Below are 58884 nucleotides of genomic sequence, written 5' to 3'. Positions count from 1 at the left end.
GCAGTCACAGGGCCATGTGCTCTGTACGCTTTGTTCTCTGTGACTCGGGGCATCTGGAGGGAAACGAGGGAACGGTGCCACGAACTTGGCCCAGCTTATGCCTTCACTGGCCTTCATTCCTCATTTATGTAAAAAGGGAGGTTGGAGGAGATCCCTGGTTTACACAGAGTTTGGAGACACCCTCTGGTCCCCTCCTCCAAGCAAATGCTTTAATACGTTAGCCTCTGCTTTAATACATTCTCTCTGGGAGGAAGAGAAGTTCTGGAGCTATCGTCCACCTTGAGAACCAGGGACAGCGGAGCATGAGGCGAACAGGTAAATCCAGAATATGGGACAACTGACACTGTTTCTGCACCGTCATTGGCAAAGGAAAAAGAGGAAGGAGTGCTTTTGTAGATTAAAAGAGGCTTAAGAGACATAACAGTTAAAGTGTGAAACTCGTTTGGATCAGATTCAAGCAAACCAACTAATTAGGACACTTTTGCAACATTGGGGGCGAGGCAACGGACAGGCATCCCCAGCTGGGCTCCCCAGAAGGCAGCCTCTGCAGTGGTCTTGGTCTGCAAGGTGCATATTAAGGAATGCCCATAGGACCAACACCTGCGGAAGGGGAGGGAGTAGGAATGGGCAGAGGGAGAAGCTGAGCTGTGGTGGAGCTCCGGTGGCAGCCTTGGTGATCCCAGCAGGAATCCTGGAGCTAGAAGGGCCCTTTGGAGTTGTCCCGTGAGGGGCCAAGGTGGCCGCGCCTTAACAGGCATGGGTCCATCGTTGTGTGTAGGCCATCCTGGGAAAGGGCGTGACCTTGGACAAAGTGTCTCCTTGGAGCTGAGGTCATGTTTGTGGGACAGCACTGAGAGCAGCAGGGACCGCAGGTCCTTTACTCTTCAGGAAAGTGTCTGTGCAGCTCATCATGGCCTCTACCACAACTGGATGTGAGGTGTTCATTTGCTGCACGTGATAATGATGTGGTTATATTAGAAAACACCCAGATGTTTTTGAAGACATGTAATGGAGGAGTGAAATGGTATGTCTGAAACGTGCTTGTAAATACTTCAGCTAAAGAGAGCCCGGGTGGTTCCTTTGGGGAAGAGCATGCAACTCTTGATCTCGGGGTTGTGAGTTCGAGCCCCGTGTTGGGTGTAGAGATTACTTCAATCAATAAATACACTTAAAAAAAAAAGAAGACAGACCATCAATTTAATAAAGAAAAAACTTCAGCTAAGAGAAAAAAGTGCAAAAGAAATGTAAAAGGATGGATGAGCAAATGTGGCAAAATCTTGATATTGGAATCTGGGTGATGAGGAAGGAGGGAGGGATTTGTTATACAGTTCTCTACTTTTGAGGATGCTTGACAATTGTTACAAGAAAACAAAGTATAAGGACAAAAATGATTCTAAGCAAGCAGGTGAAGCTGCCCTTAATGAAATGTTTAATTGCTATCTATGAAAGCTAGAATATTGGTTTTAGCTCAGTAAAATACTCAAAACAAAAAATGTTTGAACACCACTAGATAGGATGTAAGCTAAATTCTCTTTCAGCTTTCAAATCCTATTACTCTTTTACTTTGCAAGCAGGCTTTTGGTTTTCTGCTGGCTTGGGTAGTGTCTTTCCGCGAAGGGTGGTGCCATTCCGTTCAGCCGATGCTGGTCAGCATTACTGGATACAGCAGGACTTGGATGCAGGTGTGCCCCCTGCTTGGCTGGGGCTTTCCCCCGGCTGATTTCCTGCCGCTGCTGCAATCAGACAGAAAGAGGACCCCCTAGGTGAGAGGAGGCTACCGTGCGCTTCCCCTTTGCCCTGGTTTAGACCAAGAGTTGCAAATTCAGGGGCTTTCCGCGGCTGACAGATAATCACACATGTAGAAGGCAAGCCAAGAGAAACCAAGAATGGCAAATAAGAATAAGGAAAAGAGCGGCACAATCGTGATGATAAACAGCAACCAGCACTTGTCACCACCGTCTGAGAGACAACAGGGAGTGGTGGAGACTGAGGCAAACTGGAGAGATCCCCGGTCCTGTCTAAAGGGGGCAGTTAAAAGGCAAAAGCCACTCAGCTCCAGCTCATTGTTGTCCTATAGAAATGCAGACTGATGTGGCTGAATACTGATCTTTTATTTTATTTATTTATTTAAATTTTATTTGTTTGTCAGAGAGAGAGAGAGAGAGAGCACAAGCAAGGGAAGCAGCAGGCAGAGGGAGAAGCAGACTCCCTGCTAAGTGGGGAGCCCGATGTGGGGCTCAATCCCAGGACTCTGGGATCATGATCTGAGCTAAAAGCAGACGCTTAACTGAATGAGCCACCCAGGCATCCCAAATATTGACCTTTTAAAAAAAATGCTGGAAATCTGGATTTTTTACAATCTGAAATATCCCAATTTTAAAACATATCTGCAGGCTACACGTTTGCACAGACCTGCCACTAGCCCCAAAGATAATTTGCAAATTAGAAAAAGATTCATCTTCCTCAGGACACTTTACTGCCATTTCTGGAAAATTGTAATAACCATACAAAGCTATGATGACTAGGGGCGCCTGGGTGGCGCAGTTGGTTAAGCCTCCGACTCTTGGTATCGGCTCAGGTCGTGATCTCAGGATCATGAGATCGAGCCCCGTGTTGGGCTCCATGCTCAGCGAGGAGTCTGCTTGGGATTCTCCCACCCCGTTTCCCTCTGCCCCTCCCCCTGCTTGCATGCTCTCTCTCTCTCTCTCTCTTTAAAATAAAATAAATAAATCTTAAAAAAAAAAACCCAAATCTATGGTGAGTGTCATGTACGGGCCACCTCCTGGAGCTTTGCAAAAAGCAGCCCTTGCAAAATACAAAGAGTACCCCCACGTTTGCAGCCACCAGTTTAGAATCTCCCCGTGATGCCAGAGCAGAGCTGGAGCCATGACAGGGTCCATGAATAAGAACACGGGTAGAGGGGCAGGTGTGCAGAGGCGGGCAGTCCGAGTGGGGCCTGGACTACAAGTCATGTCCTGTGAGGGAACTGGGCTCACACAACCCACAAAAGAAATGACCCGAGGGAGGGAGAGTGTGCTGTCAATCGGGAAGAGCTGGAGCAAACAAATCCCATCTGATTCCTGAAGGTGGGACTATGGCCGCTAGGTGGAGGTTTCAACAAGGAGAAGAACTGCAGCTCAGGGAAGAGCCTTCTAATAGTGGTACTGAAAGAGGATGTCATGTACGGTAGTGAGCCCCCCATCACTGGTAGTGTGTAAGCAAAGGCTCACAATGGTATAGCGAGCATTCAAACACCAGACAGAAAGCCAGAAACACGGCCCCTCAAATTCCTTCAACCTGTAATTCTAGGTTTTCTCCTTGGCCCCTGGGTAGGGCCCTATGTGCACAGCCTTGGAATTGGAATCTGTCCTGCATTGGCTGGGGGACAGTTGGGAATCCTAACTGGGAGGCTCAGTCTTGGGAATGAGACTCTTCCCCTGACTGTGCCTTGGCCACGGTATTTCATCCCAGCGAGCCTCAGCACGCCGTTGTGTGCAGAATGAGGGCACTAACAGGAGCTGGGGAGGCCTGCGCGGGACCACACGGCTGGGGCTCTGAGACCAGGCCAGGCACGCTGTGAGTGCTCCGTGTGTCCACACACCTTGCTTGGCTGCCTCTCGCTTTTGCTTCTCCTCCTCCAGGGTCTTCATCTTGGCATCGTATTCGTCGGCGAGCGTCTTCCACTCCTTGCGGTTGTTGGTGATCCCATCCAGCATGGGAGTGATCTCCTCGTGGAAGCGGGAGAATTCCTGGAAGAGAGAGAGCCTCTGGTGCAGGGGCCATGCCCCAGGGTCCAGTGCAGGGGAGAGGCTGGGCTGAGCACGCCCACCACAGGAACGAGCTGCCTGGGGCGGCGGGCTTCCCGTCACCCAGTGGTCTGCGTGCTGACGCTGTGGGGCCTGCAGTCAGCAAGAGCCCATCCATCCCTCTCCTGCTTAAAACCCTCCTGTGGCAGCCCCTGTCCTTCAGGACGAAGTGCAAACTTCTTCACACGGCTTCCGAACCCCTCCAGGGCCACTGCCCTCGCCCCTTGACCATTTTGAACCCTCTGGGTGAGTAGAGTTCTCTAGTAGAAGCTCACAAAGCCTCTCTTCCACCTCTCACTTCATCGTAATGACTCCCTTTGCCTGTGTCCCCCAGGGGCTGTGGCCTTGGAGAGGGCAGGGACAGTGGTGCCTTGTTCACGGAGGTGGCTTTGGCCCAGCACAGGGTCTGGGGCATAAAGACACCAGGAAACACTTGCTGAGAGAAACTGGGATTTGTGAAGGGGAGTCTTACGGCCCCTTAACTCCAAGAATAAAAATAATGCCTTTGAGCATAGCACGTTATAGTTTACGCAGCGTTCTCTCCTTTGATCCCCAGAAACTCCTGGGAGGTGGGAAAACAGGATGCCTCCCTCCTAGATTTTCAGGGGAGGAAATCAAGATGCAGGTGGATGGAGTCGATTGGCTCAACGTGAGAACGGCAAATCCAGGGCCCACTGCGGAGTTCCAGCCAGAGCCGGCTGTGCTCAGAGCTCCTGGGTTTGGATCCAGCTCTGCTGCAAGCTGTGTGACCATGGGGAGGTGACCTACAGAGCTCAGCGTCAGCCATAAAGTCAGGACGGTACAGTACCTACCTCACAGGGCTGTGATAGTGCATGCAGGGCATTCAGCCTCGCCTACCTGGTTTAGTAATCTTGCTGATGATAGTGGGGAGCACGGTTACACTGCCCTGTTGCTCTGAGGACCCCAGTTAGACAAGGTATAACAGAGAAGCACCGTCCTCCCCAGCACAGCAGAAAGAGCCTGGGACTAGGGATCAGGTACCCTGGCTCTAGTCCTGGCTCAGGGCTGACTCCAGCAATGCTGGCCGGGTCATTTCTTATGTCTGGCCTCTGCCTCCTCAGGTTACACAGGACCAAAATAAAAATGACAAACGGGAGGCAGATGGTAGCACAAATCACACGGAGTTGGGAGCAGTGGGTTTTCAGTGGGTTTTTTTCTCTGAGCAAGAGCTCAAAGAAATTCCAGACGATCTTTTGACAACTGGCTTACCTTGACCTATCACATTTCCACCAGCAAGGGAAGTTAGGAGGGTGTGTGTTTGATATGCCTCCCCTTTTCCTGTCTGAAACCACATTTAGTCATCTGTCCCTATGGTGTTGAGCAACTAGAGTGGGTGAAGCTCCAGGCTGTGGCCTGAGTAGACAGTCACTCAGGACCCCATCGGGCTGGACTGAGGACCAAATGCCAATGCAGATGAGAAGCTCTTTGTAAACACCCACCAGTCACTTGCCAGGGTTTAGGATTCCTGATGGTGTTTGGGAATTCCTGGGTTTATCAAAGACACCTCTCTGGGCCTGAGAAAGCCAAGGACCTACCTTGTAGACAAAGGTGCAAACAAAGTCAATGAAGCCGACCTGAAGCTTGGGGAGTTCATCCGCCTTGTTTCTGTCCATCATGGGCTGTCGTGGAGGAGAAAAAGTTAACTGTACCGGGCTCCTCTTGGCATGATGCATTAAAAGGGACCCCCCCCTACCTAGGAAGATTTCTTGTTCAAAACAAAACAAAACAAAAACCTAACTAAACCTGAACTCATCAAGTTTCCAGATCTGACTAGCGGTTTGCAGGAAATATGGGGATAAAGGAACATATTAAATAACACCATGAGAGTGCAATCAACCGAGTCCAGACTGTGGGAAACTACACAACGGAAGACCGACGGTCTTCAACAAGCAAGTACACGGCAGACAAAAACAAAAAACAAAAACCAGGAGAAAATCTGCCGTGTATTGAAAGAGACTCAAGAGACAGGACAACCAGAGGGAGTGTGGTCTGTGACTGGATCCTGATTCGAAAAAATCAAACCTAACTATTTTTCTCACTCGATCAGGGAAAATGAACAGAGGTTAGATGATAATAAAGCATGATTTCTAATTTTGTGAGCGTCACAATGGTATTGGGGTGTGTGCGTGCCTGCATGCCCCACGTGTTTTTCTTATCTCTTAGAGAGCCACACTAAAGTCTGTATGGAAAAAATGATAACATCTGGAATTTACTTTAAAATACTTCAACCAAAAGATAAGAAAATGCCTGAGGGTGGAGGGATAGATAAAACCAGAATGCCTGTCACTAGTAGTGGTGGTTGAACCTGGCTGCTGGGTCTCTGGAGTTCATTCCCTAGACCCTCTACATGTTAAAGTGCAGAAAAGAAAGAAGAGAGATCCAAATCCGTGGCCCTGTGCTACTCAGGTTGGGACGCTCCCTGCTCAGTTGCACTCGGGCTCTCACAACCCTCACTGCCTGTGCCCTCCCTCCGGCCCTGCCCAAGCCTCACGTGGGTGCCCCCCCCCCATCCTCAGCACTGCCCCAGGCTTCACCCATCCCCATCTCCATCAATGGCTCTGTCCTCAGAATGTCGCTCCCTCCTACCTCACCTCTGCTTCCCAGCCCTGCCCTTGCTCAAGGCCTTAGTGAACCTCTCCCTGGGCTCCTGGGCTCGGTGACTGTCCTAGCCAAGCCTACTTTCAGTGTTGATGGGTGCTCAGCTTGCCAAGGTCTTCCCCTTGCACGCTCCGTACTGTTAACACAGGGCCTGGGGAGGTGGCCTCCTAGACTGTTGGAACCGGGAGGAAATCTGTTTCGGGGTCCCCTTGTCCACCTCTACTTAGCTGAGGGAGCCAAGGATACCTACCCAAACTTGAGGAGGGCTTATGATTTAGGACGGCACACATTTGCCGAGCCCACTTCCAGAGTTGCTGCTTAGGCGGGTCTAGGATGGGGCCTGTGAATTCTCATCTCTAATATGTTCCCAAGTAATAAGGTTGATGGTGGTATGGGGACCATACTTTGAGAACTAGTGCATTAGGAAAAGGTCATCTCTACGGTAAGATCACACATGCCTATGTCAGGGGGCACGTCTGTCTATCAGGATAAGATCATACACACTCAACATCAGGCTGACGTCCCCCCACCCCCTACTCACAATGGGGTTCTGTTGCAGCACTGTGCGCTCAAGGTCACCTTGTTCCCAGAATTCCGCGGCAACCAGCAGAGCTACCTGCAATAGGCAGACCACACCCCCCCCCACCCCCGACAAAGTCAAGCCCCAGCCCAGATCTTCCTACCTCTGCTCCCACCTTTCCTGGGTGTCCAGCTCAGTGAAAGTTAACCCCCACCCCTGCCTCGCCACCCCCTTTGTCATCATCACTGGAGAGGCACTAAAGTGGTTTCCGTGTCTTGGCAGATGAGGCGAAAGTGGGCTGCTTCTGGAACTGGGAGTCCAAGCCACATCAGCTGCTGTCGTGATGCCGGGACTCCCCTCCTCTCAGGTCAGGAGGGGTCCATACCTTACTCTGCACCTCCCAGGGCTTGGTGATGGCCGAGAGATCACAGGCGGTCATCATCATGGCCCTGCACACAAGGACACCATCCATCAATCCAGAGCTAATTAAGGCTGCAGGTGCTGGTTAATTCTAACTATCTCTCCTTTCTCTGCACCACATTGCAAGGAGGGGGTCACTGCTGCATTGCATCTGGAGGTCGGGCTTTGAAGTCAGACAGAGGTTAAAATCCTGCCTCTGTCAATTACCAGCAGTTTGGCATGGGGCAATTAAACCAACCTCTGTAAGCCTCAGTTTCCTTATCTGTAATAATAACGGTACTTTCCTCATGAAATGGGTGCAAGATTAAATGAGATAAGATGTGTAAAAAAATCTTAGCAGAGGGCCTGGACATAGTATGTGCACAATAAATAGTGGCGATAATCATGAACATCTATTGGGTTTTTCTTATGTGACACGCACTGTTCTAGGTACTTTGGAAACATCGATTTCATTTCAATCTCAGCACCTCTTCAGAGTTCTTTCTGTCCTGTCTAGTGGAGACCAGTGTTTCTCAAGCTTTATCTCATCATCCTCCACCTTCCACATCAGCCTCTATACACATTTTTTCTGTAATCACTCCACCATGAAATCTTAATACCATAGACACGCTGTGTATCTGTTTGGAGGGCCACAGGTCACCTTAATACCTAAGGCTTTTTTTTTTTTTTAAGATTTTTATTTATTTGACAGAGACACAGCGAGAGAGGGAACACAAGCAGGGGGAGTGGGAGAGGGAGAAGCAGGCCTCCCACTGAGCAGGGAGCCTGATGCGGGGCTCGATCCCAGGACCCTGGGACCATGACCTGAGCTGAAGGCAGACGCTTAACGACTGAGCCACCCAGGCGCCCCTACCTAAGGCTTTTTGCTCCACCTCCAGGAACTGCTTTTTGCCTGGGCTGGGGAGTGATGGCACCCCCATTAAAAATGCATGGTATAAGAAGTACCACGTGAGTCATTTCAGGAAGCCTCCCATGAAGTAGTAGAGAGAGGGATTGGGGACAGAAAGAATGGAAAGATAAACTCTTAAAGCAGTTTCACAATAACAGGAGGAAGGTAAGACAGGTATTATTACCTAGGTAGGTAGAGTAGAAGGCAGAGAAGGAGGGGACAGAGACAAAGAACTGGAGGAAGGGGGGAGTTGGGGAGGGTGTTTCAGAGCTGGGGGACAGCAGCATGCACGTCCGGGCTAGGAATCCAGGCTCGTGTGGTGTGGACATTGCTGGAAATGGAAACTGCATCCGAGAAGAAGTGGAGAGCTATTGAAGGTTGAGGACCCGGTCATGACCTCTTTCGAGCTGTGCGGCAGGAAAGCAGGCTGGCAGCACCCGGAGGGTGGCGCAGAATGGAGCGCGTGGGGAGGAAGGAGAGGATTTGCTGCGGTGATTCCGGGGAGGGCAGCAGGGCCTGACCTGCCGCTGTGTCTGCTGGTCAAGCTGCCTTGGTGGGCTCCCCCTGATTTGGTGAGACTTGGTGAGGCAGGTGGCCAGGGGCTGGGGAGAGGAGATAGTTGGAGAAGGCTGGGGGTCTTGCTGTTTGGATGATTTTACAGTTAACCAGCTGTATCTGGCATAATTTATATAAGCTGGTCTGGGAAGCCTTCAGAATTACTCATGGAACAAACTGGTGGTCACCAGAGGAAAGGGGGCTGGGGGAATGCGCAAAAGGGGGGAAGGAGAATGCGGAGACAAGCTTCTAGTGAGGGATGAATACACAGCATAGGGAAGACCGTCGGTGGTATTGTCACGGTGTCGGATGGTGACAGACGGGAGCTACACTTCTGGGGAGCACAGCATAACCTACAGGATGGTCCGATCACTATGCTGGACACCGGAAACCAGTGTAACATTGTGTGTCAATTATACTTCAGTAAAGAGTTATTCATGAAATACTATCAGGTTTAGTTATCTCTCGTTAAGTAAACCCTCCAAAATTTGTAGGATTCTTTAAGTATATAAGCTTTCAGAACTGCATACATTTCTTTTGAAACACCTTCATGCTTTGTAATAGCTTCAAAATATATGCCTCTGCTTCCTATCAAGTGTCAGAGACCTGTTACCCTCAAATAAACTAAGCAAATGAATGTCTGGCCGTGCACACCAGAGTCCCCGGCTCCCTGTTACCCACCAGTAGCCACACTTTCAGTCCATGGGTAGGTGTGGCTTCAGGAGAACACTGGATGTTTACTTTCCTTGGCAGGAGAGTTGGTGTGAAAATCACTCCCACAGCTGGGGAAACACACCCGGTGTTTTACAGACAGAGTCTGTGGGCCTGGGAATGGGGGAGCAGGGGAGTGAGGACTTCTGGGCACCAGAAAGGCAAATCCAAAGCCTCATGCCCTAAAGACAAGGCCTTGCATTCACTTCAGCACCATCTCCTTAGGTGCCGTGGGGCCAAGGTGCTACGCTAGGTCTTGGGCATCCAGAGAGTCTGGCAGAGAGCTCACAGGCACTCAGAGAACTGACAGCAAAAAGCTGTCATCACAATATGCTAAGGGAGATGGCAGAAAGAAGTACAAGTTTTAAGAGGGGAAAAAAAAAATCTGAAGGTGAGAGCAACTAGCTCAGGTCAGGGGGCATGCAAGAGATGACAGTGGAGGAGGGTCCTGAGGGGTGCATAGGAGTTCTCCAAGAAAGGGTACAGTCAGGAGAGATGCAGTGGAGAGTACGCAGGATTGCCCAGGGCTGAGGGTTGTCCAGGAGGGGGCTGGTTCACAGGCTCCCTGCTCTCTGAAAGCTTACCCACGCATTGGGGAGTCACGCATTTACCACACTAATGGATGTGAATGTGTAAACATTCTCTGGGGGAAAGGAATTCGATTCTTGAAGAACAGGTCTGAACCATCAGGGAGGGCTCCCCTCACCGAAGTGACCAGGACCTGAGGTCTGGAGACAGTGTAGCTGTCCATTTGGTAAAGGACTAGGTGGGCGAACACATTCCCAGCAGAGAGAACATCCAGTGCAAAGGCCCTGGTGGAAGGAAGCCTGGCACATTCAAAGAGCTAGAAGGTGGGAGGAGCTCAGGAAGCAGCAGGAAATGGCGGGGAGACGAGGCCCAGGGTATAGCCAGGGCAGGCCCGCAGAGCCTGGGCCGTGCCGGGGGACCGTCTTCATGCCAAGAACAACAGGAAAAGCTTCCGAAGGAGAGTTTGAACAGAAGCCTGAAGCAACCAGATTTGCATTTTATGGGGTCACCGTGGCTTTAGTGTGGAGGGGACAGGAACACCAGCAGGGAGGTCCAGCCAGGAAGCCATTGCAGGACCCGGACAAGTGTCCGGATAAGCAAGGCTTTTAAGAAATAGACTCAACAAGGCGTGGGGCTAGATGAGACGTGCCTAGTCAGGACGAGGGAGGTGGCAGCATGGGGGACGGCAAAAGACAACGGGCTTCCCAGGCAGAAAAAAGCAAAAGTCACAAAGATTTTGTATGTGGAGACATGTGAACCTTAGCCTCTGGGTAAGCAAGAGGCATCAAGAGGAGGAGGGCATGGAATGAATGGAGAACTGTCTATAAAATGCCATGCAGGGGGGCGCCTGGGTGGCTCAATGGGTTAAGCATCTGCCTTCGGCTCAGGTCATGATCCCAAGGCTCTGCACTCAGCGGGGAGCCTGCTTCTCCCTCTCCTTCCTGCTTCTGCTCTCTCGCTATCTCTGTCTCTCTGTCTCTCCAATAAATAAATAAAATCTTAAAAAAAAAAAAGTGCCAGGCAGGGCTTTGGAATCAGAGCAACTAGATCTCTGCTCTTCTCCTTACTTGCTGTGTCAGGGCAAGTGACTTCATGTCTTTGAGTCTCTGTCTGTTTTGTAAAAGGAGATAATCATATTAGATTGCATCGTGAAATTCTGACTTTGTGGGTCAAAAACAATCAAAAGTCAACAATTTCATACGGTTTGATGTAATACATGCGTCCTACGGGCTACTGTGACCATCTCATAAGATGATCCTGTGAGTGCGCACATTGTTCGCATTTTCTTTATCATCGCCTTCATCACGTTAACCACGGTCACCCAGGTGCGCAGGGCTTGCTGATGGAAGCAAGCTGAGCTCCTGCTCACCTGGCCCGTCGTCAAGGCAGATCTCTCTTCCGCAAGGCTGTGCGGCTCAGTGGCGCTTCTCCCCGACCCCTGGCTGACCTCTGAAAGCACCCCAGCCAACCCGGCAGGGCATTTAGACACTCCTGGAAATGCACCGGGCCTGGAGGGTGTAGCCTGCCAGGGAGGGCCTAGGAAGCCTGAGAAAGCTGTGGGTGTGCAAGAGAGGGAGAGGGTGAAGGTTTCCGGTCCCCGATGCCTCCAGTAATGTGCATGTGACACTGCGTAAGTCCTCACTCTCTCATTTGCAAAACACTAGACCAGGGACTGGCAAACTTTCTCTGTAAAGCGACAGACAGTAAATAATTTTTGCAGACCATGTGGGTTCTGTTTCAGCTACTCAACTCTGGCATCGTGACGTGAAAGCAGCTGGAGGTAAGTAAAGGCAGAGGGCCCAGGGCGCAGGATACTTTTAGAGGCCTGTGAAAATGTTTGAATTTTATTTTCAAGTCAGAAGAAAAAAATAATATAATAATGATGGAGATGTAAGAGTGAATTCAGCCTGCATTATATTGGTCTTTATACCAGCACAGTCATAAAATACCATTTTTTAAAAAATTTATTTTAATGGAGGAAGAAGCCACAGAGGCAAAAGTGCCTAGGACCCACCAAAGTCATAATGTGGCCATCTGCAGAAAAATAAAATGTTATTTATGGGTATTGAAATGTGAACTTCTTGGGTGCCTGGGTGGCTCAGTCGTTAAGCGTCTGCCTTCGGCTCAGGTCATGATCCCAGGGTCCTGGGATCGAGTCCCGCATCGGGCTCCCTGCTCCTTGGGAGCCTGCTTCTCCCTCTGCTTCTCTCCCTCTCTCTCTCCCTCTGTCCCTCATGAATAAATAAATAAAATATTAAAAAAAAAAAAGAAATGTGAACTTCTTATACCTTTTGTCAGGAAAGCTTTTTTTTTTTTTTAAGAGTTTATTTATTTATGTCACAGAGAGAGACTCAGCGAGAGAGGGAACACAAGCAGGGGGAGCGGGAGAGGGAGAAGCAGGCTTCCCACCGAGCAGGGAGCCCGATGCGGGGCTCGATCCCGGGACCTGGGACCATGACCTGAGCCGAAGGCAGACGCCTAACGACTGAGCCACCCAGGCACCCCAGGAAATCTTTTTTTTTATTATTTCCCACCCAATCATTTAAAAATGGAATAGGCATTTTCGCTCATGAGTGGTACAAACACAGGTGGCAGGCCTCACACCCCAGCGCTGGAGGATCCCGAAGCCCCTCCAACTCATGGTCTGGTCAGACTGTGAGGAGCGAAACTGGAAATTAAGTGGAGACGTGAGGGGTTTCATGAAGAATGGGCAGTCACACCCTCCTTCGAGAGTTACTTTCACACCTCAGCCCAAAGTCACTATATTGAAGTAGGGTCACCTAAGAACTAGCTATGCAGCTAGGAAAGGCCGGTTGGTTTAGGTTGTGTCAAGGGGTTAGGTGTGGACCTCAGACTAGATGGCACTCACTGACAGGAGCCCTCCAAGGTCATCAAAGCACGGGGCGGGGGAGGGGAATGTTGAGTGTTTTCCTAACAACCAATTCTGACACCAACTTCGTGTCCTACGATTCAATTCTGACACAAACTGTCAGACTCCACAGGCTTAAGGGCTCAGTCCCCACAAGACTGCCCTCGCTTCAGAGGTCAGTCACAAATACCAGGTCCTCCGGTTACCCACACTCTTGTCCAACTTGGCTACAAAGTCGGGCGTTCCCACAAACATTGCCTTCGGATTCAAAAATTTGCTGGGACAGCTCACAACATTCAGGGAAACTCTTTACTTACAGGATACACTTCAGGAATAGCCAATGGACAAGAGGCACAGGAGAAGAGATGGGGCGGGAGTGGGGCATATGCAGAGTTTCCGCACCCTTGTCACATTCCCAGCACCTCGATGTGTTCACCAACCCAGCAGCTCTTCGCACTCTGTTGTTTAGAGATTTCTATCATGTAAGCATGATTGACTAAATCACTAGCCACTGGTGACTAACTCAGTTTCTAGCCCCTCTGTTCTGCACAGAGATTGAGGGTGGGAGCTGAAAGTTCCAAGCTTCTAATCATGCCTTGGTCTTCCCTGGTGATCAGCCCCCATCCCGAAGCCCTCCAGGAACCCACCCAGCGTCGCCTCATTAGAACAAAAGACACTCCTATCACTCCTACAGCTCAGAGCATTCCCAGGGTTTTAGAGCTCTGTGTCCGGGAACTGGGCACAAAGACCAAACACATACATCTTCTTAAAGCCCAGTAAGCTCCCCACACCACTATGTGCTGTGAGCAATACTGCACAGCACTCCATGCCCAGCTCAAACCCCATGATAATCCATCAGGTAGAATTAGGAGGTAGGATCTCTCATGCTCTTTGAGCAGATGAGGAACTGAGGCATGGAGAGGTGAAGTAACCTGCTCAAGGTCACACCAAGCAGTAAGTGAGAGAGCAGGGACTTGAACCCAGGTTGTGGGTGCCAAAGCCCTTCACTGTGTAATAGCCACACTCTACCCACGTGGGAAGGTCTAATTGTATGTCATTGATGGACCCCTAAGACTGCTTTACAGCAGTGGATTTTCAGTCAGGGACTGTATTTTGTCCCTAGGGGATATTTGGCAATGTCTGGAGATATTTTTGATTGTCACAACTAAAGAGGAGGCTGCTACTGGCATCTTGTAGGGAGAGACCAGGGATGCTATGAAACAACCTACAATGCACAGGACAGCTCTCCACAGTGAGTTGTCCCCAGATTTCAGCAGGGTAAACACTAACCTTAAGGTAGAGAAACCGGATTTACAGGCATTCAAACGGTCATTGAGTGCCTACCTAAAGAATTTTGAGAAATGTTTACTCTCTTATGTGTTTTTAAGTTGACATCTTGACAATTTCATCATATGCTTAAATATTTGCAAAGGATCTAATTTATAGCACATTAAAAACATTGGCATTTAAAAATGAAATTGTTACATCATTCTTTATATACAGAGAATCTAAATGGCATAGCAGTTTCATGGCAACCTTTGGCCCATCATCCATTTAAAAATACATGAACAAGCTTTTCTATAAGCGTTTAAAATTTTACACCTTCCTTTTATCCCTAAGCTTGTATCTCCACTTGCCTTCACCCACGGATTTTATCCTGATGTTTTTTTTAAAGATTTATTTATTTATATGCGAGAGAGAGCGAGAGAGAGGGAGGTGTTGGGGGGAAGCAGAGGGAGAGAGAGAATCCAAGCAGGCTCCCCACTGAGCGTGGAGTCCAACATGGGCTTGATCTCACGACCATGAGGTCATGACATGAACTGAAACAAGAGTCAGACACTTAATCAACTGAGCCACCCAGGCGCCCATCTAATGTTTTATATTTTGGGTGTGTGTGTGTGTGTGTGTGTGTGTGTGTACATGAGTACATATGCAAGTATATATATGTATATCAATGATCACCTGATCACCATTTCACACTAATCTGCAACCAAATACGCCCCTTAACTGAATGATATAACTAAAGATTTTCTTTCTTTGACCATAGGCCTCCAAGTACTGAAAACTTTTTGGGAGGCACTTATTATTATTACACAGTTAACCAATACAACAAAGATATATTGCCTGTTTTTAGAAATAATTATTAAATGCTCAGGGTAAATTTTTTTTGGCAGTTCATCTCTTAATGAGACAGGATGAGGCTTATTTAAAAAAATCAGTTAATGGGCACCTTGGTGGCTCAGTCAGTTAAGCATCTGCCTGTGGCTCAGGTCATGATCCCAGGGTCCTGGGATCGAGCCCCGCATGGGGATCCCTGCTTAGTGGGGAGTCTGCTTCTCCCTCTCCCTCTGCCCCTCCCCCTGCTTGTGTGCTCGCTCTCTCTGTCAGATAAATAAGTAAAATCTTTTTAAAAAATCAGTTAATGAATGAATATTTCTTATTGCTAGATTAAGATAGGATTTAGCATGTGTTTTATGCCAGTTTTTTTCTTTTTATAGATGCAAGTAATTAGAAGCCTTGGGAATGGAAATTTTGTTACAGCGATGTCACTCAATTCTTCCAAATTAACTGTTGAAAAGTATACTGTGATCATTCTTCTGAATGATTTATCAGCTGACAATTCCATTAGGTTCTCCTTCAATTTTGTTTAAAGCAAAACTTTGAATCACTCACTTCCTCAATTTCTCGGAAGCATGCCATAAAGATTTCACCAAGGCTTCTAATTTAACTATTAATTACACCCCGGACACTTTCTCTGCAGCATTCTGGTTTAAGCCAAGATCCTCAGAATGGGTGAGGTCAGTTAAGATATTACTAATTTAAAATATATCTTCCAGTGTTATATTTTTTATTAAAGTGCTTTCATCCTCTAACAAGTTTTAACTTTTCATCAAAACTTTGCAGCTGCAGATTTGACTCGTTTTAATTTACAGAAATGTTTGCCATATAACATCATGGAAATGCCTGTCTGTTACTGTCCAGGAAAGCAAGCAGATCAGATAGATGTGTTTTTGTCAGAAAGAATGCATTTTTATTTTCCAATTCAAATAAGCATGTTAGAATGCATCCCAGCGTCATCCATCTTATTTTTTTATTCTCAGTTCTAAGAAAGGTAGACGCAGGTAGATAGATTGGTATGTAGGTGGAACAGATACATGGTAGCCAGACAGACAGATAGATAGACAGATGATAGAAAATGGCACAGATTAAATGTATGTTGCTACTCTCAGTACTTACTTTGATGCCCCTTTGCCCTGATATCAGGGGGGCATCCCTGGACAATGGTACATTCTCTGAAGTAAGACTGTTAAATAAAAAAATGCCTTAGCTCCTGTTGCCCCACTGTACAATCCAGGACAGAATTCTCTTTCTCTAATGCCTTGTTATGCCTTATATATGTGTGGGGGGGCGGGGAGAGAGAGAGAAAGAGACAGGGAAGGCCTGAGTAAGACTTTATTTTGTAAGGAGGGAGAAGAGTAAGGGGACCGACAATGCTCCACCTCCTGGGCTGGGAGTAGGGGTGGGAGGGGTGTGTGTACCTCAGTTTGAAGACTTCCAGTTAAAACTCCCTTGGCTTTGCAGGGATTGAAGTCCTGCCGCTGGCCTTTTTTTTTTTTTTTTTTTTTATTCTTTCTTTCTTTTTTTTAAATTAAACATTGTATCTGGGAAATCCTCCCTATCATTCTCTGGAAAGCCTGCCTCACATCCTGTTGTATGAACGTCCTGTGACGTAGCTGACCTCCTCCCCCATCAGTGGATATTGGTTTTCAGTCTGTTTGGCGATTACAAATAAGGCTGCGTCAACTAGCGGTGGACACAGTTGTACCTCGTTGGTACACGTTGGGGACAGTAGCTGGAGGGCAAATCCTGCCCGTGGGATTGCTGGGTCAGAGGATGGGCATTTACAGTTGGACCCAAACTGCCGCCCACAGAGGCCGTGTCTATTGACCCTCCTGCCACAGTGAACGCGATAAGATTGCTGTTGCCCCTCACTCTGCCCAGCACCGTGTGCTTGCAAACGTTTTCATCTTGACTGATTGGAGGGGTGAAAAAATTCTATCTCGCTGTGGTTTTATTTTGCATTTCTCTGACTGTGAGTCAGGTCATCTTTTCATATGTTTGCTTCCCTCTGTAATTCCTCTTCTGGGAAATGTCTGGGAAAAATGAGCCATTTGCCCATTTTTCTGTTGGATTAGTCTTTTTCTTGAATTGCATTAACACTTTATTTACTAAAGAAATGGGCTCTTTTTCTGTCAAAAGTTCTGTTGGATACATTTCCCAGCTTATCACCTGCTTTCTGACTTTAGCTATGCATTCTTACATGTGTTGTGCAGAAATCCCTAGTTTTTATGTAGTTAAATTTATCAATCTATTTATGACTTTTCAATTTTATGTCACACTTAGAAAAGCTCCCTTTGAAATTATTCTTTTTAATTCTACCATGCCTTTTCCCCTCTCTTCCTTTTTTTGGTTTGTTTTCTCATTATTTTAAGACCCTTGATTCATCTGGAACTTATTTTGCTATAGGAATGAGATAGCGATCCAGCTTTGTGATCACCTATGGTATCATACAAAATATCATTGGTCTTTGTTTCTGGTTCCTGGAACAAAGCTTCTCAAACCCTTGGAATTTCCTGAGTGACAGCAGTGTCCTTCCTAGAAAGCCCACTATGGGTTTAGGCTAATGACCATGATTTAGTGTGGGGTCCCTAGAAAGGCTCAGGGTGGGATTGGACACCAGAAAATCCAAGCAAATTGAGGGCTGGAACCTTCAGCCCCACCAATCAACCTCTGTGAAACGGTGGGCGTTGGGGGAACTGTAGATTAAGCTCTGTAATGTTCAAACAATGGCGATTTGATGAGCTTCCAGGTTAGTGGAGCACCCACTTGCAGGGAAGGTAGAGCACCCCGTTCCACAGGGACAGATGCTTCCGTGCTAGTGACCCTTCTGAACCTCACTCTATATATCTCTTCATTGGGCTCTTCTTCTGCATCCTTTATAATATCCTTTATAATAAACTGGTAGATATTAGGAAATGTTTCTCTGAGTTCTGTGAGCCGCTCTAGCATAGTAATAGAACCCAAGGATGGGGTCATGGGAACCTCCAATTTATAGCCAGGTGGTCAGAAGCAGAAGTAGCAACCTTGACTTGCATTTGGTGTCTGCAGTGTGGCAGTCTTGTGGGACTAGCCCTTAACCTGTGGATTCTAATGCTATTTCCATATAGGCAGTGTCAGAATGGGGTTAAATTTGTAGGACGCCCAGTCTGGGTCCACCAAGAAATGGAGGAAAAAAAACCCATCAGACTACCTCCCGGTCCCAACATCATTTATGCACTTATCCCTTTCTTCACTGGTATAAAATCCACTTTTTAAAAAAAAGTTTTATTTATTTCTCTACACCCCCCAGGGGCCAAACACACAACGCTGAGATCAAAAGTCTCATGCTCTTCCGACTGAGCTAGCCAGGCACCTATAAAATCCACTTTTAACACAGGCATAGTCTTTCCAGCTGCCCCCATTGACCCGTCCTACTCAAGTCTAGGACTGAACTGCCTTCAGTTCTGCTTCTTCCTACCATTACTCTTGTATTTCAGAATTTTCTGGCTATTCTTGCTTACGTATTCCTCATAAGAATTTTGGCATTGCTTTCTAATGATCCCTGAAATAAAGTTAATGTTTTCCTTGGACTCACCTTACATGAATCATTAATTAGGGAGAATAGACAACATTTAATACTAAGTGCCCTTATCCAAGAACAGGGTGTGCTTCTCACTTGCTTGATTTTTCTGCTGCTCCATTTTGAAATGTCCAGTCAGGCAGCACCTGGTGCTCCTGGGAACAGCCATAGCCTGCGTGTGCCCCCCTTGCTCAGTGGGGGCGGGTCGCACAGCTCCTCAAGATCAGGGGCTCCGCCTGGTTGGACAACCGCAAGGCTGAGGGAAGGGCAGCTTGCCATTTGCCCCTCTTCCCGGAGCCTGTCCCGGCAGCCATCTCTTCTCCGTTGCAGAGACTTGCAACATTTGTGGTTTAATCACGCCTCATCTCCACAGAAGCATCTGGAGATAAAACCTGATAACTTCCTTGGGAATGGGGTCAAACCTTCTCTTCCCTGACCGTCGATACCTGGGACTCATCACATGGGAGCCAGGAGACCATTTGGCTTGGGCCACCTAGTCACAAAAGGCCTCAAATTTATACTTCTCACCCCATCATCATTTGAGGTGAATCACAGAGGTACACACTGAGGCAACTGAAAGAAGATATTCATTAAAAACTTAAATGTGAGTCCCATTACCAGACCTCATGCCAGCAAGGCACTAGAAATTTAATATAAATCACGTACCTGATTTGTGAATAGCAGAGCTATATCGTAGGACATTGCCACATATAAAGGAATGCTAAAAAAAATTAAGCCTACAAATTGTGAGTGACACATAGGTATCACTCAAATCATACCGGGTGTAATGCTTTGTGTTTTATCAAAACCTTTAAAGTCATATCACTTTACCACCCAAATTCTGAATCTTAAGATAGAAATACTTCAAGTACAGTGCTTTTTGTATCCAGAGAAATAAAACAATATTATCTTGTATTTTAGTGTTAAAATAAAAATTAAACATAGACCATAGTTTCTGCAATTCCATTTGGGCATAACCTCATTGTTTTCCGATGTTGGCAGCCTCCAAAATGGCAAATGTCCCAGGGCTCTCCTTAGGACAGCAAGGCCTGTCAGTGCAGCATCTCACCTCAGGGACCCCCGGCTTAGAAAAATCAGGGGTTAAGCCCTGTCTTACTCACATAACAATTTCCTTCCGTGTCTGCTCCAGCATCATGTACTGCGTCCACTCCTGTTGGGTTTCATACGTCTTAGACTGATCCACAATCTTTTGGAACATTGTTCTCTTCCTGCAAAACACACCAGTTCGTTAAAGGAGCTTGTCTTAGAACAAGGCAAACCCCGGGGCTTCTAACATTGGCTGTTTCAGACAGGGGCTTCTGAAAACAATATAATTAACAAAACAAGGCAGAAAGAACCAAGGCCCAGGAGTGAAGACCTAGGTCCTAACCCAGACTCTGTCACCAATGTATTACCGGATCTTACTTAGCCAATCTTTCCCCCTGGATTTCAGGGTCTCATGGATACAGTGGGAGTGAGAATATCTAACTCCCAGGACTGTAGTGAGAGTTACTGTTTCATAGCACAAGAGCTGTGCCTGGCACATAGAACATATTAAATCAATTGGATCTATGGTGTTTATTATTATAGTCATTGTTATTGTTATTCTTGTTCTTAAAATGAAAAGAAATACCAACTTGAAATACAGGGCGAGGTCTGTGGCAATGATTGCTATATCCATCATGTGGATTGCATGCTCATGCTGTCTGCGATTGAGATTTTGGAAGATATTCAGGCTCTAAAGAGAAAACCATAGAAGAGATGTGAGAAGTGATGCTGGCAGGATAGTCACCCAACTACTGATGGTGACCCCCTATGGTGGGAGAGGCAGCCCAGGCCAATGGGAAGAGTGCTGCCCGGCCACACTCAGGCTTCTTGTGAGATGGGGTCTCCCAGCCAGCAATGCGGAGGGCCCTCCACCCACCCTACCTCATCTCTCAGCAATGTTTTGCCGAACTCCAAGTGGTGTCTTTCCAAGATGGAGGACCCATGGAGCTTGGCCAGTGGGTTCTGGGATCTGAATGGGAGAAACACACACACACACACACACACATACACACAATCAGGATGGAGTTGCCAAGAGGGAGCTTAAAGATGTCATCCAGTCCTGCCGCCTCCTAATTCTGCAGGCAGAGAGGCTGACGGCCAGCACTGAGAAGGAGCTTGTCACACAGTGAGATAGTGGGAAAGAAGACTAGACATCAGGTCTCCTGACTCTCAGGCTTTAGCTTTCTCCACAGTTGATTCTGAGCCTCTCTGGGCTCATTGGACTCCTCAGAGAGGCCGCTGAATAGCGTGTGCCCCAAAGGCACACCCACATACAACGTGATAGGCAATTTTAGAGATTTCTGGGTTCCCTGTACTCATTCATGGACATTGGCCCTGGGCCATACTTTAAGGATCACAAGCCCTTGATGCAATACTTGAGTCTCAGGAGAAGCTACTGAATTCCCACAAGTGGTGTGTCTATTCATGTCTTTATTCAATAAATATTTGTTGAGCACTTACTGTGTGCCAAGCACTGAGCTCAATACTTAGCTTCCCATAAGGTAAAGTGTAAACATGACCTCTAGCCTCAGAGCAGCATGTTCTAGGGCTTGTTTATGACTTATTGGCTGTGGGCCCTGGGCAGAGCCTCAGTTTCCTCCTCCATAACATGAGTACAACACTAGTCCCTGCTCTACCCAGCCTACAAGGTGGTTATGAAGGTCCACCAAGACCATGGTGCAAGGACCATGTTTCAGAGGCTGTCTGGAATGTAAGCTGTGTGAGGACAGGGACTGTGTCTGCTACCACGGTACCTCCTTTGTCTAGCACAGGACCTACCACACTTATATTAGCAGCATTACAAATACAAGGTGTATGAGTGAGCCAGTGTCGGTTACTAACATTTGGCTTAAATTCATTCAGCAGGTAGGAAGGAAGAGAGGGAGGGAGTCTCATATATTGCTGCCATAGCAAATTACCACAAACTTAATAGCTTAAAACAGTTAAGATTTATTATCTTATAGCTCTGGAGTTCAGAGTCTAAAATGGGTCCACAGAGCTGCTTTCCTTCTGGAGGCTCTAGGGGACAATCGGTTCCCTTGCTTTCCTAGCTTCTAGAGGCCGCCTACCATCCTTGGCTCGTAGCCCAGCCTTCATCTTCAAACCCAACGGTGCAGTATCCTCTCTCCTCTCTAACCTCTTGCCTCCTTCTTAGAAGGACACTTCTAACTACATGGGGCCCACGTGGATAACCCAGGATAATCCCTATATTGCAAGATCTTTAATCACATCTTTGAAGTCCCTTTTGAATATAAGGCAACATATTCCCAGGGTCTAGGCATGGCGGCATGGACATATTTGGGGGTCATTATTCTGTCTGTCACTGGAGTTTACCCAGACCCACAGGGCAGGAGGAAGTAGGAAGCTGTGGACTGTGGGACTTTCCCTTGGCCAGTAAATCTGCCTGAGAGCCTTTCAGATCTGGGTAATGAATCCCTGGGAGCGGGAGGCAGATGGGGGGACAGTGAGGGCCGACTCACTTCATCTGGTAGAGGTTGTTGGTGCCTCTGTGGTCAATGTCATGGCAGAAGGCAGCGGTGACCATGGCCAAGGCCTCTAGGTCCGTGAAGTATCGCTTCAGCTTTCCGGTCTGGAAGAGCAATCAGAGGTGCTACTCACTCCTTCCTTACAGGGGTCGGAAGCAGAGCAGATGTGAGGGGGAGGCCTGGAGCTTGGGAACACAGGTCTGACCTTGGCTCTGTCCCTGGCACAATAGTTTGACCAGATGTTTGTCTGGGACTGGGGGTTTTTTCAAGGACATGGGACTTTCCATACTAGAAGTGGAACAGTCCCGGGCAAACGGGGATGATTGGTCACCCTAGTCCTGAGCGATCTTAACTGGTCCGGTCTCCCTCTGGGCCTCAGTATCCCAATCTGCTCACTGGAGGTAGAGGGCACTGGACTAGACGATGGTTGAGAAATTGCAGCTGTCAGGTTTTAGGATCTGGAGGGCTTTTGAACATGCCCAGACTGGCAAAACAGACCCTCCACTGGTTTAAGCACAGCCCAGAACAATCTTTCCCTGAACCTCCTTCAAATACTTCTAGTTTATGCTGGGTGTTGGAGAATGGGTTGGGGAAGAGCTCTGGAGAGGTGATGCTGACTCCGTGACTCTAAGAAATAAATCAAGTCTCAGCGGTGTCACTGTCTCTTCTGTGGTGGCCTGGCCAGAATTCCTGCCTTGAGGCCCTAGTGCCCATCCCGCCCCACCATTCCAGCCATGAGGGAAGACCTGAGGAGGAGGGGGGCTGGACAAGGCCAGAGACTTGCATCATAATCTGGATGGGAAACACTTTTACATGAAATATGAATCTCTGAACCCTCTGAGCCGAAAAGAGTGACATAAATACACATGGGTATATCCATCCAAGGACACCGTGGCAGTGTTTGTAACAACGAAAGATCGACAACGAGCCCTGTGTCTAACAGTAGGGGGCTTGGCAAAGATATCATGGTGTATTCGAACAATCCAGAATACTATGCGGCCATAACATGATAATCATGGATAAGCCTCGAAAGCATCATGCTGAGTGAAAGAAGTCAGACACGAAAGGGCTGATACTGTCCGAGATACTTAGGGTACATGAGGTACTTAGGGTAGTCAAATTCATAGAGACAGAAAGGAGAAAGTGGTCACCAGGGCTGGACAGAGGGGAAAGGGGAGTTGTTTGATGGGGACAGAGTTTCTATTGGGGAAGATGAAAAAGTTCTAGGGGCGGATAGCAGTGATGGTGGCACAACATGGTGAACGTACTTAATACCCCTGACTGAACCATACACCTAAAAATGGTTAAAACGGGGAGTCTTCTGTGATGTATATTTAACCACAATCAAAAATTAAATATATGGAGAATGTAAGTGGTATAGTTTTTCAAATGAAGAAACATGTTATAGGATATAACTATTCAGCTGGATATAAACAGACAGACACTCTGTGTGTCTGCGTGTGTAAAAATAGGTCTCGATGCTTCTAGAAGAGGATTTGGAAGTTGTGCCATGGTTATCTCTAAATAACCGCACTGGGATTGCGGGCAGCCTGCAGCTTTCCTTCACTTTTTATTTTATACAACTCCCTCTGCTCGGAATTCACGTTGGCTAAGCGTGTACTCCTCTCGCGCCATTTTTTTTTTTTTTTTTTTAAAGCACCAAAGACAGAGCAAAGCGGCTGCTTCCGGGCGTTGGTGCGGAGGTCATCTGGTGTGGCCCGAGCCCCGCGCCGCGGTCCCCCGCCGTACCACCAGCAAGGAGAACATGGTCTGCCCCACGTTGAAGCCGTGCCGCCAGTTGTGGTAGGTGATCCTGCGGTAGCCCTTACTCAGCGAGTACATGAACCGCACCAGGGCCTGCGAACACGGGCACCGGAGTGAGGCCTGGGGCCCTGCGTCCTTAGGGAGGTCCTACCACCCCCAACCCCCCCCCCCTCCACGGGGCTGAGCGGGCGGGCAACAGCTGCGGGAACGCTGGGAGAGTCCTTTGCAAACGGCTAAATACTAGGAAAATGGAAGATGTTTGGGAAACCAGGTGCATGTGAGTCCCTCCACTAACTCCGCTAATGGAGCGTCATCGGTGTTTCCCAAACTCGGCCCGGAGAGCCACCGCGGAGGAAAACAAAAGGGGTCTTGAAGTCAGTGGTTCTCCAATGTGAGTGCCCATCAGAATCACCCGGAGGGCTTGTTAAAACACCCACTTTCTGATTCATTAGCCCTGGGAGAATGTGTGTGTGTGTGTGTGTGCGCGCACGCGCGCACAACGGAGACTTTGTGCTTCTGATACATTCGCAGCTAGTGCTGATGTGGTTTGGGGCAGCACTTGGAGAACCGCTGCTTTAAGCAAACAAGTCTGGGAAATTCTGAGCTTAACCCCCACCCCAGCCCCCCCTTCCCCGTCGTCCGTCCCCAGGCCCCTAGATTCACAGTACGCTGTAAGGAATCCTGCCGGGGAAAAGTGCTGTCTAAACTGACCCACAATTCCCACCCTTGTTTCGCTATTAGTTCCCATTTATGCCTTGGCAACTCGGTGCCTCACAAGCCACCTTGAGAATCCAGTGCGCCCAGAACACCACAGTTCAGAGGAACTGGGTGTCTCTTTTCTGATAATTGACTCACCTGTGCAACATGACTAATGCTTTATAGCCTCAAAGCTGAGGGTGCAGTTTACAGATTGAGTTAAAAAAAAAAAAAAAGGAAGCAAGCAAGAAGAGAAAAGGAAACGGAAGAGGTTTATTTTGACCTTACCTCCTGAGGAATGTGAAATTTGTCCACCACTCTGAGCTCATAGTACATCTGTATCCCACATTTCACCAGCTCCAGTTCCGTGAGGGGCAAGTCGCTGAAGTGGAACTTATTGATTTCGTACTTCTCTGCATCAGGCAGCTCTCCTTGCTGTGTGAGGAGGGGCGTCCAGGGGTTGGAAGCATCTGAAGCGTTCGTGGGCCCCTCCCCCGGCAGCCCCCAGCCCTGGCCCCATCCCAGGGGTGCCCGGAGGATCAGAGCAGGGTGGCAAGGGGCGTGCTTTGCAGAGGCAGCCCCCTGCCCTGCGCATGCTCAGGACGCACCCTGCGAGGTTCTGCCCCGCTCACCAGGATCTCAGCGAGTTCCTCTTCCTCACATTCCCACGGCTCCTTCCCGTACACCTCTCTGGTTTTCTGCCAGCGCCCAAAATAGGAGAGAGAGAGAAAAAAAAATTGGTTACTACATCTGAGGTCTAAATATGGCTCCACTTTTCCATTTCCATTCTCCTCCTTCCTCCAAAGTGCTTGCAGCGGGGGCCACCAATTCAGAGAGGCTGCCCTTCACCATTCATTGATGGGCAAAATCAAAGTCCTGGGCTTCCGACCGTGGGGACCTGGCTGCAAGTTCAGCTCTGCCACTTACAAGCAGAGCTGCTTAACACCTTCGATCCTCCATTTCCTCACCTGTAAAATGGGGATAATAAAAGTATTTAACTGGTGAATTAAGATTAGATTTATGCCAAGTCATTTTGAAAAAACATGTATACAGCTAGATGAAATAATGCACGTAAGTCCCTCAGTGCAGTGCTTGGCACATAGCAAACACTAGAATTAAATAATGTTGCTGATATTCTTATTGTTTCTATTACTGACTGGAGTCAGAAGGTCTTGCTCATGGCCCTGGCTCTTCCTCTCACTTACTGTGTGACTTGAGGCAAGTTTCTTCCCTCCCCGGGCCTATTTCACCATGCATGTGCCAGAGGAGGGGGGACCTGGACCCAGTTTCTTGCTTCTGATTTCTTGACCCAGAGCATAGTCTATTCACTTTTCACTGGTTGCCTGAGGCTATGCTGCCAGAGGGCCCACATAGCCATCATTTGGCTGAAATCGTGGACTGAGACAAGCAAACCGTGAGTCAGTTCATCCAAACTAGATGATTCCTCCTTTGAATTTATCAGTGATTGGGATGAAATGATCAAATTTGTTGTGATATCTTCCCAGCTTAAGAAATCACTTCTGAAAACATTGGCCTGTATTGTTTCAACTTGTGAGATCTATAAGCAAGGTCTTGGGAGCTCAGCTGGGCATCTTATCCAATGCCATTTGGTTAACTCAATTGACTTCTAAGATCATGATCTCTTTGAGAACAAAATCCCAGGAATGATGAGTCACTAATCACCATATATCTTTCAAAGTACCTCATCTAGTTTCCTACCCCAGGTAGGACTCTCTTCTATAGCATCCCTAATAAATGATCATCCAGCCTCTACTTGGATACCTCTCTTGACAGTGTGCTCACTACCCCATGTGGCAGCCCCCATTCGTAAGAATAGTAGAGAATTTGCTTATTATCCTGATATAGGTTAAATGAGAACTATTTAATGAGCTGGGTCATTAGGGGACAAGGTACTTCCCCCTTCTGGACCTCAGTTTCTTCATATCTACAATAGGGATAGAAACACCCTGCCCACCTTAGTGTGCTGTTGTGAGCATCAAACAATATACTAAGTGTGAAATTGCCTTATAAACTGTAAAGTGATGAAGCTATGTGAGGATTCCCTACTAACATCTAACTCCTTCTGTCATACTTCTTTGCTCACCAAACCCCTCTGTGATCTGATTGGGTTTCTGAGTGAGCTGGCCCCATGGAGGGAGTCTCTGAGAAACTGACCATTGTCCAATGGGCTGTCAGAGAGAGCTTCCTTTCAGAGTAGGTGCTGTGGTTGGGTGACTCCATCTCTACTACCAAGTCAGCCCTCAGCACAGTGAAAAATGGAGTTTCCAGAGCTGTTAAGCCAAGATCTGGCCCTAAGACTGAGGCCAGCATGCAAAGGACAGTTGTCACCAAGCCACACAGATCAGCCATTATGTATGAGTTGCTGGTACTCATGGAGCCATCCATCCATCCGTTGAATGTGAGGGTGCCCGGGACATCCCTGTGCAAGGCCAGCCCACCCATCTCTGCCTTCATAGAGCTTGAGTATTGCTCTGGCCACATACCGAGGGTGTTTCTGCTAGAGCAGAAACAATAAAAGAACTTTACCCACCAGGATTTTCTGGATTTCTTCATTGTCACACTTCACGTGGTATTTTACCATGTCCTGGAAAATATCCTTCCTGTTTTCAAGTCTGTTCATTGACTCATAGGTGTCAGGGTTTAAGACGGACCAGCCCAGGAATTGAGTCAAAGACTGAAAGGAAAGACAAGAAGAACCAGAGGCAGAACATCCAGGCTTGATCCTGTCTCTGCAACTTAGGGCAAGACTCTTGGATTCCATTTCCTCAACTGTATGATGGGTTTGATCAGCTGGATGTTGCCCTCCTTGAAGAGATGGTGTGAGGATGAAGATCAAACAATGGATGGGAATGCACTTTAAAATAAAGTTCCAACACACATAAAGCATCATTCTTATCTGTAATAACTTCACCCAAGTGTGTGTACCCATGTGGGAACAGGAGGCATATGAGAACACTGCACTTTCTGCTCATTTTTGCCATGATCCTAAAAATGCTAAAAGGTGAAGTTTATTAATTAAAATTTGTTTCAAAGGGAATGTGGATTTCTCTGACAGCACACGGTAGTGCAGAAGTGGGAGCAAAGAGAGCGGACGTTGAGGCTGAGTCAGAGTTGCTTCGAAAAGGTGAGCTCCCACCCCTTCCCAAGTGAGGGCCTCCCACATGCTGGCAACAAGCCAACGCTGCAACCCAATGGCAAAGGCCTCCTCCCAAACCATACCTCCATGAGGGTCTCGTCCATCTCATCAAAGGGCTTCCCATCTTTGCGATTGTAAAACGTGGCCACCCCAACAATTTCTTCCTTCTTGTTCACAATTGGCATAGAAAGGACATTCTTAATCATCCATCCAGACTCATCCAGAGGCTCTTTCTACAAGAGAAGCCAGAGTAGGTTTATAAATCTGTTACTGTTCAGGAAGACCTTTCATTCAGAAATCTGGCCAGAACTCGCCCTAGAAATAGCAGTCAGAAAAGGACAAGGGAACAATAATTCTGTCTGCTCGTTATCAACAACATATGCAACAACAGAGGGGGAGCAGAGGGGTTCCAATGAGTTTAAATACCATACAGTTCATGAGCCTCTGTGCGTCAAAACGTTCAGACTTTCTGCCACGCCAGCTATTTAAGCCTATTTAAAAAGTGCCTGTGCTTTCCAGGTAATATCTATAAAATGAAAACTGCAAAACAACTAGGGTCTGTGGGTAGGTGGTAAACAAAGCAGACTGTGGCTATGTCAACAAAACCTGTGGCTTAATGATGGGCTCTGTGCTTTGTTTTTCACCTGCCTGCTCTGAGAAGAGGTTAAGGTAATCTGGAGTGTATCACCTGCTTCTGATCCTTCAGAGTCTAATTCACGGTGTCTCCCACAAGCTACCAGGTGCTGGAAAGGGCTTAACAAAGCCATCATTAAAGATCTTGTTTGTTTGTCTCTTGACTCTTTTTTTTTTTAAGATTTTATTTATTTATGCATAAGAGACAGAGAGAGAGGCAGAGGGAGAATCAGGGAGCCTGATGCAGGACTCAATCCCAGGACCCCGGAATCATGACCTGAGCCAAAGGCAGACGGTTAACCATCTGAGCCACCCAGGCGCCCTGTCTCTTGACTCTTGACGTGACTTCCTGGGTTACTTTTGGCCTGTCATTTTATCTCAGTGGGCCTCAACTGTCTCATCTGTAGATGGGGATGGTAGCAAGAATCTCTGGCTCATGGAACGAATGAGACAAGGGAGCTGAAGTCTCTCGGTCAGTCGTAAGGTGCCCTTTGTGAGTCATTTCCCCCTCTGTCTAAGCCTCTCACTTTTATCATTTATAACATGGGAAAGACTGGGCTAGGTCATTTCTAGACTCTTTTCTCATGAATTCATAAAATATTAAACATTTAACTGAGCTAGAAATCGAAAAAACCAAGGCAAATGAGGCACAAAAGTTATCTTCAGGTTGCTCATAATCTGGATGGTAAGCGAGCAACTGCACAGCAGGTGGGGAGTTTCTTATGGTTCTGGGGGAGCCAGAGGAGGGAAGGAAGTCAAGGAAGTCTTCCTGTACTTGGAGAGTCTTCCAACCCCAAAGTTCTAAGATTCTTAAGGTGGTGAGATGGTGATGATGATGAAAATGATGATTTCAGTAACACTGGAAGTCAGCACCTGGTGGGAAAGTGACTCCAGGAGGATGCAGATTACAGCCCAAAGAGCAAGGGGCTATTGGTCAGGAGACATGAGTTCCAGCTCTGCCTTCCCCCCAAGTCTCTACCTAAACTTCGGGAAACACCTTCCTTCTGAAGGCCATGATAAGGAGACAGGTTTTATTGAAAGCCAAACAAGAAAGCATTAATGATTTTTAAGCAGAGAAGTTACTTGATGCAGCCTGAGTTTCGAAAAATTACTCAGGCTACTTTGTAGAGGATGAGTTGGAGGAAGAAGTCTAGAATCCAAAAACAAGATCAGATTTGATTTTTTTAGTGTGGGTAAATGGAATTAATTGGGTAGGGACCAAGTTCTGTACCGTTATAATCAGGTTAGCCACTCTCAGCACCCATTCGAGCTCATCACACGGATACGATCAAAATCCCAACACAAGACATACAACTTTAACTTTGGAAGGATATCCTTGCTAAGTTCTTTCATGATGTTCCTCAAAGAGTAAAAAAATAATTCACTAATTTTTCTAAGAATCATTTTTATTTTCTTCTTAATTATTTCCTGATTGCTAATGCTTTGTTTTTCTTCCATCTGGCGGGCTAACCTCAACAAATATCCATAGGCCACCTGGAACTGAAAATATTAGGAAAGATAAGGCCCAACCGTTGACCAAAGGAAGCTGATATTCTGCTGAGAGGAATTAATCTGAAAGCAAAGAAAGGTAATAAAAGATAAAGTAAGGGGAATATAGTATGGAGAACTCCAGGCCATGTGTCATCTGTCCTCACCATGTGTCATCTGGCTTTGGTTTACTTCTCTAGAATCTCCTCCTGCCACTCTCCATGCTCTCTCTCACTCAGATTCATTGGGCTACTCTAGGTCCTTCCAACAAGCTCTCTCTTCCCTGTAGTCTTCTCTCCTTTCTTTGCTGCCCCAACATAATTGCTCAGGGACATTCCTTGATTCCTTCCAGATTAAGTCAGGTCCCCAGAAAGATTCCCTCCTCTATCCTTCTGTCCTCTGGCCAGCACTCCATGGCCTTTCTCCCCATGCAATCATGAGCCCCCCTGGAGATAAAGACCATGTCTGTCTGGTCCACCATTGCGGCCAGTGTAGCCCTGTGTCAAATCCTGGCACAGACAACGCCCTCCATAAACATTTGTGAAAAAGACAGATAAAATCAAATGGAGTGCTAAACAGTATTGCATGAAAATCCCAAAGAGACAGAAATGATATTAGCCAGAGGAAACAGAATAAGACTTCATAGAAGTTTCAGAGCATTTGAGGTTGTACTGAAGGGCAGAGAGTATTTGGGCAGGACAGGATGGTTCCGGGGCAGGGGAACAACATAAGCAAAGGTCCAGAGGCCAGAAAGCAAAGCGTGTGAACATTAAAACCAAATGAAACCTTGGAATTTACCAAAGTAATTCCCTCCCCACTTCCATGGGCACATGATTTTTTTCCAACCGTATTTTTACTTTGTTGAGACTGCTTCCCAATCAATAGATGGATTTTAATGTATTCGAACCCTCTTTAGGGGAAAAAACATCAGATGACTAAGAGACCAAACAAATAGTGACTTACCTGGAATGCAAAAAAGTCCTCCGCAGGCGCATTCATGATGTTGCAAATCTGAAAGCCATGAAGAGGAATAATGGAGCCGTGATTAGACTCGATAGCATACCCAGTGAGCCCTGCGTGCTATCTTCAGAAACACTACGTACTTGCCCAAGGCGTTCACATTCTTTTCCTCAGGTAGACATGCTCTAGATGGCTTTCAATGATTAACTGAGGCCACTGAACAGAAAAGCTACCTTATAAACATTATTTCTTGCCATTTGCTTCACTCCTTAGTCATTTCCAAGCTTTGGAAAAATTGAGGCTACAGTTTGTCATTTTCAATAGCCGTATTGTATCTCATTGTATTGTTTCTCTTTTGTTAAACATTTGAGTTGTATCCAATTTTTGTCATTATTAGTGTAAATAATGCCACTCTAAGCATCTTTAAATCAATTACACTTAGGTTTGGTATTGTTTGTTTTGTAAAGAAAGAGTTTTTTTCTTGGGGCATAAACCCCAAAGTAGAATGAGAAATAAAATGTGTGATAGCTCTGGTTTTACGTTGCCAGACTCCTCTCCTAAAAATTGAACCAGTTTACCCTACCATACATATGGGACTTACCTGATCACTCCAGAGCCCTGCCCATGGGACCTCTCTGTACCGTTGCATAGTGTGTGTACTGCACAAAAACATCTCACTGAAGGGCTGACTGGGAGCTGAAATCCAGCCTATTCTTGACTCAGCCTGTTTGCAGAGCCATGCTCCTCGTCTTTCTCTTTTCGTCCACTGAAGGGGTACTGTTTTCTAGTTCTCAAAAAGGCACCAATATGAGCTTGAAGTAACCCAGCCAGACCCACTGGCCCTGACCATCCTGTGGTCTCAGAGGGTGAGCTGTCTCCACTCCTGTTCCAGAACTGGCCTCTCTTTAGACCAATTCCATCAGTTGCCATTGTTCCCTCCTGATCTCTGACCTCTCCGAGGGCTCTTTCCCTTCATCCATGAGCTTGCTTGGGTCTCTCCCATCCTGGAAAATGAAATCCTCCCTCGACCCAAACATAGTCCCAGTAGCAACCATCCAGGCTTTCTCCCGTTCTTTTCTTTTGCGATTCTCTACCTCCTCATTACCCATCCACACCTCGGCAGACCACATGCTGGTCTCCACCTCCACCTCACCACCAAATATGCACCCATCGGGGCCACCAGTGATCTAGCTGCCAAACTCAATAGGGTTTTCAGTTCTTATCTCGCTAGATCATTTTTGCTGCATTTGGCCATCTCTCTACTTCCCCGGTTTCCATGACACTACTCACTCCCAGATCTCCAGATACCTCTGAGCCCTCCTTCTGATCCTCCCTCACACATTCCTCTTTCTCCACCTAATCTTTAAATGCTGGCATCCAACAATATCCCACCCCAGGTCCCTCTCACTCTCCCTGGTGACTTCATTCACACACATGGTTTCAAGTACCATCTGGTCCTGATGTCTTCCAAATCCCCATCTCCGTCCCTCCTCTCTCCCACAGCTTCAGAGTCATCTCTTCAGCTGCCTACTGGACATTTGCTACCGAAAAAATGTCTCAGTGTCACCTTGTCTGAAACTGACCTCCTCATCTTGTATCCAAACCTGATGGCAGCACTACTCATCCAACCCAGAAGCCCGAAATTGGCTCTGACACTTCTTTCTCCCTCCGTCTCTGCTCACAATCACAAAGTCCTGCCAGTTTTACCCTCCTGGTATGAGATCTGATCCCTGATCTCCCTCTCTCCATCTTGTCTCTGTCAGACTTGTGTGAGTATCAAACGAGCAAATTTATTTACTGCGTGGCTCCTAGGCACTCAATGGCTGTGGGCCATGCTGGTACTCTTCACTGTCTGCCCTTGTTGAGACGCTCCTCTTCTCTTGCTTGTAAGGATGTACTTTGTGCTCTGCCTCTTAATCCCTTCAGAGCTCTCAGAGTTATGTTTTTAAAATGAAAATTGACTATGCCAACCTCTTGCGTAAAAGCTCATTGTCTACAGATTAACGTCCCACCCCCGCGACCTGGCATCCAAGGCCACTGCTATCTGGCGCTCCCCTCCCCCTCAAGCCTCATCTCTTGACCTCTTCCTCTCTCAGACCTAATATTCCAGCCACACTGGACTGCACACACCATGCCAGTCAAAACTCCAGGCCTGGGTTTGCTCAAGTTGTTGCCTTCATCTTGAATCCCCTTTCCTGTTCCTGCCCGCCTAATACCTATTTATTTTAAAACCACTCAGACTAACACTCTAGGAAGAAAAGCCTGGTTTATATGCCTCCTACTCTGTGTTCCTAGAATATACCCAGTATATCTCTCTTGTGTCCTCATCACATTGTATATAAGAATCTGTTTAAGATATTTCCCCATTCGATTATGAGCTTCGGAACAGAAGTTGTACCTGGTACATCTATCTGTCTATCCCCAAAGCCAATGACAGTGCCTGGTACCTAGAAAATATTCAATATATAAACTTCTTGCTACGTGAGCAGCATTGAGTAGTGTGTGCCTGGGGAAGGATAAAGGGGGTGACCGGGCTCAAATATAGGGGTGATGTGCAGCTAATAGACAAGACCTTTCTCTCTAGGGCAGGGGATGCTTACTCCATTTTTGACCCCAAGTGGGTGGGGCGTGGTGGGAGATGGAGCATTTGAACTCTGCTGTACATTGTACAGCTGGAAATATGGCAGGGATGAGGGGTAAAGAGTGGCAACTGAGTCTCTGGAATGCGAGGCTGGGACTGGGTCCATGGTGAGCCTGGGAGACCAGTCTGCCATATGCTTTTGTCCCTGACACACGAGCAAGTATCTTTCTTGTCAGTGAGACTAAGCACCTTCCCATCTAAGGATTATTTCTCTGTGTATTTCATATTTCCTCAGATGTCAATTCTCTGTTCATGTCCTTGGACCAAGTGTCAAGTGAGTTGAGAAATGAGAGTCAGGCTTTGAGAGACCCACACTTCCCATCGTGTTTCCCACTGTCTCGATCTGAAATCCTTTCACTCTTCCAACTGATTCAAGACTCTCCCCCTTCCAAGTTGTGTTACTTACCAGGCCATTCTGGGCAACATAGGTGGGCAGACCGCTTACTAAAGCCCAATGATCAGGAGGTGGATTCCTGTAAAGGCCAAAGACAACTGGTAACTTTTGATGTAGGGACAGTTGGACTAAAACCTTGAATCTGGGTCTTTGCCCCTCTCTACTCTCTCATGACTCTCAACTCCTGCTTCCATTCCCTATGCCTGAATGAGCCCCAAACCTTGTCTAAGCATCTTCATGTTTCAAATTTAGACATGGAAAAAAAGCATGATGGATACATTTTATGATGGCACACTGAGTGTGATTATCCAAGAAAAGGGACAACATCGATTGCTGAACAAAAGCAGTCACCATCTTTTCCCTCCATTAATACCCAGCGAGAGGTAGCTTAATTCCACAGAGAGACTGAGGGAACTCATGTACGGTGAACTCCTGCCATGCACCGAGCACTAAGCTGGGTGCTTTATGTATTCATTTATCCCTCACGACAATATTACAATTTTTGGTATTATTATCTTTTATTTATTGTAAGATTATACTTTTTTGTTGTGAGAAAAGATATAAATGTGGAAAGATACATTAAGATCTTCATGAATCGTTCATTTGTCTTTTTATGTTACTAATTTCTGGGCTTATGTTTATTCTTTGGGCTTATTTTTTTGCTGGTTTGTTGTTAATTTCTTTTTTTTTTAATATTTTTATTTATTTTTTGACAGAGAGAGACACATCCAGAGAGGGAACACAAGCAGGGGTGTGGGAGAGGAAGAAGCAGGCTTCCCACAGAGCAGGGAGCCCGATGCGGGGCTTGATCCCAGGACTCTGGGATCATGACCTGAGCCGAAGGCAGATGCTTAATGACTGAGCCACCCAGGCGCCCCTTGTTGTTAATTTCTTGAGATGATGTGATAGACAGCTCCTGTCTGTCCCTCCAGATCCACTCTTGAACCCTCCCCTCCCTGTGCCAGGAGGCCAATCTGTATGGACTACATCCACAGGGCTCCTGGCCTTCTAGTTTCTCGTTGCATATAAAGACTGTCCTAATTAGTTTTTTGTTATTGGTTTCTAGGATTTTTTCATTGTGACCAGGGGACATTCTATGTATTATTTCAGTCTTTTGAAATATATGAAGTTTACTTTGTGGCCCATTTATCACCAGTTATTATAAATGTCACACGTATGCTTGAAAAGACTGAGTGTCCTCTGGTTTTGGGGTTGGAGTACTGTGTTCTCTCTGTATCCATCCAGTTAAGTTTAACTGTGTTATTTAAATATTCTATATTATGTTTTAGTCTGCTCCTCCTATCAATTAGCAAACATGGATCTGCCTATATCTTCTTATATTGCTGTCCCCTTTCGCTTTTTTTTGAGGCCATGTTATGAAGTGTATACAGATTTAGAATTGTAATAGCTTCCGGTCATAGCCAGGTGAGTTAACCCCTTTATCATTAAGAATTGACTCTATCTCCACTTGTGCTCTTTGTTGTATTATCCAATTCTATCTGATATCTGATATTAACATAGTTACATTAGTTTTTTCTATTAGCATCTGCATGGTATATATTTTTTTCATTCTTTTACTGCCAACCTCTCTGTATTCTTGTCTTTTAGATAGGTCTCTTATAAACAGGATGTACAGTATTTCCTCATACCTAGAAAGTCAACTGTTCCTAGATAGACCATTCCCTACATGTAACTAGAAAGATAAAACGCTGCCCGTTCATCTGTGACACAATGTTTTTTGCACTTGGAATTATTACCTTATTAATATCAAAAGAGGTCTTTTAGAATTTAGAATTTAGAAATAGATTTTTACATTCCACACTTTTCCTGTCTTTTTGTGCCATTCAAAGCAACTTTCCGTTTCAGTGCTGCATTATGGTATATAATCTCTTCAAGTTACTTAAAAAAAAAAGATTATTTGAGAAAGAGAGAGAGCGCAGAGGGGAGGGGCAGAGCGAGAGGGAGAGGGAGAGTTTTAAGAGTTTTAAGCAGACTCGGAGCTGAGCAAGGAACCCCATACGGGGCTCAATCTCATGACCCTGAGATCACAACCTGAGCCAAAACCGAGTCTATTTCTTTTTTTTTTTTTAAAGATTTTATTTATTTATTTGAGAGAGAGAGAGAATGAGAGATAGAGAGCATGAGAGGGAAGAGGGTCAGAGGGAGAAGCAGACTCCCTGCCAAGCAGGAAGCCCGATGCGGGACTCGATCCCGGGACTCCAGGATCATGACCTAAGCCGAAGGCAGTCGCTTAACCAACTGAGGACCCAGGCGCCCCAAAACCGAGTCTATTTCTAAATGACCAAGATCAACTCCCATTGTGGCCTCTCATACCCACTGTTTAAAGATTAAGGTGACTGAAGGAAAATCCCAGAGTCTGATTTTGGCCTGGAGGTGTCTGCAAGTCAGTTCAGAACGTGAGCTGATTTCAAGGCAGAACTGTGAGTGTGCCTCTTAGCACAGAGAAGATTTCAAATAACAGTATTCATATAACAATATTCAGATAACAAGACAGCTCGCTTTCTGACAGAAAAAAGTACAAAAAAGTACAAGCTTCTACTAAAGAAGGTTCTTGACTGTTGGAATCTTAAAATGGCCTTTGAGTCCTTACCACGTACGGGGAGGTGGAAGCCTCAACCTCTGGGAGTTCTTTCCTTTCCATCCTCCATGGTCCAGTACGAAGAGGACGACAGAGAATGAGCTTTCCTTGCGCCAGCTTCTTGCCTTTGCCTCACCTCCCTGGCTGGGCCCCAGATGTGCCTCCACCAGAAACCACTGGAAAGCCCTAATCAGATCCCACGGTCTCGTTCTGTAGATGGGGAACTGAGGCCTGAGACCAGAACTCCCAGGAGCTGACTCAACAACATGCAGCCTCTCTTCCCAACTTGTATGGTCTTTCTACTCTTCCACACTGTCTCCTTACTGCTCTTCCTGTCTCTGACCAAGTGTGTGGCCCTCTTGGATTTGCTTAGTGTTGATCTTGGAGTGAGTATCAATGGACATCGATAACATGCTTACCATTCTACCTGTTTTGAGGAGAAACTTACGGGATTACTTTGATGTCTTCTTTGCCATGTAGGATGTAGTCAATGACCTTGTAAAAGTTGATTTCCTAGGCAAAAGAAATAAAGAAATCTATAACATGAGAGCCAGACACAGAACTTCAGCATGAGGGTGTCCATGAGACAGGGCTTGTTCTTTACCAAGTACTCTGTGGTTTTCCAGAAACACCAGCCTGGCCCTCTCAGGGTGTGTCCCGGCTGCCTCTGGAGCTCACTGTCCTCAGCTGACTCGTGATTCAGTGTGCTTAACCTTCAAAACCAGCTCACTGTGGCCAGGCAGGGGCTGGGATCTGGGCAAGAGGGATAGGAAGTGTTCCAAGGGGAGCTGGGGGTTGATCGCAAGAAGAAAGAGAGACAGACTGCTTTCTGGAGTCCAGGGAGAGAGGGAGGTGGAAAGGAGACTCCCGTCCATTTAGAGTTATGGTCAACTCAGCCATCCGTGCAGGGCTCAGCTCCATGGTTCCAGCCCCCCTTTCTCCTTGACTCCCATCACTCAGCTGCTCTCATAGCTGTGTCATCTCTTCCAGACTTGTCCTTCCAAACTTACTTCATGCCCCCCAACTCACTTTCCACCTCTTCCATCCCTCCCACCTCCTTGTACCATGAAAACTCCCATCCTCTAAAGTAGATCTGTTCAGTTACATGACTTCCTAACATGAAGTGGGATATTGGCCGTGGGATACTGGATATTCCCCTAACTCTCCAGGGAAAATTCTATCACCTTATTAGATCCTCTGAACACCGAGCTGCGATGGACAGGTTAGAAACCATTTTACAAATGGGAAAAATGAAACCCAGAGAGAGGAAGAAAGGGACTCATTTTATAGTAGACAGTGAGTCAGGACAGGAGTGAAACCCTTGACTCCTACTCTCAGGGCTCTTTCTGTGACGCTACTGAAGGTTAACCTTATGTTAACCTAATACAGTGTTTTACTCTCTGTATCACTCTCACCAAGAACAGGGCTATTCAAAGCATGGACCCTGGACTGGGACTATCAGCAAACCATCTGGTACCATTCCATGATGAGATAAAAACAGAAATTGAAAGTCAGTGTTTAGAAACTTGAATACAGCCGTTTGACTGAGTTAAGTTAGGTCTGTTGAGACTAATAAAGAAGGGGAGGGGATTTACAATTTGCATGTTTTTGAAATTTTTAATTTTTCTGGTTATATAGTGTGATCCCATTTTGAAAAGTATCAGTCCAGAGTGGATTGGAAATTAAAAAAAAAAAAACAGGGGGGTGGGGGGATGGGTTAGCCTGGTGATGGGTACATTCTGCGTGGAGCACTGGGTGTTATGCACAAACAATGAATCATGGAACACTACATCAAATACTAATGATGTAATATATGGTGATTAACATAACAATGAAAAATTAAAAAATAAATTAATAAATTAATAAATTAAAAAAACAAACCAACAAAGCTGTTCCTTGAGTGCAGTATTTTGAGAAGTACTGCTCTAGAGATGTAAATGTAGATACCTGAGCCACATCTGGTCTCCTGACTCACAACCTCCACAAAGAGAAACTCCTGATTCAGTCAAAGGTGTCTGAACATCCATTTGGTTGCAGGTGATCATGACTTTCTTCAAGTTCCAGAGGCTCTGCTCCTTCTGACTAGCAGCCACTAAGACTCATGCTCTAGTCTTGGTTTTACTGTGTGCACTCCTGGGGGCTCAGTTTCCCCAGCTGGAAAACCGGTGGTATGTGTTTGTTTCAGCTGCCCTAATGGGGCAGAGCTGGGCACATGGAGATCCTGCGTCTCTCTTTGTTCTCTCTCACGGCCTTTCCTGTCCTTCTACCTTCCTCGTTAGTCTGGCCAAGGCAAGCACTGTGGACCTGGAGGGGTCTAAAGACAATCAGAAAATAGATAATCCCCAAACTAGATAATCCCCAAAGTTCTTCCCAGCTACGATTCTAAGATTGTGGTTGGATGGTTAGCCATATCCCTCGTAGATTAAAATGCATATCTTCTTTGACCCAGCAATTCCATATGTGGTCATGAATCCTAGAGACACACTTCTAAATGTGGGTAAAAGCGTCCTTTGCCCCAGCCAGGGCTCTCAGCCAGACTACTTTCAGAAGTCTGGAGACAACGTAATGCTGTCACCAGGAGGGTGGCTGCCAGGTGCCTGCGTCCAGTGGATGCTCTGCATGTCTCCAGAACAACGTAGCTGTATCTGTGCTGACAGAGGAAGGTGCCAAAGTGTCGTCAAGCTGGGAAAGTAAGGCACAAACCAGAAGCATCCCATTTGTTGAGGGTGATGCTGGTGGTAGAATTCTAGGAATATTTGGGCATCTGTAGATGTTCCTGGAAGGATAGACTGCTCCCACTGGCTGCCTCAGGGGAGGCTGGATTTCTGTGGTGTATCCTTTTGTACAGTGTGAGCTTTTCACATGCTCATGTATCGCTTTTTCAATAAATGTAAACAAATTGTGCTGAGGACATTTTTGAAAGTGAAGTTGTATCCTGTAGGCAGTTCCTGAAAGCAAAGGTGGCGGTCGGCGTTATCTGCTGAGACTTGGGCAGAGCTAAGTGTCCTTCTGTGGGGAAAAGAAGGCCGACTTCTATGACCTCGACCCTCTTCGGCTCTTTGTTTTAGGTCATCTGTCCTTGGGTCTGGGCTGCTCCCTGAGACAAGCTGCTGGCTCCCTGGGCCCCCCCAGGCTTCCACCTCCAGGGGTCTCTATGAGACTCCTTTAGAAAGGTTAGAAATGGATTTTTTTTTTCTTTCTGAAGCCCACAGGAGAATCAATTTACTTTCACAGAAAGCAACAAAAAAATCAGTGTACTTTAGGTAAATAGGGCTTTTCCATACACTGCAGCTCAGCCCAGTTGCCTTCAAGGCCATATTCATGTTAAGAATTCACCAGCCTTTGGAAAGTCAAAACTGAGCCGTCAATGAGCTCCTTTGTTACCTTCCACCTGAGCAGCTGAGACTACAACACAAGGGGCTTTGAAAGGGCCAAAAATACAGCCATAGCAAAATTATCCTGCACAGAAATATACCCGTTTTTAAACGAGTGCAGTTTTTTTTTCCCCACAAAGCCTAATCAGCCTGTATAACCTTTTAATAATGAAAACACACACATGTACAATGTTTTATTTTTAAAAGGAGATGAGGGGCGCCTGGGTGACTCAGTTGTTAAGCGTCTGCCTTCGGCTCAGGTCATGGTGCCAGGGTCCTGGGATCGAGCCCCACATCCGGCTCCCTGCTCCATGGGAAGCCTGCTTCTCCCTCTCCCACTCCCCCTGCTTGTGTTCCCTCTCTTGCTGTTTCTCTCTCTGTCAAATAAATAAATAAAAGGAGATGAAGTGAGGTGTAGCTGCTGTTAGTGATCTTTAGACTCACAATTTGGAGAGGCTAATTGGTCAAAGTCCAGACCAAAGCTGTATTTCTCACGTGAATGTGGCACTTAAAGTGTGAGGCTGTTAGAAGGCCAGAGGGAATGCTAAAAAGCAGGACTGTAATGAGTTACCAGAAAGAAAAGCATCCTGCATTTAAATTTGTGCAAATGAATTGACCCCTCGTAACCTCAATCTCCTTAACCGTGAAATGGAAATCATGAGGATACTTCCTTTATGAACCTGTTGAGAAGAGTAAATAACATAGTCCAGGTAAAGTGCCGGCAGATAATCAGATTCAACGCTGGTAGCCGTGATGATTGTTTGCCTATTATGTGTCAGCGTGTGGTTTGCTCTAGCTACCGTGGCCTGGCCAGGCCATCTTGATTATCCAGGCATTACAGATGAGGAAGGTGAGGTTAAGAGAGATTGTCCAAGGCCACATAACTGGCTGGCAAAGCAGGGATCTGAACTGAGGCTTGCTCTTTCCAAGCCCAGTCTTTCTAAAAGATCCACTTTGGGCCAATCCTGTCATGCTGGGTCTGGGCCCCAGCTCAAGCCTATGTGTGTCTCCTCCCTAGCTGTGTCCTAGACCTAGAACTGACCTTGGAGATAAGTTCAGATAGATGAGAAAATCGAGTTCACCCCACAGGTTAGCAACCAACCCAAACCAAAGTCCTTTGCCCTCTGGCCTTCGCCATCACAACCTAATGCCTCATACTCTTGCAAGGACAGAGCCCTTGCTACCTGAGATGTAGAAAGGTTTCTGGAAAGGACAGTCTTAACCATAAGTGCGCTAGTCACCTCAGGGAAACCAATCAAATGGTGGGCAGCATTTCCTGGACTGGCGCTCAGTAAGAAAATGTTCCATTCAGCTCCATCTTGAAAAGCCGGATAATTCAGAGCCCAGCATTTCTCTGGCCATCCTGGAGTTGGAGATGACCTCTGACCTCAGGGCTTCGCTCAGAGAGCTGAATATTAAAAGCAGCCTAGGAAGCTGAAGGTAACTGAAGTTGGTGGTGTCTGAACCCAACAGTGACCTCTATTACAGATCTTCTCCTTCTGCATTTCCAGAAGATACAGACCCAGCTCTTCCATGAATTGGAGAGAAAGCTCCGTGAGAACACGTCAACTAGACCAACACGAAAAGCTGTGTTTAAAAATAAGTGTCCCTGGGTTGCTTTCTGACAGTAGCACGTGATGCAGTGCTTGAAGACTCGGTCTTCCCAAATGAAATCATGGAATTGTGGGGGTGGAACAGTAGTTTGAAGCGGAACAAGAGCAGGTAAAAAAGTTACTATGGATAAAGCACAGCAGATGATGTGGATTTCCAGAGTGAACTCTTTCCTGGTGTGTTCATGAAGCTCACAGGCAAGGGTGTTAATTTTGAATTCTTGGAGTTTGAATTAAGACTAAATAAAGTCTATCATACACACATATTCACCCACGTGAGCGTGCACGCACACATTAATTTGGGTTAGGGTTGGCTGGGTGGAATGAGTCCTCCTAGCAGAAATTGACACACAATTTCAGACAGGCTAAAAGATCCTGTGGGGCAAACACAAGACTAAAATTCAATTCTGGGCATGACTCCACTGCTTACTTGTCCTGTGTGGCCTCAGGTACGGTCATTCAGTCATTCTACAGGTTCCCTGGGTTGTTTGAGTGACAGATCTGATTACCCCGCCTCGTCTTTTCCTCCCCACAGCTGTCATTTCAGCTTCTCTAAGGTGTTGATGCCTCATCTTTTAAAATAAAGCAATGGGGGGCGCTGTGTGTCCCCCTGCCTTTGGTTCAGGTCAGATCTCAGGATCCTGGGATGGAGCCAGCTGAGTCAGCGGGGAGTCTGTTTCTCACTCTGCCCCCCGACTCATGTTTTTTTTCTCTCTCTCTCTCAAAGAAATGAATAAAATCTTAATAAAATAATATAAAAATAAAATAAAATAAAGCAATGCTATGAAAGCAGAGGTCACAAACTCTAGTGCCTGGAGAGATCTGATAGAACCATAAATGAGAGCAGGGGCTGGGGGCAGGGGGACACCAGGGGAATGGAGAGGACTTTGGCAAACTAGAGAGCTCAGACCAGGTTCTAAGGAGGTAGCTGCTACTTCGCTCCCACCAAATTCATTCTGTTGGAGCGCCTGGCTGGCTCAGTCGGCAGACTGTGTGACTCTTGATCTTGGGGTTGTGAGTTTAAGCCTCACATTGGGTATGGGGATTACTTAAAAATAAAATCTTAAAAAAAATATTTACCCTGTGGGACTGTGGGTCCAGTTTCGACTGATCTTCCACTTTTAAAAAAAGAAACTGAGAATCTAGATATTTATGGGAAATATCTTGACTTTTTAATGTTAAGCTACAAATTAAAAAAAATAAGTAAAAGGAAACAATTTTAAATGTATGCAGCCAAATAGGTTTATCTATTGGCTGGAATTGACCTTCTGGCCAGCAATTTATACAATTAGATATTAAGGTTATTTCCAGCTCTAATTGCCTGCAATTCTAAACATTTGCTGGGTGAGTCTTTGAGCAGATAGCTTTGACCTTTCTGGGGCTCTTTCCTTATCTGTGGAATGAGAATATTAATTCTTCCTTAGTCAATCCCACCACGTTACTCTGAAACTCTAGCAAGATATTAAAAATACCTTGCAAATTACAAGGTGTGGCAATTATGAACAATTATCAGACCTTCAAGGGAAATGACCCAACCCAGAGAAGATAAATATCTAAGTGAAAAAGAAATGTCAGCAAGGTCTACAGTGCCTTACATTTGTATTTCAATAAACATTAGCTCATACAGGCCAGAGAGAGACCTACCCTTCCATCCGGAGTCCTGGGACCAGAATAGGGTGGAGCCTCCCCCATCAGGACTGGCCAGACATCAAAAAATTCCTAGGAATGAGAAAGACAATAATTACATGTCTTGAAAATAGGTCAAAGAAAGGAGATTAAGAAAAGAAGACCCACCTATATGAGTCATCTATCACTGAAATTTGGAAGGTGGGAAGAGCTCACTGAAAACTAAGCTTGGAAGGGAGGCAAAATTCATTAGCATTAGAGGATGTTGGTTATGCCTGTGCCTCAAGATACTGATGAACTAAGCCTGTCTAATCATTCAGCAACAAACAGGAGCTGAGATGGAAAACCCTCACGCTCCCCACACTGTGGGGGGGGGGGCATGAGAAGGAAACTGGGCTCTCTATGTCTAAGAAAGTGACCTTAAGGACATGCGAAGCATGTGACAGAAGGTTTAGCTAAAACGATGTCCTCTGCAGACTGGGCTCTCTATGTCTAAGAAAGTGACCTTAAGGACATGCGAAGCATGTGACAGAAAGTTTAGCTAAAACGATGTCCTCTGCAGCATCATTTATAGGAGTGAAAAGTTAGGAACAACCTAAGTGTCCAATTAAGAGGAGACTTATTAGACAATTATGGTATATCTATTAACAGTAATGCTACAGACGTCTGTATGTTGGTTAAAAAGATGCCCTTGTCTCACTGATGAGTGAGAAATGTGAGGTGACAAAAAATATAGATCACGTAACCCCAATGCTTAACTATCCATAGAAAATGCTCTCAAAGAATTCACAACAAAGCATCAAAAACTGGTTTTCTCTGGGTAATTGCAGTGAGACTCTATTTAGCAATTTTTTGTAATAAAATTCATTGCTTTTGGAATCAGGGAAAAAAATATCTTGCCTAAATAAGAAAGAAAAAACAATGGTGCCAAATATGGACAGATAGACCCACATCTGGGCTCCAACAAGAAAGGATGACACCCTTGAGATAACTTTTAAAGATACAGGCAGGAAAGAGAGAAAGGGCCAGCTAAGGCATTGTATGGGCACACAGCCTCAGAAGAAGAAACTCACTGGAACACCACACGAGCTCTTCCCTGCCACTTGTCTACTGGTTTTCCTGGGCCTGGCAGAAGAGGCCTCCATGCTTTATTGCCCTCTCTGTTCATTCATCTGTTGCTATTAGGGACAGTGATCCATTCGTCCTGGGTCCATGGCGGGTAGGATGCTAAGCCCTTCTGCTCTTGGCCTCTTTCTCGTTTGGTTGGGTTACCTATTCCATCATGCAGAGCACAAGCAGAAGAAAGTCCACATGAAATTCAAACTCCATGTCCTCAAGCTTCTGCACAGTTGGACTCTTTGTCTTGACTACACAACAGGAAGAAATTCAGTTCTGTGGAAAAATGTGCATAGGGAGCCTATCTGAGCCCCACAACATGTTTGCTGCTAGATATGCAGAGACAAATAAGGCAGAGTTCACACCCTGGGGGATCTTGCTGTCTCTTGGAGGAGACAATCGAGTACTCAAGTAACTATAGTTAGGTAGGGTAGGACAGGGTAAGAACCAAACAGCAATGGAAAAAGAACACAAATGTTAGAGGAGCCCAGAAGAAAGACAAATACATTGGGCTGACACCCTCTGTGTCAAACACTGAGTGGCTTTGAAGATTGTCCCAGAGAGAAGCAGTGGGCTGGGTGGAAAGTGGGGCATATTTACGCTTGCCTTCCTCGCTCTCAATCTCTCTCTTTCTTATTTCACCTATTTTTAAACATCTTTATTGACAGATAATTCATGTGCCATATAATTCACCTAGTTAAAATGTACAATTCAGTTAGTTTTATTGACTTCTTTCATAATGTCAGTAGCTCAGATAAGAGCTTAGCCTACCTTGGACCTACCTGGCAGGTTGTTAGAATGATTGTGTGTGGACCAGCCCATTTCTAAGTACTAGATTATTCCATCTTTTGGGGATGACTAAGGCAGAATATTCTTGTTTAAATGTGACTTTCCTTTTTGAGAGGGAGTTCAGAAGAAACAGAGCAGAAGACAACAACACAAAGCAGCCTGCACCTGAGGTCAAATTCTTTAAGGTGTGAACTGGGCACTTTTTGAATTCAACTACTAAGAAATTCTTTTGATTATGAAAGAACCATTCATTTGTATGAATTCATTCACTCGCTACTTCCTGAAGGTGTGTCAAAGGACTTATTCCTGGACTCGGTGATATTTGGCAAAATATTTGGTTCAGAAGTATACAAAAGTCAAATGGACATCTGCACTAGAATCAGAGGTTCCCTAAAATCAGTAGATAGCCCACCTGCACCAAAATCACATAAAGAACTATATTAAAAGCAAAAATCAGTAGATAGCCCACCTGCACCAAAATCACATAAAGAACTATATTAAAAGCAAAAATCAGAAAAATTGACCCATGAGTATATGGATAGCTGGTATATGATAAAATAGCATATCTAAATGGTGGCATTTTAAAACAGTGAAGAAAGGATAGACTATTCTTTAACTGGAGAAAAATGAGTGAGGGACAAAATTTATCCCTACCTCAAACCATACACATTCATAATTTCTAGATGAATGAAAGATTAAAATCAGAACACATCAGATTATTTCAGATTGTCTTCATCATATTAAGGTTGGGGAAGTCCTTCTTAAACAAAATCCAAAACTCGCGTGTCCAATATATACGGACACTTGATTGATGACAGAGGTATGTTAGGGAAAGATGGTATTTTCAATAGGACAGTGGAGAAAGAATGGTCTTTTCAGTAAGTGGTGCTGGGTCAATTGGATATTCATATGGAAAAAAGTTAATATTAACCCTACCTTACACTGTACATTTAAAAAATTCCAGGTAGATTGTAGAGCTACATGTGAAAGTTAAAACAATGAAATTTTAGAGTTAACATAGATGAATATCTTTAATGCCTTGGGGCCAGGAAAGATTTTTTTAAATAGGGCACAAAAATCAATAACCATTAAAAAAAATCAATAAATTGAACTACATTATAATTCAGACTTTATATTCATTGAAACATACTATTAAGAGAATGAACACACAGAGTGGGAGAAGGTATTTGCAATGTGTGTATTCCACAAGGAACCCATATCTAGAATATATAAAGAATGCCTACAAATCCTAAGATTTAATTTTTTAAATCCTAAGATTTAAAAAGACAAAAGATTTTTTTTTAAATGGAGAAGAGACTTGAATAGGTACTTCTTTTGAAGATATCCACATGGTCAATAAATGAGAAAAAATGTTCAACCTCATCAGTCATTAGGGGAATTCATGTTAATACCCAATGAGATATCACCACATGCCCGCCAGTATGGCTAAGATTAACAAGACTGGCAATACCAAGTATTGTAAGGAAACCCTCATACGTTGCTAGTGGGAGTGTAAAATCATTTTGAAAATCAGATGGGCAATATCTATTAAAACCAATACCCAGAAATTCTACTCCTAGGTAAACATCTAACAGAAATGGGTACAACTGTGTATCAAAAGATATGTACTATAATGTTTGTAATAGCAATATTCATAATAACCCAAACCTTAAAACTCAAATTTTGCCCATCAACAGTAGAATGAATAAATACTTTGAGGATTATTTATATAATGGAACATTCCACAAGAATGAAGATGAATGAGTGAACACTATGTGAAGCAATAAAGACGGATCTTACAACCAAAATGTTGAGCAAAAGGAGCTAGATACAAGAGTATATATTTGTATGATTTTGTTTATAGGAACTTCAAAAATAGGCAAAACTAACATGGCATTAAAGGTGAGTGTTAAAGAAGCTCTATGTAGGGTGCAAGCCAGAAAGAAGAAAGTTGCCAACTTCAGGGAATTCTCAGAAAATGCTCTTGAGGGCGCCTGGGTGGCTCAGTTGGTTAAGCGACTGCCTTTGGCTCAGGTCATGATCCTGGAGTCCCCGGATCGAGTCCCGCATCAGGCTCACTGCTCAGCAGGGAGTCTGCTTCTCCCTCTGACCCTCCCCCTTCTCATGTGCTCTCTCTCTCTCATTCTCGCTCTCTCAAATAAGTAAATAAAATCTTTAAAAAAAAAAAAAAGAAAGAAAATTCTCTTGAAAGTGGGCAAAAACCTTCCCCATGTTTGTAAAGCCTACAGCCCACCTGGGACTTCTTTAATGAACTCCCCCCTTCAGGGAGGAGGGTATGGAAGTTAATGGAAAGGGGTAAGCAAGGGGCTTCTGAGGTGTTAGTAATGTTCTATCTCTTAATCTCAGTGGTACTTACATGGGGATGTTCACGCTATACAATTCATTGACCTATTCACTTGCAGTTAGTGCCTGCCTCTGTGTATATGTTCTATTTCAACACAAAGCCTTATTAAAAAGAATCCACATGTACTGATGTGGAGAGATGTTCACAAAACATTAAGTAAAAAAAAAAAGCAGACTATCAGGAAATATGGTCTAGCATCTATTAAACAGTTCTCAGAAGATTCTGATTCAAGTCTAGGAGCCTCTGGACTAGACCCAAGATCCTTTCCAACTCCAGATTCTGCAATTCTTTAATCATTAAATGAAATATTTTGAGGGTCTGCATTGGTCAGTGCACCACACTCAGCACAAGGCCCTACAAAATGAAACTGACAGGAATCCTAGATCTTGGCTCTTTGGGATAAGAAATCACAAATCTAGATAACTCTGGAACTCTATTCCAAGGCAGAAAATTATTAGTTGCAGGAAGTGGAGACAGGTAGAGAAAGAAAAATGGGGGGAATTGGTTGGGGAAAACCTGGCTGAAAAATACTGCAGGGGGCTGTATTGGTCTCTGTGTCCTTTGCCTCTGCAGATCTGCCCCCTGAGCATCCAGAGGGACCAGATCCAAACATCTGCCTCCACTTTAACTGCCCAGATGGGCCGTGGGCTTGACAGACCATTAGGAAGGTTTATGCCCACCTTTGAGTGCATTTTCTGAGAATTCCTGAAGTTGGCAACTTTCTTCTTTCTGGCTTGCACCCTACATCGTACCTCTTTATCACTCACCTTCACCACCTCATCAAGCCTTCTCACATATGCTTTTTGCTTTTCCCACGGACCAGGGAAGACCAGGTTGTTTTCACTCACTTGTGCCCTAGGTCGACTTTTCCCCTTTAAAGGTTGGTACTCCACTCTCCAGTATGAAAGACCTGGGAAGACCTTTCGCAACCAGCCACATCCTCCCTGCCTCTTCCCGGTGAACAGAATGTGTGACGCGAGTCTGGGTTCCACTGCATATTTAACCTGCTCTTGGAGATGTCTGTTTCTGAAGTCTTCTTACCTTCTGCTTGGTCATGTCTAAGAGCCCCACAGAATATCTGTCACAGTTGAGGAAGGCTCGGACCGTGTACAGGGCTTTGTGGAACTGCCTCTCGATGTCCGTAAGCTCTTCGAAGACTTTGCTCCCAGACCACAGCAGTACCTTAACAAAACACAAAAACAGAGTCAAAGTTTCTAAGGCACAAAGCAGTGCCTCACAATAACCAAGAGACAAAGACAGGATAATTATCCCCATTTTACAGATGGAGAAACTGAGGCCCCAGAGAGCTGAAGTAACTGACCAGCTTATATTGGGTGCAACTCTTTCCATTTCTTTCATTTCATAAATTGTTAATAAGAATAATAATAACAAACATTGATTGAACACAAGTGCATTATCTCATTTGCTATTGACAATATTTTTTGAGGGTGGAACCAATCAATAATAGCCTCACTTTTCAAATGGGGAACACTGAAGCTCAGACAGAGGAAGTGATTTGCGCAAGGTCTTAGAGTTGGTAAATGGCTTAACAACTTAATCTAAGCTGCCTGACTTGAAAACTGTGCATATCATCCCTCTGGGGTACAGCTTTACAAACATGGCGACCTCATTAACACTGGGGATGCTGGGCAGAGACTCCATGATGGTTCCCAGGCACTTTTATCAACCACTGCCTTTCCAGCCTGACTACATCAGTGCATCAATAAAAAGACATGCCCAGTCCATTCCCTTGAGCCAAGCCCCTTACCTGGCCACGCCGAGTCTCACAGTTGTGCAGGTAACTCAGGTGGTATACCTTCATGATTAGATTTGCAAAATTAAGGTACTTGAGAAGAATCTGGAAATCAAACAGCATGAGGGGAAATAGATGAGAAGGAGAAATCCCTCCTCTGGCCACTTCTGCCATCAGCAAATATTTGAATATTTTAAAAGCAGCAGAGGCGATTTGAGCAGATGGATCATGGAACGCTGACTCATAAAATGGTGCATTGTAAGAGTATAAAACTCATAGAATGTAGAATGTCAATGTTCATAGGACGTATTAATGAAAAATTGCTACTATTTATTGAGTTTGCAGTCCCTGTGATAAGTCATTTAGGTAAGTTATCTTATCTGATCAACACAAGCACCCTGAGAGATGGATACTGTAAAATTAGGCCCATTTTACAGATAAGAAAACTGAGGCTTAGAGGTGCCTGGCTGGCTCAGTTGGTAGAGCATCTGACTCTTGATCTCAGGGTCCTGAGTTCAAGCCCCACGTTGGGCGTGGAGCCTGCTTAAAACAAAAACAAACAAACAAACAAAAAAACCCTGAGGTTTAAAGAAATTATGTAACTTTCCCAAGTCAAACATTTAGGTATTAGCAGAGCCAGGACAATTATCCCTGTACTCCTGGCTTCGGAGCCCCACATCCTAACCACTACCCTGTCCTGTCTCCCTCAGACAGCATCACACTAATCCCCTTATCTTACAGATGGGGAAGTCAAGGCCAGGCCAAGTAACAAGTTCAGGGGACTTCTCAAGCTGGGACACCTGCTGGCATGACCACCCCAGCAGTTTCTAAAGCATTCTTACCTCCTCGTCTGTCTTGGTGAAGTGGGGCCCGTCCACTTTATTCACAGCCATGATTATGGCCACCACATCCTTCCCATTCATTATGGGGGAAGCCAAGATGTTCTTGGTCTGGTACTCTGTGAGGGTGTCCACGAAGTCACAGAAATGCTCATCCTGCAGGAAGGCAGAGACAGGCATGGGTGGGCAGAGGAAGAGCAAAGACAGTAAAACAGCCCAGAGCCCCATGTGCCCATGGTAGGAGGTGGGAGGAGGGGACTCGCTATTATCTTTTGACAAGAGAATAAAGTCATTTCCATCAACTTCCATTCAGCAAGGGCAATGCAATCAGGGGTGATTTCTGCCCTGGAAGCCTCCAAAATCCAGTAGGAGAAAGTCTGATTTACAACTTACTAAGGACTGCGGAGGAGATGCAAGCAAAGCTCTGTGGGGACCTGAGGATGGGGCGACTGACTTCGAATGGGGAGGGGGTTTAGAGAAGGCTCTCTTGAGGTGTTGGCAGTTAAGCCTGAAATAGAAGCTTGAGTGAGGAAAAGACTTTGGTGAGTATAACAATCACAATTGCTAGCAGGTATCACGTGTGGTGCTTTACTTATATCAGCTCACTTTAATCCTATGAGATGGGGACTGCTAGTAGCCCATTCTCTGCAAAGGGAAACTGAGACTCCAGAATGTTAATGTGACTTGCTGTGTGTGTGTGTGTGTGTGTGTGTGTGTGTGTGTGTGTGTGTGTGTGTGACTCCAGAACCTGCCCTCAGCTCTGCTGCCTTTAAGGGAAGCCTCGGTAAGGGTAGACCTGAGTTCAGGTCATCCAACAAAACAACTTGGTACTTCCTGCTTTTTGAGCAATTCGGTTCTAGCACCACACAATCAGTCCAACGGAGATTGCTCTCTTGCAGGTCTTAATGGAAGCCCCGTTGTGTGTCAGGCCTTACGCTGAGCGCTAGGGATACAAGGGAGACTAAGGTTCAGGCCAACTCACAGACCGATCAATAATAGTAATACAGGACCTAAGGCTTGGCTCAAAGCTGTGGGAGTACAGAAGAGTACACATCCCGACCCCCAACCCCTAAAGCAGGCTGGGAGACCAGCACAGGAACAGAAAGGGGAGACAGAGCCTGAAGTGTTGTCTTAAATCCGAAAGAATCCACCTCTCTGTTTCTTGGTAGCACTATGAGCTTTCCCAGCCATCGGCGTTGCTTGGGACACAAGCCAGATATGCACAGTTCATGCTGTTCTGAGAAAGGGAGTGTATTTCATAGAGCCGATTCACACAGCTTTTCTAGAATTGAGTGTGCAGAACCTTCCCCACGATAGAGAAATGCAGAGCGTGATGCTCCGCATCTATGGATTTCTTCTCGTCAGGGTAGGATTAGACAGGCAACCACACTGTTGTCAGTGAAGCTGTCTCAAACCAGGTGAAGGGTACAGGAATTAAGAGAAGCCTGTAGAGCTCTACTTGAATTAGCACCCGAGGATTAAGCAAAATCTCTAAAGAGGCATTAGTCATGAAGCGTTTTCTATGTCATTCTCTAAGGACACTGATAAAGCTCTGAACACAGGCCTGGGTGGGGCATGCTTGGATTCATTTCATGAAGCCGTTCTGTCTTGCAATATTCACTTCTATCAAGGAAGACAATACTTGGGCCTTACCTGCCTCTGAAGCAGATGTTACTAAATCCACCAGAACCTTCTTTCCCACTGAGAAGCCCCAGAACTCTCTCACAAATAATACAGCTGCCCACTGACTGGTGTTCCCACAATCATTGCCATCCTTATACCTTCAGCATAGAAAGTATTCTACACAGCCATGTCACAGAACCTCAGGTTATCAGAAGCGGGGGGGGCCTTAGAAGTCATTTAGCTCAAACTGTTTAAAGTCCTGGGAATCAGATACCCCACTTAGGGAAAGCCCAGAATCATTCATTCATCCAGTGAGCATTCATGGAGTGCCTTATGCCAGGCACTGTTCTAGACCCTGAGGCTGCAGCAGTGAACAAGGGAGGCTTCTCTGTAGAGGTGATGCTGAGAGCTGAAGTTTCAGGGGAGCCAGGTGGGTGGAACGCATTCTAAGCAGAGACCACAGTGAGTACAAAGGCCAGGAGGGGGCAGTGAGTTGGCCCATCTGAGCAACAGAAGGAAGACAAGTGTAGCTGAAGCAGAGCGAGGGAGAGGGAGAGTGGAGGGCAAGGAAGTCCAACAGGTGGGCAGGAGCCCCACCTGGCTGAGCCTCGGAGGCCACTGTGAACAGGTTAGATTCTATTCCAATGCAACGTAAGACAGCTTCTCATTCTCAGAAATCCCAGTTCCTCTTTTCAAACATTCATGGTGTCAAGCTCCGCTGTGTCCCATGGTGAGATCTACTGTTTATGGAGCAATAATGATATACGCAGCCCAGAGCCTGATGACTTAATCTGTTATCTCATTAACTCTCACATCAGCCCTGTCACATAGAACCTTCCCTCTTCTGTAGACAACTCCCTTGCTGGCAAGTGGGACAGCCATTCATTCACTGGTTTATATATTGATACACTGATTGATTGATCGATTCATTCATTCATTCATTCATTCATTCATTCATATTTACTGAACACAGGCTCTGTGAGAAGCACTGGATATGCCAAGACCAATAAGAAGGAAGAGGTTGTCCTCACTGGGTTCTCACAGGATAGTGGGAACATCATGTAAAACATGAACCCACAATTCAAATCATAATGTGAAGGATGTCCCCACAGGATGGGTGAATGGAAGGGAGGGACTTGTTCTCTGAGGCTTCAGGGGGTCAATCAGTATATTATCAGTAGTTGAAAATTCTCTGAGCCTCAGTTTGCCCTTTGGTAAAATCAGAGTGTTGGACCGAGTCCTCCTTGAGGCTTCCTTCCAGTCTAGCACCCTGGGTTCCGGGTCTCATGTGCAGGGAAGGACAACAGCTGTGAGGGTCTCTGGAAATGTGCTCTCAGGTTCAGTCTTCAGATATGGGAATTGTCATGTGTTGGAAAAGCTCCCTGTTCTCCTTTCCTCTCACACTAGTAACACACTCACGTCACTCTGACACCAGAGATGTAGGTGTCTCTCCCACACCGACCACTTCTCTGACACCAGCTGACCATCCAACAGTTCAGCTGAGTTCTGACACCATCCGTCTAGAGTCAGCGTCAGACCCCACAGGTAAGAGTTCAATCCCACAAGACTGTCCCCACTTAAGATGCCAATCACAAGTCCCAGTTGGTCACCTATACTTCTGACGGGCTGGCTAGAGCAGGATCCCAAGACCCCCTCCTTGGGTTCAATAATTGGCCAGAACAGCTCACAGAACTTAGGGAAATGCTTACATTTATAGGTTTATTGTATGATAAAGGACATAATAAAAGATACAGATAAACTGTCATGTGAAGAGATACATAGGGTGAGATCCAAAAGGGTCTTGAAAGCAGGCACTTCTGGCCCCTAGAGTCGAGGTGTGCCGCCCTCCTGGCACGTGCCTGTGCTCACCAACCCAGAAACTCTCTGAACCCTGTCCTTTTGGGGATTTTTATGGAGCCTTCATCACATCTGCATGATTGATTGTTAGCTCCATTTCCAGCCCATCTCCTATTGTCAGAGAATGGGGAGGTGGGCTGAAAGTTCCAAGTTTCTAATCATGGCTTCAAGTTTCTGGTGATTGGCTCCATCCAGGAGCCCACCAAAAGTCATCTCACTAGAACAAAAAACCACCTACCAGACAGGAAATTCCAAAGAATTTAGAAGCTCTGTGTCAGATGCTCCTATCACTTAGGAAATGGTAAGAGTCTTAAGAGTTCTGTGTCAGGAATCAGGACAAAGACCAAATAAATATTTCTTTTTATAAATCACAATATCACAGCCAACTGGCAAGGGTCATCATTTATTAATTCATGCAATAATCTGTAATGAGGACCCACTCTGTTCCAGGCGAATAAACCAGACAGGAACAGGCAGGCTTTGTGGGCTTTCCCAAGGAGAAAGGAGAAAGCATAAAACACACACAAATATTGAAGGCCTAGTAGGGTTGCCAGATTTAGCAAATGAACACAAGATGCCTAGTTAAACTTGAATTCCAAGTAAATAAATACTTTTTTAAGTACAAGTATATCCTAAATATTGCATGGGACATACTTATACTAAAATATTGTTCTTTGTTTACCTAAAATTTAAATTTTACTGGGAATCCTGTATTTTATTTTATTTTTTAAAAAAGATTTATTTATTTATTTGAGAGAACGTGAATGAGAGAGAGAGAGTACATGAGGGGGGAAGGGTTAGAGGGAGAAGCAGGCTCCTCGCTGAGCAGGGAGCCCGATGTGGGACTTGATTCTGGGACTCCAGGATCATGACCTGAGCCGAAGGCAGTTGCTTAACCAACTGAACCACCCAGGTGCCTCGAGAATCCTGTATTTTATCTGGCAATCCTAATGGCAAGTCTCCCTGAGGCGATCCCAAGGTTGAGCAGGAATTTGCTAGGACATGGAGAGTTATATTACAACCCTGGGAAATTTCTTCATTCAGGGTTTCACATTAACCATGGCCCAGCTGTTTTGAGGGTGCTGAAGGCTATCACTTGTTGATGGTGCAGGGCCAACCCAGACCTTAGTCTGTACCATCTTCCTTGTCCTCCCCAGCCTCCAGTCACTATCCAGAGTTCCAAGTTGAGCAAGATTCCTCAAGGAAAGAGCAAACACAGGCAAATGCTCATTACCAAGGCTTGCTGGCCTGGACAAACTTCACCCTGGCCTGAGTCACCAGCCAGAGAGACTGACCTAGGCTTGAAAGCTCCCAGGGAAGCTCAGGCATTCCTTTCAGAGTGAACTTTGGGTTTGAGCAGGAAATAGCAGGCATTCCCTTAGCATAGAGGCTCAGCAAACTCTTAGGCCAGGGTACGTCAGCATCAGAGCACCTGCCTACATCCTCAGTCCCTCAACCCCGGGATCGACAGACACTCTTAGCACCTCTCTTCCGTTTTTCCCACCAACAAATTTTAAACTGAAAGCTCCAGAAGGGCAGGACTGGATTTTTCTCCAAGTCCTACACAGACCTGGTACAGCAGCCATCCCTTAGAATAGATTCTTAACAACAGAAGAGTAATAATAACAACAAGGAGTGGGAGCGGCCAATAGCAGCAACTACAATGTGCCAAGAACCTTGCTAGACGGGAAATAATTTGCTCTTTTGATCCTACAACAACACTGCACAGTAGGTATTCTCGCCCCATTTTATAAATTAGGAAGTGACCCCAGGCAGGCTCAACAATACACCAAGGCACTATTCTTAGAAAGTCACAGAGTCATGATTCACACCGAGATGTGACCTCAAAGCTTAACCTCTTCATTCTCTGCTATATGATTTGAAATGACCACTAGGAAACAGCACCTAGTCCAATGCCCTCATTTTATAGATAAGGCAGAAGTACAGAATAGCAGAGCAGTGAAAAGTGTGGGCACAAGGCCAGAGTGCCTGGGTTCAAATACCTGCTCTGTCACTTTCTGTCAGAGTGGCTCTGAGCAAGTTATTAACCTTTCTGGGTTTTAGTTTCACCATAATCAGTTACGTTGTAAGACTGTGGCAATCCATGTGGGCTACAATTAAAGTCTAGAGAGAGTTGAAGGGAGAACAGGCTCCAGTCTAGTTGAAAGCCCCCTGGATGCACAACCATCCTCCTACCCTCGGGTGTCCAAGGGGAAACAGGGAAAGATGAGCCCCATGGGAGATCCAGCCCAGTGGATTTCAGAGAAAACCATCTCCCACAGAGGTCAAAGTCTGTGCTTCTTATCTTGCCAAGGAACCCAAGTCAAAAAGACAATCCGTTCAAGTTCCTGCATTTGTGGTTTAGAAGTCCTGGCCTTGCCCTAATTCCTTGGTCACTTTGGACAAGCCCCTGCTCAAGCTCTCCTGACTCTAGGCTCCTCAGCCATTAAATAAGGCAGATGGATGAGATAATTTCTGGAGCCTCCTCTCTCCCCTTTTAACCTTATGACTCTTAATCTGAAATAAGGCCAGAGGTAAGGTGAGCATAGTCACAAAATGTCCAGGCTGCATCTCGGAAATGCCTGAACACAGGCTCCTGGTTTGGTCAGTGCTGCTGACCAGGCTTGGGCCCTGCTAGCATGGGGCAAACATCCTTTTGGGCAAGACAGGGGTCAAAGGAATTGAGTATAATTACCTGATGGTGAGTCTTTCATGCCGAGTATTGACTGAGCTTCTGCTTTGTGCCACACATTTGCTAGGATAAAGTGGAGAATAAGGCAGGCATGGTCCCTGGCCCCCAGACTTATTAGGATAAATGATTTTAGGAAGGAAACTGTGACAGAGGGATCTGGGAGGGCATCCCGGAAGAAGTAACTTGTAAGTTGAGATCCAGAGGATAACTGGGAGCTGGCCCCAGGGGCAGAGAGCCTTGGGGGGGTCTGTATGAAGTGTTTTGTCCTGGTGATCAAAGAGGTCTTTATCAGAGCTGCCAGTAGAATCCCACGGAAAGCTGGACTCAGAAACAAGAGCCAAGCGCTTAACCAAGAGGTACTATTAACGTTTCCAGTAATGAAACAGACCGCCATCATATATCTTCTGATGTAATGCACAAAGATAAACACAACATCACCTCTAGGGTACTCCTGATAGAAACACACGACCTGAATCTAACCATGAAGACACAGACGAAGCCCAAACGGAGGGACACTTCTGCAAAGTATTTGGCCTGCTCCCTTCAAAAACATCAGCATTGTGGAAAACAAGACAGGCTGAGGAACTGTTTCAGATTTGAAGGGACTAAAGAGATAGTGCTATCTGGGTGTATTTGAGGCGAATGGCAAAAACTGAATCTGCACTGCTTATTAGATAATAGTATTGCATCGATGCTACATTTCCTGAATTTGATCACTGTGGATACGTAAGAAATGTCCTTGTTCTGGAAATACACAGCACATTGTCTACTCTTGACTCCCAAATGGGTCAGAAAAAAATGGAGAGATAAAGCAAATGTGGCAAGGAGTGAACAACTGGTGAATCTGGATGAAAGATACATAGTTGTTTGTACTATTTTTAAACTCTTCTGTTAGGTTTGGATGTTATAAGTAAATAAATTAAGAGAAGTGCCAAACTGACCAGCCCAGTATTGATGGCCAGCAGCTCCCCACCCCACCTGCACCCCCCAAGACCCCAGGAATAATGCCTCCCTGCCCCCCATTCTTACGGGGAAGAGGATACCTCTTCTGTGTTGAGGACGTTGGTGATCTTTTTAGAGTGCGCGACGTGACCCACCACACCCATGTCCAGGGGGAACACAATCTCTGAGTCGGGCACCACCAGGCATTCCTCAAGAACAGCATCCTTGTGGACGTTGAAGAGCCGGGTGGCTAGCTCTGCGATGCCATTTCGGACCCTGTACATGAACAGGCTCATGCGGTCTGCCCGCATGAGGAAGCACAGCTTCTTCATGACGTTGAAGACGGATCTCTCCGCCTGCAAATTTTCTCGGAAGTCCCGCAGGAGGTCGAAGATGATTTCACTCTCCTCCACACTGCTCAGCGAGTGGTAGTTGCTGAAGTCCACGGCTGCCTCCTTGGCCCCTAGCAGGTCTGAGATGACCTTGGCCCGGTAGTGGAGGTTGTAGTACTGTTTGGCAAACATGATATTCGAGTCCAGGAACTTCTCCACCTGCTCTGCCGTCACCTCGCCCATGGCGAATCCCACTGGCTACTTTGGTGGAGAGGTAGCTCCGGCTGGCCTTCCCAGGAAAGGCTTATAGTTCGTGGCAAGACGGAGTCGGGAGGTGTTTCGTGCCAAGCTGGGCTTCTGTGGGTCTGGCCTGTGGATCTCGCCGCTATGGCTGCAGAGGTGAAGGAGAGAGCTCGGGAGATTAAATCATTAATATTTCCCGAGACCAAGGATTATGAGGATCAGAAAGTTCAAGATGCCGCCAGGCCCCAGCTGGGAGAAGGTGAGAGTTTCCTTTTCACCTTGGCCTGAGAGCTGAGAAGGGATTTCTAGACAGAGCAGGAGGTGGGCAAAACTAAAAACCACCCCCAAACAGAGACTGCCAAACGGGCAGCGCAGGGACTACCCGCTACTGTAGGTGTGTTTTTCTTCAACGTTTGACACAGAAGACTACATACGCTGTTCAGGAGATTCGTTCAGCTGCTCTTGGAGAATCGGAGGATCTAACAACTCTGGGCCCACTTTCCTCCCTGGCAGGCAATGGCTAGAGCCGAGAGGGACTGCCCACCCGACCCCCATCCCCCTGCCCCTCCCCCCACCCTTCTGTGCCCCCTTTCCCAGGGCCTCCCCAGCACGGCCTCACTGCGCATGCTCACCATTCAGCCTGCTTCCCTGTGTACATTACAGGTCTGGCACCTACCGGCCCGATTTCAGAATCTGCATCAAATTCTTCCCCAGCTTTAGAAGTCAACGACCCTTTAATTTTAGAATTCGAGCGGCCCTCGTAAAAATAACACCGTTGGGGCGCCTGGGTGGCTCAGGCCTTAAGCGTCTGCCTTCGGCTCAGGTCATGATCCCAGGGTCCCAGGTTCGAGCCCAGCATCGGGCTCCCTGCTCTGCGAGAAGCCTGCTTCTCCCTCTTCCACTCCCTCTGCTTGCGTTCCCTCTCTCGCTGTGTCTCTCTCTGTCAAATAAATAAATAAAAATCTTAAAAAAAAACCAACACTGCTCACATTTTTTTCTTTTATGACAAAAATACATGTTCACTGTAGAAAATACAGAAAGAGCATTAAAATCACCCATACTCTTACTACTCAGAGGTAACCTTTAAGGAGCATTTTTGTTTCTGTCCTTTCTGTGGAGGCTTGCTTTTAAAAATCTGTTTCCCTTAAACCTCCCTCCCCCACCGCCCCCATCTTTCTCTTGTCACTTTAATGTGGTTTTTTTCTGGATACAATCTGTATCTTTTTGGATTGTCAGTCAGAAATGCATACGTAGTCTAGCT

General features: G+C 46.1%; 1 protein-coding gene and 1 long non-coding RNA gene across 3 annotated transcripts; one reads left to right on the top strand and one right to left on the bottom strand.

Moving 5' to 3' along the window:
- Positions 1-1191: 1191 nt before the first annotated feature.
- PDE6A (phosphodiesterase 6A) lies at positions 1192-58119 on the bottom strand. Of its 2 annotated transcripts, XM_027606333.1 has the most exons (22): positions 57150-58119; positions 49938-50090; positions 49111-49200; positions 48384-48524; positions 43091-43165; positions 36911-36975; positions 33876-33942; positions 30832-30879; positions 27831-27980; positions 27142-27285; positions 25223-25288; positions 24879-25025; positions 23880-23987; positions 22125-22234; positions 20527-20614; positions 20235-20335; positions 19719-19826; positions 7331-7394; positions 6967-7041; positions 5363-5446; positions 3602-3749; positions 1540-1733 (listed from the first exon to the last, which is right to left on the bottom strand). In XM_027606333.1, exons 1-22 carry the CDS (start codon positions 57621-57623, stop codon positions 1654-1656), a joined length of 2586 nt encoding a protein of 861 aa, XP_027462134.1. In that variant the 5' UTR covers positions 57624-58119; the 3' UTR covers positions 1540-1653. The 2 variants fall into 2 exon arrangements, with proteins under 2 accessions (XP_027462135.1, XP_027462134.1); XM_027606334.2 differs by lacking the exon at positions 23880-23987 and having other exon boundaries at positions 1192-1733.
- Positions 23849-41560, top strand: LOC113929427. Its single transcript, XR_003522191.2, has 4 exons — positions 23849-23933; positions 27645-27735; positions 29870-29968; positions 41348-41560. It is a non-coding gene; the product is annotated as an uncharacterized LOC113929427 (long non-coding RNA).
- Positions 58120-58884: the final 765 nt, after the last annotated feature.

This window comes from Zalophus californianus, chromosome 5 (assembly GCF_009762305.2).
Source record: "Zalophus californianus isolate mZalCal1 chromosome 5, mZalCal1.pri.v2, whole genome shotgun sequence".
NCBI classification, from domain to species: domain Eukaryota; kingdom Metazoa; phylum Chordata; class Mammalia; order Carnivora; family Otariidae; genus Zalophus; species Zalophus californianus.
This window is presented reverse-complemented; position numbering and strand designations above follow the sequence as displayed.

Coding starts and splice junctions, on each gene's coding strand:
- PDE6A (XM_027606333.1), bottom strand. CDS start 57,623: ATGGGCGAGGTGACGGCAGAGCAGGTGGAGAAGTTCCTGGACTCGAAT. Junction 27,981..30,831: donor AGGACTTTTTTGCATTCCAG/GTAAGTCACTAT, acceptor CTTCTCTTGTAG/AAAGAGCCTCTGGATGAGTC. Junction 27,286..27,830: donor TGGACGAGACCCTCATGGAG/GTATGGTTTGGG, acceptor CTTTCCTTTCAG/TCTTTGACTCAATTCCTGGG.